This window comes from Pezoporus flaviventris, unplaced genomic scaffold (genome assembly GCF_033815535.1).
Source record: "Pezoporus flaviventris isolate CSIRO_AGI_PZ_B2104156 unplaced genomic scaffold, CSIRO_AGI_Pfla_v1 ptg000018l, whole genome shotgun sequence".
NCBI lineage: Eukaryota > Metazoa > Chordata > Aves > Psittaciformes > Psittacidae > Pezoporus > Pezoporus flaviventris.
Genome location: NW_026892566.1, coordinates 2,799,387 through 2,871,475, shown reverse-complemented (window position 1 = coordinate 2,871,475; position 72,089 = coordinate 2,799,387). Strand labels below are relative to the sequence as shown.

General features: G+C 40.3%; 1 protein-coding gene across 8 annotated transcripts; it reads right to left on the bottom strand.

Annotated features, from left to right (window-relative positions):
- Nucleotides 1–14,746: 14,746 nt before the first annotated feature.
- On the bottom strand, nt 14,747–65,006 carry PCGF3 (polycomb group ring finger 3). Of its 8 annotated transcripts, XM_061455083.1 has the most exons (13): nt 64,796–65,006; nt 60,102–60,160; nt 59,585–59,640; nt 39,922–39,983; nt 32,746–32,788; nt 27,833–27,950; nt 26,479–26,575; nt 24,139–24,194; nt 23,110–23,220; nt 22,547–22,635; nt 21,151–21,288; nt 19,097–19,177; nt 14,747–17,685 (listed from the first exon to the last, which is right to left on the bottom strand). In XM_061455083.1, exons 6-13 carry the CDS (start codon nt 27,939–27,941, stop codon nt 17,638–17,640), a joined length of 729 nt encoding a protein of 242 aa, XP_061311067.1. In that variant the 5' UTR covers nt 27,942–27,950; nt 32,746–32,788; nt 39,922–39,983; nt 59,585–59,640; nt 60,102–60,160; nt 64,796–65,006; the 3' UTR covers nt 14,747–17,637. The 8 variants fall into 8 exon arrangements, with proteins under 8 accessions (XP_061311067.1, XP_061311063.1, XP_061311066.1 ...); XM_061455079.1 differs by lacking the exon at nt 39,922–39,983 and having other exon boundaries at nt 32,697–32,788; XM_061455082.1 differs by lacking the exon at nt 39,922–39,983.
- Between the last annotated feature and the right edge of the window lie 7,083 nt (nt 65,007–72,089).

The window sequence follows — 72,089 nt, the reverse complement described above, 5'->3', positions numbered from 1 at the left end:
ACTTAAAAATGTAGAAATCTTATTCATCAGCAACTAAGCAAAATTACAGTTTTAGAGATTTAACATGAGTACATAGAAGAAGAGTTCACCTTTTCCTGTCCCTACCTCAGTGTCCCCTTGACTTTTTAGTTGTTTGCCCATATTTGCTTTCTATTCTTTTACATCATGTCCTTTGTACATTGATTTCTAACAGCCTAAGTACACCCATACATGTGTGTGGAGACAAGTGCACTCAGTTGTGCATTCTCTGTGAAGGAAAAGCAGTCTCCAGCTGTGCTGCCCCAGAGCTTTTTGGGTTTGATTTTCATGCCAGAGACTGGTAGCAGTGATTGCTAGGAATACCTTTGAGCCTATCACATCAGCTTGGACTGTACAAAGGGCTGGAGAAAATGCTGCTTGGTACCCAGCTACTTAGTTAAAGAAGTAGGAGATAGGGGAGAACTGTTTATCCTCAGACTGCTCAGACTAAAAGGTAAAGCAGCCACATGCAAATAGGAGAAAGAAAATTAGAGTCTAATTGTTCTACCCCCAGGAAAAAGGTACACCACCTGAAGTGAAATCTGTTCTAAAGAAGCACAAACCCTAACTGCAACACATATTTTCCATGTTTATCTGAAAAATAGGTTATCAAGGCAGCAACAGGTTGTCAGTAATTACTGATGTGAAGTTAATAAGGGGGACAACACAACAGGATGAGCTTTAAAGAATGGCAGTTTCTCAGCCACTGAGCATGAAAATCAGTTATGTGAAGAATAATGGCACAAGAACAAAAATTAGTCTCTTACTGGAAAGCAGTAAGAGGCTAATCTAAAATAATTCCAACAAAAACAAAAAGGAGGATTTTGTGAGTAACAGGAGTGGCTTAGTGTAGAATATGGCAGCTGGTGGGTGCTGCTTTTTCAGCACTCGTCACTAGTGCCACTACTTTATTCTATGCATTACCAAAAAAGATTGAGTCATATCTCTCACCGCTGTTCTAGGATAGAAATTAGAGAAGACCTTAACAAAACTCCCACTAGAAGTGAAATACCAAAACAAATTTTCTCCCCTCATATTCATACTTTAAAACTTTTTCAAGGCAATGACAGGGGAAAGGTATCTATCTGTTGGTCTACCTAGGAAGGAACTATCAGAAGCAATTTTTTTAAAAAATATGTGGAAAAGCAGATATAAACCATAAAATCCTTATGATAAAACAGAACTGTGGTACAGAAGAAGAGTGAGACCTGTATGACCAGTCTAGGTTAGTCAACACAGCTCTAGGTGTCAGGTATTGAAAGATAACTCCCTGAATATGCAGTAGGAATAAAGCGTAGTAGCTACTCACTCACTGTTGCCATTCAGCACATATGATAAAGAAAACATATTTTTTTACAGATCATTCCCTGAGAGAGGCAAAGATTTTCATGTAGTTACTTATTATGTATACATTTTTTTTTTCAGGATTGCTAGAAGTTAGTGATTGGGTAGCAAAAGAAACACACAATTCCACAAGACTTGACACATATGAGTACATATAAGTAACCCACACATTTCTGGAGAACTACATAGAGTCCAAGCAAGAGAGAATCATAGAATCATAGAATAGTTAGAGTTGGAAAGGACCTTAAGATCATCTAGTTCCAACTCCCCTGCCATGGGCAGGATCACCTCACACTAAACCATCTCACCCAAGGCTCTGTCCAACCTGGCCTTGAACACTGCCAGCGATGGAGCATTCACAGCTTCCCAGGGCAACCCATTCCAGTGCCTCATCACCCTTACAGTAAAGAACTTCTTCTTTATATCCAATCTAAACTTCCCCTGTTTAAGTTTGAGCCCATTACCCCTTGTCCTATCACTACAGTCCCTAATGAAGAGTCCCTCCCCAGCATCACTGTAGACCCCTTTCAGATACTGGAAGGCTGCCATGAGGTCTCCACATAGCCTTCTCTTCTCCAGGCTAAATAGCCCCAACATCCTTAGCCTGTATGAATACGGGAGGTGCTCCAGTCCCCTGATCATCCTCATGGCCCTCCTCTGGACTTCTTCCAGCAGTTCCATGTCCTTTTCATGGTGAGGACACCAGAACTGTACACAATACCGCAAGTGAGGTCCCACGAGAGCAGAGTAGAGGGGCAGGATCACCTCCTTCGACCTGCTGGTCACGCTCCTTTTGATGCAGCCCAGGGTACCATTGGCTTTCTGGGCTGTGAGTGCACACTGCTGGCTCATGTTAAGTTTCTCTCCGATCAACACCCCCAAGTCCTTCTCCACAGGGCTGCTCTGAATCTCTTCTCTGCCCAACCTGTAGCTGTGCCTGGGATTGCTCCAACTCAGGTGTAGGAATCTGCACTTCTCATGGTTAAACTGAGATTGGCATCAGCCCACCTCACAAGCATGTCGAGGTCCCTGTGGATGGCATTCCTTCCCTCCAGCATATCAACCAAACCACAAAGCTTGGTGTCATTGGCAAACTTGCTGAAGGCACACTCAATCCCACTGACAAAGATGTTGAACAAGACCGGTCCCAACACTGACCCCTGAGGGACACCACTCGTTACTGGTCTCCAGCTGGACATTGAGCCATTGATCACAACTCTTCGCATGTGGCCATCCAGCCAGTTCTTTATCTACCGAGTGGTCCATCCATCAAATTGATGTCTCTCCCATTTAGAGGCAAGGACGTCGTGTGGGACAGTGTCGAATGCTTTGCACAAGTCCAGGTAGATGACATCAACTGCTCTACCCCTGTCCATAAGTTCGATAGCCCCATTACAGAAGGCCACCAAATCGGTCAGGCAGGAGCTCCCCTTAGATGAAGCCATGCTGGCTGTCACCAAGCACCTTGTTGATTTTCATGTGCCTTAGCATGCCTTCCAAGAGAATCTGCTCCAAGATTTTGCCAGCCACAGAGGTGAGACTGACTGGTCTGTAATTCCCTGGGTCATCCATTTTCCCCTTCTTGAAAATGGGGGTTATATTTCCCTTTTTCCAGTCATCGGGAACTTCATCTGACTGCCATGATTTTCCAAATATGATGGACAGTTGCTTAGCAACTTCATTTGCCAGCTCCTTCAGGACCCGCGGATGGATTTCATCAGGTTCCATGGACTTGCATACATTAAGGCTCTTCAGATGTTCTCGAACCAGATCCTATCCAAGGTCAGTCTTCATTCTCACAGTCCCTGCGTCTGCCTTCCAAGACTTGGGTGGTGTGGTCAGATTATTTGCCAGTGAAAACTGGGGCAAAGAAGCCATTAAGAACCTCAGCCCTTCCCTTTTGGTGAGCACGAGGTCAAGCACGGCACCTCTCCTTGTTGGCTCCTTTATTCCTTGCAGAAAGAAGTTGCCTTCCACACAATCATGGAACCTCCTGGATTGCTTTTGCCAGGCCGTACCATCCCTCCAACAGATATCAGGGTGGTTGAAGTCACCCATGAGAACAAGGGCCTGCGAGCATGAGGCTGTTCCTATCTGTCTGTAGAGTGCTTCATCTGCAGAGTCCTGTTGATCAGGCAGTCTGTAAGAAATCCCCACAGTAATGTCTCCCATAGCTGTTCTCCCTTTAACCCTGACCCACAAGCTCTCTGTAGACTGCTCACCTGTCCCCAGACAGAGTTCCACACTTTCCAGCCTATCCCTAAGAGAAAGAGCGACTCCCCCTCCCCGCCTGCTTTGCTGGTCTTTTCTAAAGAGCCTGTAACCTTACATTCCAACACTCCAGTCATAGGAGCCATCCCACCATGTTTGATACCTATTATATCATACCCCTTAGACATGCACACATCTCTAATTCCTCTTATTTGTTCCCAATGCTATGGGTGTTTTTATAGAGGCACCTGAGCCGACCTCCAGATGAAGCCAGCTCATTGGCTGAAGCAGCTAGAATATATCTACATTGCTCTGAGCATTTATTATAGCTACCAGCAACTGATTGGGTGTGTTGGGATGAAATGATCCCACCCTCCCCCAACACATCTAGTTTAAAGCTTTCTTGACCAGCCTGGCAAGCCACGTACCAGCTCCACCAGCCTCCAGTAGACCTGGCCTCCCAAATCTAGTCCCATGTTCTAAATACCCAAATCCCTGACCGTGGCGTTGCTGTTCGAACCATTTATTAACCTGGCCAATCCTCCTAGCGTTTTTGAGGTCCTCCCCTTTATCCTGGAGAATTGATGAAAAGCCTACCTGAGCTCCAGAGCCCCTAACCACCTCTCCCAGGGCTCTGTAGTCCTTCCTAATGTTTTCTGGGCTACTGCTATCTGTATCACTAGCAACGACATGGACCACTAGAAGTGGGTAGTAGTCAGTGGGCCTTACTAGAGCAGGCAGCCTCTCTTTTATTTTTCTGTTACTATTTCCCAGCTTCCCAGGTTAACGGCTTCCTTCTTTCCTGCATGGGCTACGATGGACGCTTGAGGCCCCTGCACAGTTTGGGCCAGGAGCAAGCATTCCTGCTTCCTCTCAGCTTCCCTGACATCTTGCAGTCTATTGGCAGCATCCCGCAGCTCAGCCCCGGCTGCAGGAGGACCTCCACCAGGGAGCACCGAGTGCAGCCCTGCCCATTGTGCACCCTCCCCTCACCAGACCAGTGCAGGCACTTTCTACACCCCGAGCTCTGCACTGCAGCCTCCCCTCTCACCGGCTCTGTCTGGGTGCCTACGCCGGGGCAGCCAGAGTTGAGCTCCCAAACCGGGCCCTGGTCATCTGGCAATTGCTCGCCTGCCAATGGCCCTGATTCCTCTCGCTCCCCGGGGCAGGTTTTTACCCAGTCAGGGCTGGTGCCGCTGCTCCTGGCTCCGCTCCCTGTGAGTCAGCTGCTCGCTCTCGTCAGCAGGTCCTGTCGAGGACTTGAGGCTCCCTCGGTGGCTCTCGCCGTTCCGAGTTGAGGCTCCTGGACGCTGAGCTTCTCCCCACTCCGGTGTTGAAGGCGTCCACTGTGGAGCTACTCATCTCAACAACTGGAGGTTTAGCAGATCAAAGTCACCATTGCATCTCTTTCTAAGCTTCAGCTGTGTCAGCAGAAAGTAGAATGTTTCCTGTTCATGTTGAGGACAAAAATTAATACAACTGGTGCAGGTTATTTTAGAAATACCTAAACCACTAACAAAAAAAAAACATCTGCAAGGATTTTTAGGCATAGTAGGATACTGCAGACCCTGGATAAAGGGACTGGGGGAGTTAAATAAGCCTTTAACAAAAGCTACCAAAGCAAAGGAAGTGGGAGCCTTTACGCTGAGGTCCAGCGAGAGAAAAGGCTTTCCAGTCTATAAAAGGAGATTTAATTTCTGCTCCGGCACTGGGATTGCCGGATTCCTCCAAGCCTTTTTGAACTAGTTGTGCCTCAGAGCAAGGAGTAACCAGCAGTCCCCACTCAAAATCTAAGTCAACACCGCCACCCTGTGGTTTAGGACGTAACTCAACTAGGTCCTGTAGCTGCGCAGAAAAATGTGTTGAAGCAAGAGCCTCAAGAGAGGATGTCATAAAAAGAAGCAGACCATTAGCTCCGGGCCACGTAACTACTGTGTATGTACCACATGAAGTATAATTCATTCTTCAACAACATGCTACACAAGAATTGTGCCTACAAAAGGCACACAGTTATGAATTAACAATTTTAAATGGAGACAATATCACTTGAAAGAGATGTAATGTTTTTAAGCCAGCAACTTTACTGCCTGTTTGCTCTGATGGTGGGCCACATCATGACTTTGCTAAGGTAGTGTTTCATTCCAGCTGCCTATGAGAAGTTCTGCAAGGTCAGGTTCTGGAGAACTCATGTGCTGTTTTGACTGGGATAGAGTCAATTTTCTTCATAGTAGCTAGTATTGGGCTAGGTTTTGGATTTGGCCTGGAAACAAAACACAGCACTACACCAGCTACGAAGAAGGAGAAAAAATGATTGCTACTGCTGAACCCAGGACAAAACTGTATTGATAATACAGGGACGTTTTAACTACAGCTGAGCAGTGCTTACAGACTCAAGGCCTTTTCTGCTCCTCACACCAGCTCACCAGGGAGTAGACTGGGAGTGCACAAGAGGTTGGAAGGTGACAGCTGACCCCAACTGACCAAAGGGATATTCTATACCATGATACTATGCTTAGCATATGAAGCCAGGGGAAGAAGGAGGAATAGAGAAATGTTTGGTGTGGTGGCGTTTCTTCCCAAGTAACCGTTACATGCGATGAAGCCCCACTTTCCTGGAGATGGCTGAATGCCTACCTGCCCATGGGTTGTAGTGAATGTATTCCTATTTTTTGCTTTGCTTATGTGTGTGGCTTTTGCTTTACCCATTAAATTTTTTCTCAACCCACAAGTTTTCTCACTTTTGCTCCTCTGATTCTCTGCCTCATCCTAGGATGGGGGGTGTGAGCAAGCAGCTCTGTGGGACTTAATTGACAGCTGGGGTTAAACCACAACAACTCTGATCCAACCCTTTTCACTGATGGATTTTCATACCACATGAAAAAAAAAATACACACAAGCTATCCAGTGGTGAGAAACTTAGAGGTACTTGAAGCAGAAGCTCTACAACCCTCCCTGAGTGTCCAAGGAGCTGAAGTAACTGCATTAACAAAAGCAGCCTGGTTGGAATGTATTGCATAAAAGTATTACAGACCATTAATAACTTTTAGGGAACTCATACAAAGTGTTTTAGAGGCAGATTTAACAGCACTGATTTTTAATACAAATATCTTACTTGGGTGATTCCATGATTGTGAACTCACTGGAAAACACGATGGGATCCATTCATGTACACAGCACCCAGGGGTGGTGATGCTGTAGCAATTTGCCACCGGCTGCAACTATTTTGCATCTGTGGCATTTGCTGAGATTTGTCTTAAGGGTGGAGAGTTTTGCTTTGTAATCTCATGCATACCTTAGTGAGTTATTATACACCTGTTGGTTCATATTCTGTTAGTAGGTAACAGCAGTGACACCTTTGTGAAATATTTGTCAAAAACTTGTCTCACAGGAACCAACACAGAATCTGCCTTTGTAGAGACACCTGATCATATATGACACCCCTTCTAGCAAGGCAATTTGCAATTTGTAACACACTTCTGTTAAAATAAGACAAATAAATCACTGTGTGAAATCACAGCAATCCACAGCTAAATTATTACTTTTGCACAACAAATTTATTTTACTAATGTTTTTCTGTGGACAGCCTTATAAATATCACCACCTGAAGAAATACAAAACACAGCTTAGGCAGTGTAAATAAACTGGCAGTAAAAGAAATAAAACCCAGGACATAAGAATTTAACTCCTGTTCATTCTTTCTATGATATTCTTCACAGTATGAGCAAAAGCCTGAGGGCTCTTATATAGCACATGCTATACAGTCTAGGTAAAGCAGCTTATATTGTCAGTGATTTTATTGATGCTGAAGCATTTCTGTTTCTTGTTTCTAAGAGCTGATTAGTTGATTTTTCAGAGACAAATGAGGTGCTAAGCATGACAGATGAGAGTATTTGTGGGCTTGTATGTCTTTCCTAACCCTTTTTGGTTTGCAAAGAAAAAGTGAGGAGGGACGTAAGTTATATACCACTCTTTGTTGATCAGCAAAACTATAAAGTTCTGCTTAACAAAAAATTTAGTGGCCAGCAACTCTGTGAGGGGAAACTTTATTCCCCTCAGTGAAGAACTGCAGCAGCCCTGCTAGTGCTGCTGGATGCCTGGGCCTCCTGGGCTAGCTGTCCCTGCCCCAGCTCCGAGGGGAGCAGCTGCAGCCCTGGGCAGAGGGACCTGCTGCCTCCGCAGCCCTGGTTCCTTCTGGAGCTGCCCCTGCTCGTGCTCCAGAGGCAGGCACCGGTGGGGTGCAGCCGGGAACCCCGTGGAGGGTGGTTTTGAATGTGCCCTGCTCCTGCTCCCATTCTGCATCCTCCGCTGAGGTGGTGTGGCTGGAGCTCCTGGAGGAGGCTGGGGTGGTGGCACGGCTGGAGCTGCTGGAAGAGGCCAGGGAGCTGGCACGGCTGAAGTGGGTGGAGCTGGCCACAAACCGGTCATCCTCCTCTGGGTCAGTGCAGGAGAGCAGCAGTCTCTGGGCCTCTGCAGTGCTCTGGCCCTCAGTGATCCTGATGACGCCATTGACCAGCAATTCTGCATATTCCTCTAGGAAGGGGTGCAGAACTGGGACCATGAGCTGCCTATTCAGGCCATAGAGGCAGAAGGCATGCAACATTGCGGCCTCAGCATTCTCTGCCACGCGCCAATGGGCCCCATATATTGCCCCCAGCTGCTGGAGCAGCCAGGGCACTGGGATCAAGCAGACACTGGTCTCATTAAAGAAGTTCTGCTCATTCTTCAGGCAAGAGGCCGGCCAAAGCCTGTGGCCCTGCAGCCTCCTGTGGAGAAGATGGAAGGGCTGTTACCTGGCTATGGTGGCTCTTTTCCTTTGGGCGGCCAGGAGCTCCTCCTGCCTCACTGCTGGCATCTGGCAGCTCTTCCTATGAAGCACTCTATAAAGGATCATGCCAAAAGGAGCAGAAAAAAAAATTTGGGCATTGTGAGTACAGTTACTGTGGTTCATTTGGTACCAGTCAACTGGCATCCAGTCAGCTAGTCCAGCATGCTTTGCCATTGGTTAAGGCATGTTGTCTGTCTCTAACCACCCCTCTGTGAGCCATATGCTTCAACAAAACTTCCTGAAGGATCTGTTCCATGGCCTTATCAGGCACTAAGGTGACACTGACCACTCAGTTAGTTCCCAGAGGCCTCCTTATTACTCCTTTGAAAAATGGGTGCAGTTTCCCTGTTTCCAATCACCGGAACTTTGCCTGACTGCCGTGACTTTTCAAATATGCTGGAGAGTGCTTTGGAAACGACATCTGCCAGCTCCTTCAGGACCCTGGGAGGCTTCTCACTAGGTCCCATGAACTTAATAGAAGAATCACAGAATGGTCTGGGTTGGAAGTGACCTTAAAGATCATGTAGTACCAAGCCCCTTGCCACAGGCAGGGACACCTTCCATTGGACCAGCTTTTTCAAAGCTCCATCCAACCTGGCCTTGAACACTGCCAGCTTCTCTGAACAACCTGTTCCTCACCACCCTCATAGTAAAGAATTTCTTCCTAATGTCTCATCTAAATCTATCATCTTTCAGCTTAAAGCCATTTCCCCTTGTCCTATCACTACATGCCCTTGTAGAAAGTCTGTTCTAAGGTCTCCCTGAAGCCTTTTCTTATCTGACTTGGCCATGATCTGGTCAGTCTATTTTGCCATTTCCTTCACCACATTTGGCATCGCTCTCCAGCAATTCTGTTCAGGTTGCATTTCTTGTTGGGTTACAAGTTGTATGGAGGACACCTTTTGGACTTCGCTCCCTTCTGTGTGGCTGGTTTGAACTCCAAATGAAACACATGGTGAATACTAAGAGCACTGCAGTAGCACCGAAGTATTTGTGCAGCTCAGCACTCAGTAAAAGGCTACTTGCCTCCATCCTGGCCTGTATCAGAAACAGCATAACCAGTAGGGCCATGGCAGTGATCATCCCCCTGTACTGGGCACTGGTGAGGCCACACCTTGAATACTGTGTTTAGTTCTAGGGTCCCTCACTACAAGAAGGACATTGAGGTCCTGGAGCAGGTCCAGAAGAGGGCAACGATGGTGAAAGTTCTGGAACACAAGACTTACGACGAACAGCTGAGGGAACTGGGGTTGTTTAGTCTGGAGCAGAGAAGGCTCAGGGGGGACCTTATTGCTCTCTACACAAGCTGAAAGGAGGTTGTAGTGAGGTAGGGGTCGGTCTCTTCTCCCAAGTTACAAGCAATATGACAAGAGGTAACGGCCTCAGACAGCGCCAGGGGAGGCTTGGATTGGATATTAGGAGAAATTTCTTCACAGAGAGGATGCTCAGGCATTGGACCAAGCTTCCCAGGGAAGTGGTGGAATCACCGTCTCTGGAAGTGTTCAGAAACCATGTAGATGAAACTCTCGGTGGTATGGTATAGTGGTGGTCTTGACAGTCCTGGGGTAATGGTTGGACTTCATGATCTTTAAGGTCTTCTCCAACCTAGTTGATTCTTGATTCTGATTCTTGATTCTTGTTGCTGAGCTGTAAGCAAACAGCGTACAAAAAATTCGGCGGCAGTAGTAAGCTGCTGTCTCAGACACGTGTGCTTCCCACTGCATATGTTGCTGCTAGCTAACCAAAACAACCAAACATTTGCCTGCAGCTCTCGCAGAGTAGATGGAAGCAACCAGCACTCAGGGAAGTGTTAGAACCAGGGAACTTCCGTTCAGGGAAGTACTAGAACCACTAATACTGAGCGCATGGAAGATTTACAAAACATAACCTTGCTTAATTAGTGGTAACACTGAGTCACTTTTAAGTGACTCTACAAAGCCAAAGGGACCTTTCTGCTCCAAGTCTCTCATGCTGGTGTCTAAGTGAAGTTATTAACTGGCAGAAGCCTGGTTTCAGGACAATTACATGTTGGTACTGTCAGTGCAACTAAGAAATACGTATGTATGAATAAAACCAGCTCATAGTCGTCAGTAGTTCCTAACAAGCCAATAGCAGGAATAAAAGCCCCTCCTACTATCTATAGGGCAGTTCACAACTATACTTTTGCAGTACTGAAATAGATCCTGTAAGAAATACAAGTAGTGTAGCATCTGCTTTGCAGCTTGTTTTCACAGAATCACAGAATCATTAGGGTTGGAAGGGACCTCTGGAGACCATTCAGTCCAACCCTTCTGCCAAGGCAGGGCCACCAAGAGCAGGTTATACAGGAACATGCCCAGACGGGTTTTGAATGTCTCCAGTGAGGGAGACTCCACAACTCCCCTGGGCAACCTGTCTGCTGCTCTGACATCCTCAACATAAAGTTCCTCCACATGTTTAGGTGAAACGTCTTGTGCTTTATTTCATGGCCATTGCTTCTCATCCTGTCACTAGGCACCACTGGAAGGAGTCTGGCATCATCCTCTTTGCAGCAGTATTATCTCAACTAGGCATTTCAATTAATTTTATCTAAAAATGCCCCCATACCTTTGCTCTGTTCAGATATTAAAATAAGTATAATGGTTTCAGCCAGCTGGTAACTCAGAAGCCACTCACTCACTCCTCCCTGTGTTTCCTTCCCCCATCCCCCCAGCAAAAATCAAGGGTGGAAAATCTCTAGGGTGGAAAATCAAAAGAATGTAAACCCCATGGGTTGAGAAAAGAACAGTCCAGTAACTAAGGTATAATATGAAACTATTACTAATGATAAGAGAAATAACAGGGAGAAAATATAAAACTAAAAATAGAGGAAAAAAAAAATAAACCCAAGTGATGCACAATACAATTGCTCAGCACCCACCAACCAATGCCCAGACAGACCACAGCAGTGATCTGGGCCTTCTGGATGATGTCCCTCAGTTTATATGCTGCGCATGACGTGGTATGGAATATCCCTTTGGCCAGTTTGGGTCAGGTGTCCCATGTCTCTGCTCCCTCCCAGCTTCCGGTGCCCCTCCTCACTAGCAGAACACGAGAGACTGAAAAGTCCTTGACTGGAGTAAATATTACTTAGCAACAACTAAAACATCAGTGTGTTATCAGCACTGTTCCCAGACTAAACCCAAAACACAGACCTGCATCACCTACTAGGAAGGAGAAAAATAGCTATTACAGCTGAACCTCGTACAGTAAGTCTCAAGGATTTTGAAGGAAAAAAGGTCTTGAAGTTATGAAGAGGGCAAGCACCAATGTTTGCAATACCACAACAGACCGATTTTTTTAAAAGGCAAAATATATGCAGTTCATTAGTCAAAGCCTTCTCTAAGTAAGAAACCTTTTTTCCCCCCTAGCAGCATATCAAACTAAAGTTAAGTAAAAGTGGAATGTGTGTGGATATGCTTTTCTATTTGTCACGTATCTAAGTGAATGTGTTCTGTTATGCTGCAGTCAGCCCCTGTGCATCAACACTGCCAAGTAAGCGTAATATTGAAGTGTTCAATACATACAGGTTGGGTAAGTACCTTTCCATCCACACATAAAGACATCAGGACAGCTGTGTTATCCTTTTTCTAGCTGAAGCCATTTCATTTCCTCACCAGCAGTTACTTGTCACACATTTGTCACAGACATATGGCCATTCCATGTAGTGGAGTAATGCTTTGGGCATGCTTGTGTCTTGAGTAAAAGGCCGATCATTATACAGTGGCTCACCACCATTGTTTCCGTCACGCTTTATTCAACACTATGGTATTATGATGGCTAGGTTCCTTATGTTCTTGGGGAAAAATGGGACAATAACTTCCAGCCTGACAGTATTTCAGTTAGTTTCTCTGCTTTTATTAACAAGCATATAATATTAATTGGCAAAACACTGGATACAAGCTTCACTATCATAAAATCAAAACATTAAGCAATAATCCCCAACGGCTATTCAGACAAAACTAGCCACCAATAGTACAAAAATTACACAGCAACACAAAGCATAAAAAATTGTAAACTTTCAAATGAAGCTAAGCCAAAAATATGGTTTTTTTTTTACACTGTGACAGTTCCAGAATCTTTATTATGCCACATATGAGGATAAAGGCTTAGTGGTTGCACTGGCTTATTGTCCCTTAACCATAAAATCTTGTTGCAGGAAAAAAAGAACAAACTCTCCTTTTGTCCAGGTAAATCACTTGAATGTAAGATTCCACTAAACCAATGCTTTAGTTCCAGACTAAAAAAAAATAAAAGTGGAACATCAGTACTCAAAAATCCTTCCTTCAGCCTAACCGTTCACACAAATGACCCCACTGCTTTCTGTGGACTGTTGAAGCTATTCATAAAGTTGCCAATGTAAGTTTCCATAGAACTGGATGTTTAGTTCCTATCCTACCACTACAGTCTTCTCAGGTCATTGTGGCTTCAAAAGATTTCCAAGAAGCCCTAAGAATGATCAAGCATGGCTCAAATAGCAGGACCAGAGCTTTAATCTGTGTACAGATGAAACTGGAAGTCCATAGCAAAACGTTACTGTTGGCTTGCAACAAGACGCAAGTTCCTAGAAAGCATCTGTGTCACTGGCAAGTTTTGATTAAAGCAGAGATTGAAGCTCTGTTCCATGTTTCTTCATGTTTTTCCCATTGCAACTTCTTACTTCAACAACAGATCTCAAAAAACTTAGTTACAGTTAATTATAGCTTATGTAGGGATTCTAGTGTATGGGACAGTCTTTTGCCCTGCTACCAACTCTAGGTAGACTTAACTGAAGCGTAGGTGGCATCAACATTTCCATTGAAACATCCAAACTGATTACCTGAGGAAATACAGAAACTTGATTTCTCTGTACAGTCAAGGCTTCTGTACAAAATATATTTTAAGTACTTAGTAAGATTTATCTTGCTGATGTACAGATTGGTTGGCTTTTTCCTATTATCTTTAGCTCAATGGTAAGATGCTGAATGCTGTAAAACAGGCTAGTTGTACAATTTTATTAATCATCCAGTAGAAAAAAAACTCTATCAATCTCCTACGACTATGTTATAAAGACAATAAGAGCCAGATAATCTTTTAAAGGCTCATAGCCTATTGGGAAAAAATAGCACCATTATAGCTGTGGTCTGATATTTCTTATGGTCCAATATCCCCAGAGGTGAGTGTTGTGTATACTATTGCACAACCAATAAAAACAAATATTCCTAGGTTTGATGGTACACAAATATACCAGACATAACAATGGCACAAAGCATCTTCAGATAGGCTGCAAGTCTTGCTGATTGCTTCCACAATTCACATTAAGGTTTCTTGCAAGATCATTTATTTTAAAATATTGCTGACAGACAGTTCTTGTACTTACACAAATTTAAACCCCACACTTCACTCTGAAAATTAAAAATAAAAAAATAAAACTAAAAAGCAAACAAGCCCAAAACTACAAATCATGAAACAACCCCCCCAAATCATAGCTCCAAATAAAAGACCCCATTTGAACAACTCAGAAAAGCCATCTACATTCCTTTTAACGGTAAGTAGATGCTACATTTACAATTTAAACATACGTCTAATAAATGCATGTTTCAAACCTATTGCACAAAAGCATAAGTAATGCTTTTTATCCATACAGAACAAAAACAAACAAAAGCTACTCAAACTCAATGTAAAAGGAAGAAGCTTGTAAAAACATCTTACAATTTCATTTTATATGCCCGTAAATAAAGCTGGATCACTGAAAGAAAAATACTTGGATGGTAAAATAAGACAGAAGGCTTAAAATAGAATAAATAATTTTATAAAGTTAAAATTTAAAACCCCCAATCTTATTTAAATTCAATACTATATATTCTGTCTGAATTATCTATTTTTAATGAAACTATATTTAATGAGACTCTTGAGCCTGGGTGATTTTATCAGTCTCAATTGCTGCTGAGGATAATGCAACAAGATACTTCTTTACTGCAATTATTTACCAGCAGAAGCAATTGTGATAACTAATTCACCATAATGGCATCTTCACGAAAGCCAAAATAAACTAACTTGATCTCACGAGGACAAAGAGGTACCTATGCTGAGTCTTAACTCTGAAAAGTATCAGACTTGTTTTACCCAATCTAATCTTGATATAAACTAATTGTCTCTTAGGCTTCACAGAAGTGAAAAAAGGCTGTGACCCTAGGACACCTCCCTCTGACCTCCATTTAATTGCACTGTAGTCTTTTAGTAAGGCTAAAGGAAATAAATATATAGTCCAGACACAGTCACGGTTTCTGCAGGAAATACATTGTGACGTGATTTAGAAAAATAACTGGGTGGCTTTTTATTTGTTTGTCATTTTTATTTTTCTTCTTTTTACTTGTGAGGTTTTATCAGATTAAGCACATTGCAAAAGCAGTAACACACAATTATGAGTAAAAAAAAAAAAACAACAGGTGCAGGCAGGGGGGTTGGAACTGGATGATCTTTAAGGTCTCTTCCAACCCAAACCATTCTATGATTCTATGAATACTGGCTTGAATGTATGTATCCATACAGGTATAAGCAGAGTTTTCAATATATTGATAGCACCATAAAAATTCAAGTGATTCTGAAGGTGGTTATAAACTTACAAATATATCTTCTACACTGTAGACTGTTACAGCAAGAGAGAGATTTGAAAGACTTGTGAATTTACATGTTTGTTATTGATTTCTCAGCTGCACAACTTAAGCATAGGAAAGTACTAAAATCCCAATGTGCTTCAAAAGCACCACGTCAATATCATTGTACAAAGTTTCTGCAGTATATAGACTCTGAGATAGGCAGATCTCACACAAATATATATATATTTGCTTTTATGTATATATGTATCCTGATTAAGTCAGTTAAACAGAATGCGCTAATTTTACGTCTACATCAGGTACAGCCAGTGTCTGTATACTCAGCGTGCACAGAGGGAGAACACTTACAGCCCTGTTCATATTCTCAGTGCCTCAGTGGCTAGAGAAAGTCCTTATTTACAGTAGGACAGTTAACAATCACGGAAACACCTCCAGAAGGCCTAGAATGTCAGTTTGTGTACACATCCATGCCACCTGCATTCACTGTTTCGTGAAAAGATTAGAAAAAATGGTAGACTCATTATCTCATTTGTTCTTTTCTGCCAGTTCCAGTAATGTTAAAGACAGGAAAAAAAAAAAAATCCAAACCACATATATTTGAGTTCACAAACAGTAAGACAAAACCAGAGCGAAGCTGGATCCCATTGCTCATATGGATGTACACCACTCCCCACCTGCCTTCCCAACCCAGCCAAGCCCAGCTGTAGAATTCTGCATAACCCAAGTTCAAATGCAGCTATCCCCATATCCTCATGTGCAAGGACAGCAGCACTTTTTGGCCTTTGTGTAGTTCTCTCTTCAATCTCCACAGTTCAGTAAAATCCCTTTCATTCTCTGCTCACACACTTTTTGATTTCCTTCCCGTTGACATCTGTGACTGTAATTAAAAATGAGGAACCCTGTTTTCAAACATAAACACAAGTTGGAACATCCCTTCTGCAGCAGCAGAGGACTGAAGACTCCAAAGACAGACAGAGTCTTTGGGACACATGCTGAGGAATGTGGTGCTTTGAAAACTCACGAAAAGAAAGAGGATTTAAAATGCTTGGATAAACATTTTGCAGTATCAAACTCCTGTTATCAAGTAGCAAGTAACACTTTCTAGCAGAAGAGGGGAAGGAGCACAGCTAGAGGAAGCAGGACAGTTACAGACAAACTTGTTTTCTTATCCAAAGACAATTTATATTAAAAAAAAAAAAAATACAGGCTTCAATAATAGGAATAGCAACAAGCATTTTCAGTTCACTGGAAAACTCTTCCAAAAATTAGAAAGTTAATGATTTCCAGCTGTCAATAACATGGCATAGCCTGTTTTCAGTGACTTGACACTTATGCCAGACAAACACTCTATCCTACTATATATGCTGTATCATAATGTATGCAGCTTGCAGAAATCACTTTCAGCCACTTTTTCTGAAAAGCCAACTACCTCAAAAAGCCTTGCAAAAAGTGCTGTGAACCCTGCTAAATGCTATTGAGGGTGCATTCTATAACATACGTAGTTAAATGTGTGTACAGATGTATGCATACATGCATGCATGTGTATTACCTTGCATCCACTAGTGCTGATGCAAACAAAATTACCAGTTAAGGCCAGAAGGTGCTAACATAATCTTGTCTGACCACCCCCTAACAGTTAGGAATTGTGCTAAAAAAATACTATGGTTTCATAAGAAAACAGGTAAAGGAAATATAAACCTGCTCATAATGATCTATGGAATTCTTAATAAATGAAATGAAAACTGTGATATCACCCAAAGTAGCCCAAAAGACAGTGCTTCAATAGCTAGTGAGAGCAAATTCTCTCTAAATTAAAAACTGATTTCTGCAAGCCACAACTCATAAGAAATGTTTTGGGTTGTTTTTTTAAAGTTCACAAATCTAGCACTTTTGAGTATTCGTCATTATGTGGTGCAATTTATGCCACAGCAAAATATCAGGGCACATTAAAATCAACTGCAATAATTTCTATTAATCTTACCAAATCAACATGCATCAGGGAGTATCAAAACTTTACTAAAACACAAAGCAAGGGAGAGCAGTAACTGGGAAAAATGACAAACTTATTGGTTTCCCAGATTTTTAGAAGTTTTCAATGCAGCATAATAAATTATCACCATATTAGGTATTTTCAATGGTCTACATGATAACTTGAATAAAGCCAATGCAATCAGGCATACTATATAAGACAATAACACTTTGCAAAAATATAGTTTTTAAAGATTCAGAATGTGAAAAGTAACTAAATGCAACTTGGTGTCAAAAGCAACATTTTTAAATCACTCCACAACATTCTAACTTACTTCTGTGTAACTGTAAGAGATAAATCAGGCTGAGCTACATAGAACTGTGAAGTGCTTTCAGTATCTGTAAACTTAGTGCTGGTAGTGTCTTGTTGAGTTGCGACTTACTTCTTTTGTACAAAAAAAGTATAAATATTTTCTGTTCAGAATTCTTGGTAGTACATCCCTAGAAGAAATATTCAGAAGGACAGTCCGCTATGAAAGCCCTACAGTCTTCTAAATTTATTCGGCTGGTTTGTGTCATTTGATTAGTGATGCACTAAGAAGGTGCCAGATGATAGTCTCTGCAAAAAACTCTGTCCAGAAGGACAGTAAAGTTCTCTTACAGCAAGTCCATTTTGGGTCTGTAGTGTAGCAGTAATGGTGCTTTCTGCAAGACAGAAATATCAGGTAAGTTCAGAAACAAAACCGGAAATAACCTGTTCAGTAGGCAAAACTTCTGTTTCATAAAGTAAAGCTTAAATGAATGATCAGAGTAGCTATCTGCCCTGTCAAAAATTCAAATACAAGATACAATCTCATCAGTGAAGCTCAAAGAAGAGATGAAGAATCCTTTTGCTTTTTTGTCTCAGGAACTGATCTGTTTAACTCATAAAACCCACTCCCATTAAGGGAGAAATGCAGATGTCTAGAAAACAGTGTATGAGCACGTGGTACTTCACATCACACAGCTCTCACGATTCCTCTTCTGTGAGTGTATTCACTGCTTTTTTACAAATAGGTAAAACTTTTACCATCCACAACATCCTGTATGAAGGAGCTCTGTGTCTCATGTCAGGAACTGCTTCCTCTTGTCTGTTCTAGACCTCCCACCCTCCAGTTACATTTTACATCCCCCACCTCTTTCACTTGAGAAGGCAACTGACACACAGTTGTGTAGATTTCCATGATCAAGGCAAACTTGCAGACTTGCAGAGATGCACAATTTGATTCTTCTATGCCAAGACAAAAAAACAATTCCCTGCTCCCACCTGCACCTCTTCTAGATACGCATCAAAAGCCATCAAGTGGTTCTACCTCAGTGTACACTGTAAACTTTGACTGTGTCGCTCGTCCTTTATGAATACTACATCTTAGTTCAAACATCTCCAAATACACATATACTGACTCTGTGTGACTTGCCTCCTAAGTGTTCAATTTTGCAATTCATTCTTACACTCATTTTACTTCAGCTGTAATTATTAATGTGATAGCTTATACTCAGAATGAATGCTCCACTGTTTACTATTCAGTCTGAAGGAAGCTGTTTAAAGAAACCACATTAAGCAAGTCAAAGATGTACATTTTTAATCGGCCTTGTTTATGCCTACTAAATGCTACTAGAAGTTTCCTTAACTAAGGCAGACAAGAACTGCAGTTACTGCCTCTGCATTAGAAGAGAAAGAGATTTCTTGAGGTACAGAAGACAGCTGTGCTGAAATTTGCTGCCTTTTCTGCATCACAGTTGATTTCCCCACCTATGTGGATTAAAACCAGTTTTACCTAAAATAGATAAAAATAATACTTTCTTGTGGCTTCCACTTCCTTTGCCAGACTTGGTAACAATTCTGACAGTTGAGGCAGTGTTCCCTTTTCCCTTGCAATTAATACTTAATTCCTCTTTCCTTCATTTTCTTGTAAATGAAAATCAATACTTGGTGTTAAGGTATGCTGTACAAGATACTTATTGAAGAATCTTTTGATCGAGTCTGCAGTTACTCCAAAATAGTTCCAAGTGATGCTTGTTTTAGAAACATTTTATTTGGCCACTTCATGATTTACTAGGAACCACTGTGTCATACCTTAAATCTCCATCTAGTAACAACTACAAACTTGAGTGTGTGGTCCTTGCCAAGAATCTCTTCATTGCATAATATGTCCAGCTGACAAAACAAAGGCAACAATTAATTCACTGGGACATGTACATGGAGCAACATATTTCAGATAATACTACAAATGTTTGTCAAGATTTATTTTTCTTCGAAGACACTGGAAGCGGTCATCTTGCAGCTGCTCTATAGACAAAAAAGAGTACCAGGAGAGAAAAAGCATGTCTTTTCTTATCACAGAGTGCCAAAACACTATGCTTGTGCCTACCTAGGAAATATTGCATGGACTGGACTTGACTGACTTAACTGGTTTAGCTTCCCAAGCAATATTAATGCCCTTTCTTGAAAGCTTCACTTTTAAAAAGGCCCCATAAATGATCAAAGAAACAGAATTCACAGATCTCAAAGACAGCTCTAACATATGATGAAAATTCTTTACCTGACATCAGCCAGGTGGTTTTCTGCTACAAGGATGCATTTAAAAAAAAAAAAACCAAACCTATCTGCCACCTCCCTCATACACTATATTTATGGGTCCTTTGCAGATACTCAATACCCATTTTTTCACTTTCCTATCTCAGTGCTGAAAGCTCTTGATATTAGAAGCAGTGAGGATATAAACACAAAAACATGAGAATCATATGAGTCCTAATCAGTTGAACATGCACTAAAACAGGGAACATGCATGAAAACACTAAGCTTCACCAAGGTGACTTGTATCAATACCGCTTTACCACACAACAGAAAAAGGCCTTACTGGGCATGCATTTCACATACATGGCTCATCTAACTGGCAATAGCTGAAACCTGTAATAGTCAATATGCCCACAAGCTTAGATCCTTCTACTATGCACCTGTTACTTGGTAATTGTACACAGATTACACCACAATTTATGTACTCTTTAAGAAGGCAGGGAGGGATAGCAAAGGAATAAACAGTAGTTCTGAAACTTCTTCCTTTAATAAAAGCCAGGCAAGTTGTTATACCACAGACTGACACAGTGGAATGGAGAGCTTAAACACACAAATACTCCCTTTTGAACAGTGATGGTGGCTATGTTGATGCTGTGCTACAGCCAGCAGTCAACCACTTCTAAGCCAGCTGAGGACAACACAGGAAATACGGTTTTGTTTAAGAAGGCTAGCAGAGCTTGGGGACATACTCTGACCATAAAAGAGTGTGTTGGTTTGAAGCACACAGAAGCTAGAAGGAAGAGTGATACAGATGCAAACTGACTGCTGGAGAAGCTTGAGCAGAAAGGTGTTAACAATGGACTTGAAAGCAGATGATCTGACTGAAAAGTCTTACTGAAATTCAGTGGATCAGTGACATAATGTGGGGTTGGGAGATGTCAAGCTCAGAGTCACCTGAGATGTCTAAAGACTGTGACCAAGACCCAGCAAAGCAGTAAACAGAGGCTGCATTCATATGTTTCACCACTGGTAATTTTGAATCTGAACTAAAAGTGCAAAGAATTGCCTTTCTTTCTGTACCTTTCACCATAAATTCTTCCCATAATTCGAAGTATTCCCTGCAGAGGAAGGGAAAAGTAGGTACCTGATAACACTCTAGTCACGGTAAGCAGAAACTTCAGGCTGAGCTTCACTGAAAGCATGAACAAATACCTGTGGCGCTTTCTCTTAATCTGAGCTCCAGCAGTACAAGTGTTTGCTACTGCCTGTCCCCTGCACTGTGTGTGGAATCTCTGAAGGGCTAGGGTACACCCCACCACACAGTGTCAAACAAAGCACCTTGCCAGAGTGCATTTCAACACACATGGAAACACAGAGCCAAGACTTTTCGCTCAACTATTTATATATATAGACATGAAAAGGTGCACAGCAAACTAAGGGGCAAGTCCTGTATATCTTCAAGAAAGGATATGAAAACAGATATACAACATATAATTAAAGAAATAGTGTATACTTCTGTTTTCTGAAAATAGAATCAGACTAAAAGAACAACCCCGCACTTTTCACAAAGCTTTCATATCTGCAAAATAACTTTAAAAAAAAGAAAATATTACCTCATTGAAAGAAGAAAGGTTTAGTTTTTTGGCAATGAACTTCTTTAGATGCAAGACAGTTGCTTGTGCTGAGCAACGAATCCATTTTCGTTTCAGTCCACGCAATTTGCTGCTATTGCATTCCAAGCAGATGCTTACCTTCAGGAAAAAGCAAACAGGGTTGGCTGGAACAATTTACTGCAGTCCCCTCTATGTATTCCATATGCAGTTTTCATTAAGACAACAAAGTGAAAAAGTACAGTACTAGTATTTCTTAAACTGAAATGCCCATTAAAAAAAAAAAAAAAAAAAAACACAACATCACCTAACATCTGGTCAGCTTAGTGATAAAACCAAACTGCAACCAAAACAGATCTAGACAAAAAAGTTCAAGAAAGAATTTTTGATGTTGGAACAAGACTGCTCCGATACAAATTCACTGGCTGCCAATAGCTCAAGAGGACCCTATATCAAAAGCTAGAGTAAGATATGCAGTAAGAATACCGCTGCCTATTTTTAATGATTGCTTCTAATGTGATTTCTTGCTTTTAATGCAATTGCTAAATTCAGTTTAAAACGATTTTAACAGATGTTTAAAAAAAAACTTAAAGTTTAAAAAGAATGGATACAAATTACGTGAGAAATTTTCAAAATTCTAAACGTTATCCCTCCAAAAGGTATCTCTGATTTCTGTGTTTCAGTTCTCACCTCTTCTCATTCAGCTATTCACTACTTAGTTTAAACTCTTTGTGATGATTTACTTACCCACTGAGAGGATTTAGTACTAGGGACAATCACTTTCAAAGTTCTCTTACATTGCAATTTAAAAGAAAACATCCAAGTTTAATTTGCCTTGGGCACACGTTAACAGGAAAAATTAAAAGGGAATGCTTGCTTATTCGAAAAGGAGATCTAACTTTCAAACACGCTTTGTATTGACAACCCAGTGGTGAACTTACTAGCTTTCATACTACTTTTATGGTACAGGTATAACACTGTCCTTATATCAGAGGTTTAAAACAAAATAAACTAAGTTAGTGAAAGTGCAAAAGGTTTTATTCATAATTATTAATACGCATTCAGCTGAATGCATCACAAGCACACTGGGATATACTCCTTCACAAGGCAGGCCAAATAACCTGAATTTGTTTTGAAAGTAAATAAATACTTTGGAAACTCGTGAAGAAGCAGTCAGAACTATCAAATGCTAATGCAAATGTCTAACATACTCTCCATTCCTGACAAAACACAGAGATGGAACTCATGCTTGCACAAAAGCATTGGGCAACACTGTATCTTGTTTGCATCAGGTGACAGAAAAAGTAGCCTGTAACAGTTACTTTTCTTCTCTGTTTGCCAACCAAAGCACTAAAGCGAAACTACAAGATAAAACTAAAACATGCCCTTATGAGCTCACCTGTTCGTCACTTCGGTGGTAGTCATTATCTTCTTCCTGTTTTTCCTCTGAAGTTTCTTTGTTTGAATTTTCATCTGGTTTTGTTTCACCTTATATAAGAAACCAGATATATGCGATAACAGCAGCAGCTTGTAATGCTGATATGAGTAAAACAGCACAGTTCAGAATTGCAATATAAACAAGCTTTGCTCTTCCGAAATTATGCTTGTCTGCTTACGTAACACTAGCTGCCAACAGTGTGAAAGAAAGAAATACATACATAAAATACACAACCTTCAGTCCAACCATTAGCTGCCCAGAAGCTGGATAGTTTCAGAGGGTCCCCATGTAGGCACTATTATGGAAGATCTCCTTACTCCACTCATATGCTACGACCAGGTGAAAAGAAAGATTCTGTACACAAGTAAGGGACAAAGCAACAATCCGACACTCACTGTACTCTTTCGTGTTATACACCAACTGTAATTGTAATAAACCAACTAGGCACATTACCTCCAACAGCTCTGTTCATCAATTTACTAGCTGTCACCCATGCAAGACAGAATAAATTAAGGACCATTTACCATTTCGATGGGCATCTAGGTGCTGTTTTGTAGAACATGTCTCTCCTTTGATGTCCCCTGGAACTTCCATGCCCAGTTTGTGATAAAACTCCCTTTGTTTTTTCATTTCCGCTGTTTAAAATTGTAAATATTAATCCCTGTAACAAAGTTCTAATGCAATATTTATGAAGTTATTCCAAATCCCTTCCTCTTAAGTGAAACAGGCTTCCCAAAAAGTAGTGGTGGTGTCAGGATTTACTGTTCTTCTACCTCTATTTCTCACGTCATCACACCTCATCTTGTTTTTTGGAGTTAGAATACTACAAAATCATCTGTATCATTACAATGTTCCTATTAGAATGAGAGTATTTAAAATACTACACCTTATTTTGAAGCCCTCCCACTGTCAAACCTTTCTTTCTCAATTTTTATTTATAGTTAAAATTTTCAGTGTGTGAGAAAATTTTTTCGATGTTCTATTCAGTCTTACTGATCTTTGAGAATGTTTTGGGTTTGCAGCTCAAGTGACTTAAAATACTGCATTTAAATTAAAGTGGTAACATACATTAAGACAAAAAATACTGAGCAGATACTAAAAGGACTTATTTAGTTGAACAGATCCAGTCTCAAAAACAATTTTGAAAACAAAGTGAAAATTATCTGCTAAAAAAGGAATCACACAGTAGCAGAAACTGAAACTAAAAGCTGTTCTGCATTACATTCTACCTCTGAGAATCCTAGAAAATTGGCACAACAGGTTTAAGTACACAGTTTAACAAGAACAAATGACAGCTACATTGTGCCAACATTCGAAAGCTAAACTATTATTATTATGCTTTATCTAATGCTACTTTTAGAAGATACACCGTCCTTCATCCCACCAACCCCAACTGCTGCTAGCACAGGTATGAAAATAATCACCAGAAATTACACAAATAAGGAACAGATTTTGCATCAGTGTTCCCCCCATCATTTTCATCACCTTAAACTTTTCTTAAGCATTGAAGAAGTATGTACAAAATGACTTCTAAAGGTCAGACTACAACTCACCTTCTTGGAGGCCTGGCACAAGTTTGTAAACAATATCTTGCATTGTTCTGTCATGACTAGCAAGAAAAAAAACAAAATTGAAAGTTTAAGCCAATCATCTTGATTCAAAACATTTCTCTTAAAAAAAAATTCCAGTACTAAATTGATGTAAAAATCTCTAAATTCACCTAGAAGAATTAATATTCTCAAGTCAGTATTTATGTCAAAAAAGAGAGAACAGTAACATGAAACAAATTATGAAAAACTACAGGCTAAGACAGAAACCCAGTTGAAGTTTGAGGAAGAATAGTCCTGGACATGTGGAGGAGGATGAAAATGACATACTTGCTGATATAAGGTAAATATGACACTAACACCCTCAAAATCCTTTGACAAATTTGCAGTAAACTCATTTTATCACAAACGAATCCAGAACAGTCTGTTTCTTCCCTACAGACTCATCTCTCACATTTCTAGATTACTTAGTTATATTTACAAAGCTTCTCCAAAACCACAACAGTTCACAGAAAAAGACCACAACAATAAAAATCTTACTTTGCCCTAAAAACCAACATTTTAATTGTGACCAACATTACGTAGCTCAGAAGCCTGTCATGTGGCTCAAATAAAAGAAAGGTAATAATTCTACTGAAACTAGAGCAGCAGGCCTGGTTTTAATTCCCAGCTCACCTAGACAAAATTCTGTTTTAGTCTAAAATAGGTCACTTCTCAGATTGAAGCCAAAACACAGCACTGCCCCAACTACTAGGAAGAAAATTACCTCTATACCAGTCAAAACCGGGACAATCAGCTATCACTATTAGGTCAGAGGTGAGAATTTAACAGCATTCAAAACCGTGAGATAGAAGACGCATTTTGTTTACCTATTTTCCAGAGAGAGGGAGATGAACAGGAGTGTAAATCTACATTTTAAGACACAAACCACCTGTCAATTCTTTATTAATGTGTGTGTGTCTATACACAGAATAGGCTTGTCAGCATGTTATAACTAGTTCAGACAAAACACTTCCTTTGAAGTGTATTCAAGGACAAAAACCAAGTAACAAATTCCTTTCTAGTTCTCTATTTGGTGCTATTTCCTGGCCCCTTTTGGCACAGAAAATGGCTTCTGAATCAAGGCACTGGTGTATTCCTGTAGCTTTACATAGAACCATAGCATAGTTAGGAAAAACATGCTATCGTAAGTGTAATTTATTAGTTCTATCCTATCAGCATCTGCTTGTCCCTTCAAAGCATACACTCATATAGGGTATTATCAGTGTATCGTACAACATATTATCGGTGTACACTGTTATTCTTCAAATGCAAAAACGGCATAGCTAGTTTCAGGCTCCCGATTCAGGATCAGCTTTAGCAGTGTAAGCATGTATCGAACATCAACAGTTTTCTGTGAAAGTGAACAGAAATGAAACTCATTTCCTATAAGCATTGCTTCAGAAGTTGTTATGGAACTAAGAAGGGCACACTGAAACAGTCACAAATGAAAAAAAACTCTGTACAGAAAGTTAAGACAGAACACTACCTAATAGCAGCAACAACTATTGCAATCACACTGTCACAATGGATTTTCATCAGAAATTACTATAGTTTAGTAAATTCAAAGGAAAGCACTAAAGGAAAAGGAACGTCTTTCTGAAAGCAAAAGGGAAAAAACAAACAAACAACACCAACCACCAAAAAAAAAAATAACAAAACACCACCAAACAAAAAAAAAAAAAACCCTTAGTTAAAAAGAAATTAAAAAGGGAACAGATTAACAATACCACATTCATGTTAGGTCAGAAAGTGAGAGCAGTCTGTCTAGGAATCAAAATAGAACAAAGGACAAGATTCTTCCATTCTATCTAAGCCACTGATCTAATATTTTTGCTGCTGCCATGTTCTTACCTTTTCCTATGTACTAAATAGACCTTTGAAAATCAGCTGAACAATAAAACCAACAATTTTTTCTCTCCTTACTGTCAGGACACTGAAAAGCAGTGCTCAACAGAGACTATTTTGAAGACTTTGTAAAAGTATGATTTCTACAAATGTTTTGTTTATGTAACTTTTATGACAGAAATACAAAATGAGAGATTACTAAATCCAATTATAACCCACACAGATATTAAACAGTAAAGTGCATACTTTCCTTGCTTTTAAGTCTGACAAGAGCTAACAGATCTCAAGGACTTGCAAATTCATAGCAAAGCTTGATTCTGTATTTCCTCAATCACCTTCAAAATTCCTTTTAAACGTTTAACATGCTGATAAGTAAGAAAATTTAGGAAAAAGCTGTGCTGCATTAAAGAGGTTGAAAGTCTACAGTGAAGATAGTTGCTCTTCTGCTTTCATACTTACCCAATATACTGTAACGGGTGGCTCTGATGTATAACAATTCTACAGGTCGGACAGGTGTTGTTTTCCTCCAAATATTTCACTAGGCAGCTTCTACAGACTAATAACAAGGTCATTCATAATTAAAAAAAAATATTGATAATAGAAAAAAAGTTTTTATACAGTCAGAGAAACACACCTTACTGCATGTACACAAAGGTCATTTTTTACATCATGCAAGCATGATGTCAAATCATGCAGAATAGTTTCCAGTGTCCTTCATTAATGTTCTTGATGCAGGGAAATGATGCACTAGAAATAAGACATCTGTACTTAGCCAGAGTCTTCCTAATAATGCATACAACACACAGTCCCACTCTGGAATTGACTAAAACAAAAGGTTCTAGTAGCTTACCAAACTCTTAGCAGGTTACCATGATATTAATTACGCTATTCAGCTTCCACAGATGCTATCATAAGGGCCTGTATGCCATTAAGATACTAAGCCTATTTGCTTTAGGCATGGCCACATAGAGAAGTGTACAGTTGCAATGAACCCAACACAAAGAGATATTCCAAAATCGGATACTTTTTAAAAGAAAAGAAAACTTTTAAGAAGTGGGTATCCAGGTGCCATTTTAATTCTCACTTTCACAGGGCACACAACAGTTAAATTTCCACCAGAAAAAAAATTGCATTGGTACAGACTTATAGTATTTTTAAAATTTCTTTGCAGAAGTTGCTAAAGCAGTCATTCATTATAGGAAGATTATAGAACAGAGCCTCCCAGAAACCATGCTAAAGTACATGGAGGACAGGGAGGTGATTCAAGACAGCCAATGGTTTCACCAAGGGCAAGTCTTGCCTGATCAGCTTAGTAGCCTTCTAACGTGGAGTGATTACATCAGTGGACAAGGGAAGAGTCAAAGATGTCATCTCTCTGGACTTCTGTAAGGCCTTTGACATGGTCTCCAGTAACGTCCATCCTCTCTAAATTGGACAGAAATGGATTGATAGACTATTCAGCTGATAAGCCATAGGCTGGATAGTCACATCCAGACAGCAGTACTTAATGGCTCAATGTCCAGATGGAGATCAGTGACCCTCTCAGGGTCCGTACTGTTACCAGTACTGTTTTAGTATCTTCATCAACAACACAGGCAGTGGGACTGTCGTCAGCAAGTTTGTATATGGCTTCAAGTTTGTGCAACAACTTTAATGTTCTCTTCATTTGCTTTGTTAAAAAAGCAGTGTCTAGTAAAGCACACCTTATTTTGGCTGATGCACAGCAGACTTTTTTTATTTGAAATAAAAACCATTAAAACAAGTTACACATCAAGTAAAAAAAAAAGAATAACTCAATTATAATTCTACTTACAGGTATGTAAGCATTCTGTTACTGTAGTAGCATCAATCAGGTACCCATTGCACAGACGACAGGTTATATGGGCATTAATGTCCCAAAGCTTAATCTTTCTTGTTAACATCTTTGGTGTCTGCAGAAAAGACATACGATGAAGTAACAAATCTGTAGTGACCAGGTCAAAGTCATTTGGGAATAAATTATCAACCAGAATTAACCCTGCTGATGTTTATACAGCTTTATGCTCCCATATACTGTATATGTGTGTGCATGCACAATGATAGCACTAACTTTAAAAGACCTTCCCAGAAGTGAATCAATGTAAAAACCACACTATTTTGCATGTTAAACATTTAAACAGCATTGAAAATAGTCTTTATAGAATGTTGTTAATGAGTTCCTTTTACCAACCACGGGACTTGGATTTAAGGTGAAACCCTACTATTTTAGCAATCTAAGTGCCATCACATTCAGCCTAGCGTTGAGGAAACATTCACAAAAATTTGGAGACAGAAAAACCCCAAAGCTGTCTGAGAACTGAAAGCATTTTCATAATTGAAAGGTAAAAATTACTGGGTCTGATTTGGCATAGTAGGTTTAACCATGCTTTTTCGTGTTTGCTCTGTGCCAGTATATTTAAAGCATAATTTTGAAGCTGTGTCTTAGTAAGAGAGCTGAGAAGTAAACCTGCCGAAATACCATTTTGTTTAAACTCAAGTTAATTAAAGAACACATTGTAAGCTACAATAGTCTCATTGGCAGAGCTGCAGTTTGTTGTACTAAGAAATCCAAATTAGATCAGAGAAAAGGATGACATAACCACCGTTAAAAGGCAGTTAAATCCAAAATTAAACATTAAGCACCTCATTTAACTTTTTTTAGTAACCAACTGCTTTTAGAGAAACCACCACACAATACCCATGCCTTAACAAACAGTTGCCTTCTAAAGATAGCTGTATTTTATTTTTCAAAATATATTGAAAATTGTGCCCTTACCACAACTGGACAGCATCTGAGTTAATGAACAGAGCAGGCCAAACGAGCTTACAACATACTACATTTGGTTCCCATGCTGCAGAAGTCAACAAATTACACTGTTTTCCATTAAATTGACTTCACTATCCCTCGTTCACAAATACTAGCTTTCACGTAGCTTAAACTGGACTTCAATACAAAATACAAATGGCAACCAACACGTTCCTCAAATTTCACGTAGTAATAGCATAACAGGGTTGTCTGCTCTTTAAATGTCTCCTCCCCCCTATACTCCCATGTTTAATAAAGTAGTATTAAGCAAAAGGAATTAGTAAAACGCAAAATTCCACACTAATCTGAACTACACCAACACTGGCAAAGTACTTTATATGCCATGCAAACCGCATCCAACACCCACCAAAATCTGTATTGTCCTATACAAAAGTGACTAGACAGACTTACAGTTCTCACTCCTAAGAAGTAAATGACACTAGCCCAAATTTATTTTATGGTATTTGAGGTTTCTTAATTAAGCTACTAACTAGCCATTACAGAAGAATAAAAGCACTACTTGGTTTTGCAGCACACAAGACAGGTCAGAATCTATGTTAAGAAACTGAATTACTTTTCTAAACTGTATTTTATAGGTCTATTTTGAAAGAAGGAGGCACAAAAGTACAAAATGTAATTAGTTCTAAGTAATGTTAAGTTTGATGGCTTTGTAATGGAAAATAACTGCGGTACTTGAAGGTAATTGACATAGTTTCAGGCCCTCAGGACCTCAGTACAAAAGGTGTGAGAAAAGCAGAATAGAAGGACAGGACCTGGGGATGGGGAGTATCTGGGACTAGCAGATGTCTAGGGTGGGCACAGATAAACTAACTGATAAGTAAAAGGACCGGATGATTGCTATACTTGAGGTGTTAATAAACCCATTAAACTGGTGTAAGCATCTACTAGGGAGTACCCCGGACTAGCAGATGTCCAGGATGAGAGCAGTTAAACTAACTGATAAGGCCAGGATGATTGCTATGTCTGTAATGTTAATTAAGCTTGTTGGGAAAAGTAAACGACCCTTAAAGACCACCACATTTTGTATGCATGCCGGAAACTTTTTGGAAAATGATGTAATATGCTCAGTGACCATATAAGGATGACCTGTAGAGCAATTCGGGGACACACGTTAGGAGGAGCTATCCCCCGTGTCTCCCGGCGCCGCAATATAGAATACCTGCTTGTCAACTTGAAACTCTGCTGGCAAGTTTGTTCCTGGAGTTTTCTCCGAATCAATTTCTAACCAACTGACAGCCAGCCACACATTAAACCCTTGCATGCATGAGGTCTCCACTTAAAGAAGTTACTGCATAAAGCAAGTACATGTCAATAGAACAGGGGAAGAGCTACTGAGTATCACTCTAAGAAGAGTTCAGGAGATTTCTTAAAACCAACAGTTAAATAGAAAGCACAACGAAAAATGCAATTCATGAGAGGAAAAAGAGAAATTAAGGTACAAGAATGCTTTAAAAGGCAGTATCAATACAACTGTAGTTACTTGCCTAGGCAAGAATTCAGAGAAAGGTGTTCAGGATCACCACAGACTGAATCCAAGCACTAATAAGGCAGAAGAGCCAAAGATATTACAGTGAAAACTGAAACACAAATTATTTTTTTTTCCAGAAAATGCATGACACTTCAGCAAATAGACACTACAGAAACAATCACTGCAATTAGAGAGAGAGAGAAAAAAAAAAACACCAAACAAAAAAAATAAAAACACAGAACAACAACAAACAAAACAAAATAAAACACCCCATACACATAAAAAAAAACCTGCAACAAATAAAAAAACAGTTCAGATGGGGCATACATAATATTGTAAGAACAATGAATGAACCATGCAATGAAGTTATCCTATGCAAAAGAAGGCAACTTCAGAGGAAGGACCGTAACCTGAATATTTTCATCATTTTATGACTCTTAACAGCCCCTTTTTCACAGTTGAACACTGCAAACCTTAGGCTCCCACTAAGCCTCTACAGCAGGTAACAGATCACAAAAATACCATACCTTAATTTAGTTTCTAGAACACCAAAGCCAATCAAGGCAAATATGTAAGACACAGAAGATCATTATTTCTTCTGCACACTTACCTGCTTGAATAGTCCATACTACAGCAAACAATTTAAAATAAACTGTAAGAACTGCAGGCAACTTCCTGAGACTCTCAATCCACTGACTGAACCATGACGTTTGAGAAACAATTGAAGTTTCTCACTCTTAACCTAGCCAGTAAGTGAATACTAGTGTCAAAGCACAATCCTTTCCCCAAAACCATATTGGTGGAATAGGATGAAGTTACTCTAATTCCTTAGTTCTGTAATCACAAAACACTTCTCAACTACAGATGCTTCTTTAAAAGCAAAACTCAACCCAAACCAACAAGAAAAAAACACCAAACACCTCCCCCCACCACCACCACCAGCCTGAGCCTTACCTGTTTTTACAGGAAATGTAAAATGCAAAAAACTGCCCCCTCAGCAGGTCTAGCAGGTTACATAGATTCTCAGCATAATGTAAATTGGAAGTAATCTCCAAACAGCTCTAATCCAACCTTGCACTCAAAGTAGGCCCACATAATTTGAGTTGCTGTAAGCCTATTCCTGCTGCATTCTGAAAACCTTGAAGAATGCATAGTCCACAACCCAAATAAGCTGTTCCAGGGTCTGACAACCCTTATTGGCAAAAAGTGTTCCTACTGTCTCGAAGGAATGCCCTGTGCTGCAACCCCTCTCACCCTACAACTGTGCACCTCCAAGAACAGTGTAGCACTATCTTCTTGATTTCTGTCCACAGGTGTCTTGCAAACAGCAATAATATCTTCCCTTCTTCTTAGCCTCATTTTCTTTAGGACTTTGGTGAGCACAGCTTAAGAACCAGCAGCACCAGAATCTCAGCCAATAACTGCAGAGCCACTTTTAACCCAAGTTGTTAGTACTTCACACCAGGTATTATTTTGGGGTCAGAACCCAACAAATCAACACTGAACTGTGTTAGATAAATAGGAAAGCTTCTTAAAGTGCCTAAAAGAGAATAAAGAGGTCCTGTTTAAAAAAAAAGCCAAACAAAACAAAAACCAAGAGCCCTGAAAGACTGGGTTACATCAATCTTTCTCTCTGAAGGACAAAAAAAGCCTACTTTCCTAAAATCTGCCACTTATGATTTCTGAATTGGATGGGAGACAGAAGAACTAAATTCAATTTTGAAGAGACAGCTTTCCTAACAGCTGCGAAACAATGAAATATTCAGAAACAACATACCAACAATAGAAAAAGAAGAGGCAGTAACCTCAAGTGCTGGAACGTGAAATCCAAACACACAAAATGTTCCAACCATCCGGCTAATATGCAAAAATTATAACTTGCACAAAGATTAGTACTTCTTCACTTTGGTTCGAACTATTTTATTCCACACTGTTGGCATGGTGTCAGCCTCTCACTGTATGCTAAGTCTTGTATCACACTAGGAAGAAGTGAGTGAAGACAATTACAAAGGCATCTAGACTAAATTCCCAAGTGAAAAACAGGCAAACGAACAAAAATAACACACACAGTCAGGAGGGGTCCACAGGAGATATGGACACATCAGATAGCCAACTGGTTTTGTTCATGCTGTGATGAAGTGGATGCCACTACACCCACTAAGGAAGTGTTCTGGTCAGGTGAACAAGCAAAAAGGTTAAGCAGTATATTACAGCTCTCGCTACTAAAACTGTTACCAGTAAGACAAGCCCAAGTACCTCTGTACAAGCTTTCACCTTTCAGAGAGAATTTAGCACTGAAAACTATTATTCACAGAAGTTAACAGAAAGCATCAGCGGAGGGACTCCTCAGAAGTATGGCCATACCATTTATATATAAATTAGTCCAGAATATTTTGGCTTACATGTGGCATACCTCTTAAAACAGCATTTCTTTTCAGAGTCTGCCATCCAGAGACCTGAAATAAACAGGAAAAGTCTGAAAGTTAACATCCAAAATTCCTCAAAATCCAGCTGCCGCAAAGAAAACCTCAGCACAGTAAATTTACCTAAAAGTATCTAATTATCTATAGTAATTAAACAGTGGGAGTAAGAAAGGGGGGAAAGACTGCCAGAATTAGATCTGTGGCAATTAGAAAAAAAAAAATAAACCCCACCAAAAAAACAAACAGAATAATACAGTCTACTATGAAAGGACACACAGAAACAATAAAAACTATTCAAAAATCCAAGAGGTCCTATCACCATGATGCCAAATGAAAAGAAAATCATTATCTTCACAATGATAGGGGAAATGACCAAATAAATAAGCAGAAACCTTGAAACACAATTTACAGACTAGTGATCAGTCTGTAAAAAGAGATTTTGAAGATACATAGCCAGATGAGTAGTATTCGCAGTTTTCAACCTATGCTTGCAAATGATCTGCTCATTGTGATTTAAGTTTCTAAATACACTTTCAAGGAAATAATACAAATTTCCAGAGTCTCTAGATATATTCCGAAATAAAATTATATTTAAAAAAAACCCGTCAACAACAAAACACAACAAGAACAGAACAAACTTAGAAAAAACAAAACAAAACAAAACAACAAGCACCACAATATACTACTTCTGTCTTCCTGCTCCAGAAAAATCAAAGGCATAACCTGTAGTTAATTTTACTGTGATATTGCTAAGGGAATTACAAATACAATGAATCAAGATTTTAATGATAGCACTTGGCAAGAATTTCAGCCCAATGCAAATAAAAGTCTCTTAGCAATTAAATTACACTGTGAACTTCTTTGCATTCAGAGAAGAAATTACTATTAACTGAAAGCAATGCAAAGTTGCATGAGATACTCTTTTATTGGAATCCACAAAAAAAAGTCCATATTGAGGATGAAAAGCCCCTCATATGGACAGGAGACCAAACTCCATGACGCATCTGCCACAGAAAAAAAGACCTTTTTCTGAAGCACAATGTGGAGAATGGAACAATGAATGACACTGCTTCTGAAGAAACAGTCAGAGGCTTATCACCATTCCAAGAGCAGATTACAAGATAAACTTCTGAATAACAGTCTTTCAAAAGGAATTGTCTTGCATCTTTCCTCACTGCTATTGTAAGAGGACAAGATAACAGTTTGGTTCAGCTGTAAAAAGAAAGTGCACTCAACTTGAGAGAAAAAAGCCAACAACCAGGCCAGTCCTTAAATCCCCACCATAGTGTTATTATTCTGGTTACAAGAAGATAGTGATGTGCTATAAAAGCTTTAAAAAAAAACGAAATTCAGTTCATTTTTATATCTAGACATTTGTTGGAGACCTGACAAGGGAATGACTCTACTGCTCCTGCACACTAACAAGTCAGAACTGAGAACTAATATTCCCAAATGGATTTTCTTTAAAGGACTCTATAACTGCTACGACAGCTATTGATTATTTGACTGATTATCAAACTGTATTTCTTGTTTGTACCACCTAGCTTTGTAAAGCAAAACAGGATTCTTACCAGGAACAAATCCAGAACTGAAGTGAATGCCTGAAGGAAGTTACAAACCATTACAACCTTGCTCTATTTTAAAAGGATATGCATATATATTTTTCTTTTGCTGAAATATAGCATAATAATGTCCCCTGGTTTTGACTGAGTTAAGTTTGCTCTTAATAGCTGGTACAATGCTCTGTTTTGGATTTAGTATAAGGATTATGTTGATAACATACTGATGTTGTTAGTTGCTGCTAAGCAGTGCTTACACAAGAGTCAAGACTTTCTCTGCTCTCAAACCGCTTCACCAGCAAGAAGGCTGGGGATGTAGGAGTTAGGAGGTGACACAGTAAGGAAAACTGACATCAGCTCACCAAAGGGATACTCCATATCACAAGGCCTCACGCTTAGCATATAAAGCTGGGAAAAAAAGTGTAAGAGGGGACCCTTCAGAGTGATGGTGTTTGTCTTCCCACATAACCCTTATGTGTAATGGAGCCCCGATTTCTTGGACACAGCTGAACAGCTGCCTGTTGATGGGAACTAGCGAATTCCCTGTTTGCTTTGCTTCTGCACGTGGCTTTTGCTTTACTTATTAAGCTACCTTTATCTCAACCCATAAGTTTTCTCACTCTTACCCTTCCAATTCTCAAGGGTGGGAAGTAAGCGAGCAGCTGTGTGGTACTTCAGTGATTGCTGAGGGTGAACCATGACAGTCCTGTTTAGTGCCCAAAATGGGGCACAAAAAGTTGAGATAATAACAGATCTGACCTGATGTTAAGCCAAATGTGTTATAAGCATTCATTGTATTGGTTTAAGATTAACATCACAATGCAATTTATTTACTTTCAGAGTTCCTGCACATCTCTCACAGGTACTTTATGTGATACCTTACTTGCTGTATGTATTCTCTGTGGAGATGATCATTACCTTTGGGGCCTGGGCTAAGATTATAATTTTGTTGTTCTCTGTAGACCTGGTTTATATGCTATCACCATTGGTCGTGAATAATCTAGTATGTGAACTCAGCATTGCTGTGACCTCTTCACTTCAGGAGTCATCTAGTGGGAACTATTAATAACTACACTTTTACCTTTTCTCCTTGAAAAGCCAGCCTATGGGGGAGACATCTTTCTACATCTTCCTTTCTCTCTTCCCTCCTTCCTTCCAACATCCTCCCTCCTTCTCCTCCAAGCTAATTACCATAGCATTTGTGAATTTAAAAGTTTTTTAATATATTTTGAATAACCTTAAAACCACATTGGTCCTATTGCTAGGAACCAGTATATTGCCTAACATCATCCAGATCTTGCTTGGGGTTAAGCAACTAACTGCAGCTACTCCAGCCTGTGACAAGCACTGTGATTACTGAAACTTGTGTGAAAAGCACAATGGCTACTCAAACTGTCATCACTTCACTGTCTGTGACAAGCTACTCCCCAAGCAACAGGCACTGCAGCTACTCTGACCCTGGTCATGGGCAATACAGCTGAACTAGAAAGAGGGAGGGGAAAGTGCGTGAGAATCTCCTAGTTGCCAGCTAGGGTTAAACCATAACGTGCCATCAAGCCATCAATGGGCAGAACCCATTTGTATTTCTGGAGTGACAGGGGGATCCCAACAGCTGACTGTACTAGAGGCTGAAATCAGCCTGACTGGGAAGCAGTGGCAAAAGGACCCCATTGTGACTGGCAAACTCAACATAAAGGTGAATTATTTTTAGCCTGGTGGGCCCATGGCACTTCAGGCCATAAAGGCAGAAATGCAACATACGGGCTTGTTGTCAAGGGGTGGACCTGACCATGGACATTATTGCCCAGGTTATTCATGAATGTGAAACATGTGCTGCACTTAAGCAAGCCAAGCTGTTAAAGCCTCTCTGGTATGGAGGATGATGGCTGAAGTACAAATATGGGGAGGCCTGGCAGATTGACTATATCACACTGCCACCAACCCGCCAAGGCAAGTGCCATGTGCTTACCATGGTGGAAGCAACCACCAGATGTCTGGAAACATACGCTGTGCCACATGCCACTGGCCAAACACTATCCTGGGCCTTGAGAAACAAGTCTTGTGGCGATACGGCACGCCAGAAAGAACTAAATCAGCCAATGGGACTCATTTCCAGAACCTTACAGACACTTGGGCTAAAGAGCATGGCATTGAGCGGGTATATCACATACCCTATCATTCACCTGCCTCTGTGAAAATCGAATGGGCTGTTAAAAACTACACTTAAAGCAATGGGTGGTGCGACTTTCAAACATTCAGATACACATTTAGTAAAAGGCTCTAAAAACATCCAACACCTGAGGATATGCCAACAGGGCTGGCCGGCCCAATCAGAACTATTACATACTGTGGAAGGGGTTAAAGGTCCCATAGAATACATAAAAATATATCCTAGGAAGAAAAGTTTGGGTTATTCCTGTCTCAGGCAAGGAAAACCCAACTGGGGTTAGTTTTGCTTAATGACCTGAGTACAGGTGGTGAGCAATGCAGAAGAATGAAGTCCAGTGTGTAATTCTAAGGTGACTGGATTTGGGGTGAGAATAACCAATAAATTAATTTGCATTATGTTAATTGCTATATAAACTGTGTATTATCACTTCTAGAGGAGCTATATGCCCATCACTGCACTGGGCATCTCACAGCACAGTCAGGATTTGTGGATCTAAACCCAACTTCCTTTTGACTGCCATATTAATGAACTTTGATAAAACTGGAGTGGACAAGTGCAGCAGTGCTGAAATCAGAAATGCCTTCAGCATGCAACTTCATTAAAGAGCAAATATATGGTGCTCACACTGGAGAGTGCGTGAAGAAAAAAGCTCTATTTGGCCAATGCTAGTAATCTTGCTGAATAATTACTGAAAGGTACAAAGGTCATACAGCATTGAAAGCTGAATTACAACAGTAATAGAAACAGCACTTATAGCTCACTTTGCAAAGACTTGTGTCATTAAAGTGAAAGTCACAGCTGTAAGAACAAAACACTACAACAATGGAACTTGGCTCAGACCCAATACTTAGTGTAGGAAGCAAAATTTTCAAATCTGATGCTTATGATGGCAGGCACAAGCCCTACACACTTTTGTTAGTAGCTGCAAGTAGATAAAATCCAGTAGACATGCCAACAGGTCTACAGAGCTGAATTAAACTGTAGGAAAAAAGAGCCCTTGCTATGGCAGTCAGTTTAATTATACTCAGAGATATCCAATAACCATCGATAAATTAACTATTTAAATATTAATTTAAATATTAACCTTAAATTCTTAAATATTGTGAAGTATTTTCAATTTTAACAGCTGTTTCACAGAATCACAGAATCCCAAGGGTTGGAAGGGACCTCAAAAGATCATCTAGTCCAACCTCCCTGCAAGAGCAGGGTAACCTAGAGTACATCACACAGGAACTTGTCCAGGCGGGCCTTGAATATCTCCAGTGTAGGAAACTCCACAACCCCCCTGGGCAACCTGTTCCAGTGATCTGTCACTCTCACAGTAAAGAAATTTTTCCTGATGTTCACATGGAACCTCCTATGCTCCAGTTTACACCCATTGCCCCTTGTCCTATCACTGGACATCACTGAAAAAAACCTAGCTCCATCATCCTGACACTCACCCTTTACATATTTGTAAACACCGATGAGGTCACCCCTCAGTCTCCTCCAAGCTAAAGAAACCCAGCTCCCTCAGCCTCTCCTCATAAGGGAGATGTTCCATCTAATTCCACAATCTACAGTATCTGAACAGGCCTGCAAACACCTCATTCCATCAAGATAGGATCCAAAAAAGGCTCCTGACATTGTGAATATAACTACACAACTAGAAAGCCAGTGCCTGGTTAAAAGGAAAGTCTAATTCAGGCTTTCAGCACAATGCAACTGAAGGCAGTATTGCATGGAGATTATAGAGGAATACAGGCACAGAATGTAATCACAGAACAACCAGGCTGGAATGTCTGCCTTTTCAACTCGCTGGATTAAAACATAAAAATAGCCTGTTATTGTAATAAAGCGCAATAGAGTGATATAAGTTGTTAATGGCTGAAGAGACAGACCTCTATTCCATACGGAAATTTATTTAGCAGTAACTTATTAGAATAATGTCACATTGACTGCAACAGATCAAAAGAATTATGAATAAATGAAACAACTTGAAAACCCTCACCAGCTTTATATAAAGTACCTTGCACTTCTCAAATCTTTCCATCACAGGGCAAGATATTTACAAGTCAGGAATTTGTTTCAAAAGAACTGGAGAACTAGTCATAGTCCTACTTTCATTGCTAACAAGGCAAACCTCCCGTATGAAGACAGGCTGAGAAAGTTGGGGCTGTTCAGCCTGGAGAAGAGAAGGCTGCATGGAGACCTCATAGCAGCCTTCCAGTATCTGAAGGGGGCCTACAAGGATGCTGGAGAGGCACTCTTCACTAGGGACTGTAGTGATAGAGAAGGGGTAATGGGTTAAAACTTAAACAGGGGAAGTTTATATTGGATATAAGGGAGAAGCTCTTTACTGTAAGGGTGATGATGCACTGGAATGGGTTGCCCAGGGAAGTTGTGAATGCTTCACTGCTGGCAGTGTTCAAGGCCAGGTTGGACAGAGCCTTGGGTGTCATGGTTTAGTGTGAGGTGTCCCTGCCCATGGCAGGGGGGTTGGAACTAGATGATCTTAAGGTCCTCTCCAACCCTAACTATTCTATGATTCTATGAAATACAGCCTATACAGTAGTCTACAGAATGATGAGGATATTACCTCAGGTAAACAACTTAAGATGCAGGACACCTTTTTAAGAGATGTAAGCATAAAGACAAGGCTATTTGGTTGCTTTAGCTTCAGGCATTAAAGTTGTTTATTTCAATAGCTGTCAGGTTTATACTGTGAATTTTTACTTTCAAACTTAATATAGGAGTCACTTAAAAAAGGAGAACAGTAACTTTGAGCATACTAGAAGTGAGAAGGTTGTGCTGCGTTTAGAAAAATGCAGTAACAGAAGAAAACTTTTCTTCTGAATTGAGTTTTAAAATATTAACTTCTAGTAATATTAAAATATAAACTTCAACAAAACTCTTTGTGTTGTGTTTGCAAAGCACTATTTAATTAAAGAAACTACAAGAAACAAATCTCTTTAGTGAGCAGAAATACAGTTGAAGATTTAAATTTACTGTAGCAAGCAAAGTTATGATTAATAGCCAATGTACAGCCTTATATGACCTGCTTCAACTACATAATGGTATGTTAAGGCAGCAAATATATCTGTGTACTCTAATATCATACCAGCAACTTCTTACATTTCAATGAACTCAAGTCCCCCTATGTTTACCAATTTCTGGAAGTGTATTAATACCACCAGATGGCACCAGTGCCCCAACTTCAATAAAACAGTTAATAAAAAGGACACACCCCCAAACAGAAAAAGAAATTAAAAACAACCTTTACATATTTGTTGTCTCCATTTTTATAAAGCAAAGATCTACTGAGTACAAACATAAAGTTAATTTGAATCAGTATACACTGATTTTGACACTACTATGAAACCAGCACTACCCTCAGAAGAGATACCAGCATGTTTCCTGCTACATTTATTCAGCAGGGTTTGTTATTTTAAGTTTACCTTCTATGGACTAGAATACTGCATTTCAGTTCTCTGCCCATTTCATTGGTGCACTCAGCAATCTGCAGAGATCACATCACACACGAAGTAACTGACAGGTCAGGTTTCTCCAGTTCCAGTTGAAATTAAGGAATTATTTTTTTATCATCTCAGGAAAAATAGAGGTGACCTGCAATACTAATTTTCCTGGGAATTTGCCTCACTGTTACATGGCTAAAAGACTAAATTGATATGCAACTGATCCCAAAGACAGATTTTATATCATTTAGTATTACTTACAGAATTGAGAGCCGTATTCTATTACAGTACACTTGCAGGCAAAGCCATTTGTCTTCCAGCCTACTTGTGGTACTTTTTCTTTTCCTCTGCAAAGTTTCAGCAGTGATGATTAATCTCTCCACCAGTGAAAACTGTAGCAAATGGCAGAGCACTGAAGGAAAAATCAGGCTGCACATGGCAGCTGAGAAGAAGCAATGCTGCAGCAGCTCCAAGCCCACAGATACAACTAGAAGTGAGGCTGAGCACATATGCCCAGCAGGTGAAGACAACATGCATACACACCACAGCTAGTGACAACAGATCAACCAAGACAGAGACACAGTACACTTATGAATACAAACAGCACCAACAGCCTCACCCTGCTCCCCCTCTCTGCCCTACAAAAGGGAAATACTTAAACAGAGGGCACAGAACACAGGATGGATCCACACCAAGAACAATTCTTCCAAGAAGGTATTCCTCAGCTGGCCAACAAGCAAGCATTATTTTCTCTGTACCAGTCCTATCAAAAGTAGGGCATTCCACTGCATGCTCAGAAATAGTCCTCTCTCTTTAGTTTCTCACAGCAATGACTGCATGGCATATTAATGCCAAACCAGAGTAAACTGCTTACAGATACATACTTCAGTTGCAGTTCAGAAAATAACAGAAACACCTATGCATGACAAAGTAGTGCAACTTCACTTTCATGAGCTCAGGTCTAAGATAGTGCAGATAATCCCTTAAGGAAATCCACCAGAAAATTTGCTAAATGAACGTTCTTGTGAAAATCCCTTAATATTTACAGTTTATCCCAACTGGGGAAAAAAAAAAAAGAATTAACACCAAAAAAAAAATACAAAAACAAACAAACAAACAAACAAAACCCACAAAACATGATAGTTATCAGGCCTATATATCATCTATGTTTTGGGTTTTTTTTTAATCCAGTTGAAGCTAGACCAAAGACTATTTCCTTCATCATCCAAATCCAGAATAGTCTACCAAATTTACCTGAGCATAGTGAGTATCCAAGGACTTTAGCTCAGCCATGGTATCTTTTACTCTGGGTACTGGAAGCTGAAAACATGTAGAAAGAATACAGCCTCTCAAAGTTTGTGTTATCTTAAAAATTGTACCTAAAGAGCCTTAATTTACAATCAAATCTAAAATAATAGCTGCCTTTACTGCTAGAAAGATTGGTTTAGCCCCCTAACCATTCCAATTACAAAGCACAGAGTGCACATAACTGTTCAGATTGGCTACCACTACCGGTGTTTCTTTTAGGGAAATGCTTGCCTTTCACAACTAAGTGTGGGTTAACAGCACAATTCATATAATCAACATTCTCCACTATTTTATTTTCTAGCTAACTACAACCCAACCTAAGGTCCTTCATGATCACTATTTCAAAATATAAGTTAATTTCACTTAAGATCATAGAATCACAGAATCATTTAGGTTGGACAGGACATACCAGATCACAGAGTCCAACTGCAAACCTAACTGCCAAGTCCAGCACTAAACAATGTCACAGCACCTCCATGGATGATGACTCAACCAGCCTGTCCCAGTGTTTGACGACGACCCTTCTGGTCAAGAACTGTTTTTCTAATAGCCAGTTTAAACCTCCCCTGGCATATCTTGAGGCCATTTCCTCTTGTCTTATTGCTTGACATGAGGAGGGACCAAGACTCACCTCTCTACAACTCCTTTCAAGTAGTTGTAGAGCGTGATAAGGTCTTCCTCAGCCTTCTGTTCTCCAAACTAAACCCCAAAGGCATTCCTGTAGCCATTACTCATAAGGCTTAATCTTCAGACCCTTCATTAGCTTTATTGCTCTTCTCTGGAATTACTCCAGCAGCTCAATGTCTTTGTTGTAGTGAGGGGCCCAGAACTGAACACAGGATTTGAGGTGCAGCCTCACCAGTGCAGAGTACAGAGATATTATCAATACCTTGGTCCCGCCGGTCACACTATTGCTGATACAGGCCAGGTTGCTGTTGGCCTTCTTGGCTGCAGGCGCAAGCTGGCTCATCTTCAGCAGCCATCAATCAGCACCCTCAGGTTCTATTTGCCAGAGCAGCTTTTCAGCTACTCTTCCCCAAGCCTGTAGCGCTGCATGGGGTGGCTGTGACCAAACTGCAGGACCCAGAGCTGAGCCTTGTTTAAACTCATCCAATTGGTCTCAGCCTACTGATCCAGGCTGTCCAGATCCCTCTGTAGAATCTTTTCACTCTCAAGCAGATCAACATTCCTGCCCAACTTGGTGTCATCTGCAAGCTGACTGAGGGTGCATTCGATCCCCTCATCCAGATCACTGATAAAGATACTAAGTAGAACTGGACCCAGTACTGAGCCCTGGGGAACACCACGTATGACTGGTGCCACCAGCTGGATTTAACTCCATTCATCACCACTCTCAGGGCTCAGCCATCCAGCCTCTTTTTTTTACCCAGTGCAGAGTCCACCTGGCCAAGCCATGAGCAGCCAGTTTCTCCACAAGAATGCTGTGGCAACAGGCATCAAAAGCTTTATTAAAGTCCAGGTCCCTCATCCACTAAGTGGGTCATCTTGTCATAGGATTGACATCAAGGTAGTCAATCAAGATAAAAACTAGGATATTAGAAGGCCCTCCTAGAGCAAGTAAGCATCAACAACTAGTTTGTTTTTATATGTTCTCATGCTTTGGCAGTTTTAGGATGAGGGGTTGAAGTACTGAGACCTGAAAAATAGGCCCTGAACTAAACTGACCTCTAGATGAACCCCACAACCCAACAAGGTATATATCTAATAGGCATAGCATTAATCCCATATGCAATGTATTACCTATTTCAGTACAAATTTGCCAATCTATGAACGCTGTGCTGTAATGCTCACTGTGTAATAGTAACCAGCAGAATGATCCTTCTTTATTTAGAGACACATTGCAAGGCCAAGAAATCAGGCATCTGGTCTTGTTCAGAAAATAGATGCTCCCTTGTTGGGAAATACATGATCAAATCTAAAATAAGAGATACTCCCTTGATGAGAAATATGTGATCAAAGCTAAAATAGATGGAGATACTCCCTTGGGCTCCTCCTTAAACCCTGGCCAGGGAGAGTGACACCAGATGTTTCCACACCTGAAGTTTTGCCAGTGTTTATTTAACTATATAAAATCTGGACCCTCTTGCAGTGACTTTGGAGGTCTCACCTACTGGTGGACGCACTGCATAGGACCTCCCAGTTGTTGGGACATGTTCTCCAAATCCTTGCAGCAACCAGGGCTCCCCAGGAACTGCTGATCAGGATGACAGTTAAGTATAAGGGCAATTGGTGATGCATCTTTCTTAATCACTGTAGTTAAACTTGTGTAGTAATGATTAGCTGCCATCACATTTTTCTCTCTGAAATATTCCCCAAGTCTTAGTCTATTTGTTTTAAGCATGGTTTTGAAGAACTAGCAAAAAAGAACAACAAAAAAAAAAACCCACCTTATTTCATGGACAGCAAATAAAACCCCTTCAAGAAAGGCATCTAAAATTTTTTAATTAATACAAGAGTATTGCTATCCCTACAAAAATATTAGAGAACATAATAATAATAATGAAAGCCCAAACAAAACCATTGATCCCAGTTTTAAACTATGTGATGGTAACTAGAAGGTAGAAGGGTTGTTTGAGGGTTTTTTTGTGGAGGTTTTTCTTTGGTTTTAAATCTCTCATCGGGGTTCCCTAACTAGACAAATGAGTGAGGTATCTTTCCTCTCTCTCTCCCTGCAACCACCTGGCAACTAAAACAAGCACTTCTTGAATACTTCTGTAGAGAAAATGCCTGTACATAGTAAGTAAAACTCTATCTTCATTACTCCCCAGGTGACTGCTCCAGGGATGGGTTTTACACTAGTCAGATTTTCAAGTCATCAATTCCTACTATTCACTAGTCAGTACACATTACTCAAGTTTTTATTATTCATGTTCAAAAGTCAAAAAGTAATACCTGACTAGACAAGTCAAACAACATGTGAATAATGTGATATTTAGCAAACTTACTTGAAATAAAAGTCTGTCATGTTATTTTAGAGAATGCAGATCATGATTAATGGTAACATCAGCCATCAGGTAATAAAAACCAAGAAGAAATTCTAGTATCACATAACTTCCACGAAAACATCGTCTAAAAATGGCCATGTACTACCCACTTCTTTTATCTGTCATGCTCAGGAGTACTTTGGTCTTTTTTGAGGAGACTTGACCAACAGGTTAAATAGAAACTACTTTGGGTGTAGTCACACCATTACTAACAGTTGCACTAGCGTGGCTTAAGAAATGTCCACCCCAAAGCAAAACATACTCACTTTTACATGGGTCTAATTCATTTCAATGAAAACTAAAAGACACCATTGTTAATAAATTACAAGTAAAAATGACACAAACGTTTGAGGTAAAGTAGAAGTAATAATCAGGACACAGCAGTATTAAATCTACCCATCTGCTCCTTATTCACCCCCACATACTTACCTTTTATGGCACAATGACAGACTGATCAGTATCATAGTTTTACATAAACACCTGTTTATGTCTATACAAAATCACCCTGCTGTAGGCTGTCAAAACAGCAAAGATGACAGTTCAAAATTTTACCTGCATATTATTAATGTAAGACATATGAGGAAGGAGAAATAGCAATGCAGTTGAAGACAACTGAGTGACTCAAAACTGGGACCTATGCCCCTTTACACAGATTTGGGTATCATTTTTCACCATTTCACTGTGAAAAGAAGAATGAGGAACATCAAACACCACCTCTTCCCAGCTTTTACAGGAATTAACTTTCTTAGAAATGTCACAAAATGTAAGTACTGTCAAAACATTAAATATATTTAAAAAACAAACAAACCAGAGGCACTGAATCTCACTTTGGCATCTAATCTTAAATAGCTCAGTTACTAGACACATGTTTAATACCAGGTGCCAGGCCTGGATATTAAGACATTTTAATGTAAGGTTTTATTTAATTTTTTTCTCTTATATATTGCTTAGATTTGGAGTCTGTATTAAAGTCAATTCTATTAGACTCCTGAACAGTCAAACATCTATTACCTACTTGCTAAATTTTAGCTAAAAATGGTCACACAACTCATCTCCCAAAGTGTCTGCAGCCAAAGAGGTATACAAACACCCAAATTATGGTAGTTCTTTTCACCTGAAACAGGTGCTGATGACACTTTGGAAATCTAGTAAATAATTAATTGTTATTCCTGCAATAAAATCAACTAAATACAATAAATACCAGCTTGTCACTAAAAAAAAAAAAAAAAAAAAAAAGAGAAAGATTAAAGAGTTGTAATATCCAGTATTTTACTTTGGTTTAAAAACTCACCTACATCTTTGTCTACCCCTTAGCATAACGGAACACTGCAAAGGAGGTGGACATTATCCCTGCATTGAATCTGTTTCATTTTCAGTAAATGTTGAGTTTTATTAGATTGATAATAAAACTGAATTCAGAGTCACCATGACTTAGTAATATAAAATCCCCCATTTGCAGTGCCTTCCATCCAAACATGTGAAAGCACAAGTTTCGAACATTAGCAGCATTTACTGCAGCCATAAGCAGATATATATTAACCCAAAATCTGTCATGGGTCAATTTCAATAGCCACAGTCTGCTGTCAGTACAATTTTGTAAGCTGCTGGTGAAACACCTTCTGAAATAATGTCCAATTCTAGTTGAATACATTAAGGAAAAATGTATTCACTAAGGCATGAAACTGGACCAAGTACCAGGAAAGGTTATCACAATTACGAGAACATGAAGCATGAATAAAAAAACCTTCTGAGTTTCCTATATTCACCTATCACATACTGGTCCAAGAAGGCAGCATGAGTGCTACTTGTAAAACAAGGAGAAAGCTGGAAGTTAAAAATGTACAATGGAAAGAAAACATATGCTTAAACCATCTAAGAGTTAAGTTTAGGGAGACTTCAGAAAAACGTTCCCAAATATCTGCAATAGCCTTACACTTCAGTTAACATAGGTAATCAGGAACCTTGTTTACTTACCTAGAAATGGCAGGATATAGTGGAGATATAAGCAAACTAAATGATCCAAACTACTTTTCAGGCTTTTACTGCTTCTCCAAGATGGAGACCCTGATACAGCAAGGTGTTCTGCTAACAGGCAGGCTACGCCACAAAATGACCACATGCTAGCTGTATAATATGCACAGTTTATTAAACAAGGACACTAAAGTGAAGAAGCACACTAAAGCAAACATGCACACTAACATGAATAAGGAATATATATCTCTATAGTAAATAAGTACAATAAAGCAAATCATATATATATATATATATATATGCATGTAAAATATGGAGGAAAACTAGAAATGCATCAAATCATTACTGCATAGAGAGAACTGAGATTAAGAAGAAATACATCACCAGTCACCAGTGGATCATTATCCAGGCCCGCACTTCAAGCTGGGAAGCCCCGCTGCAGCCAATGCCCAGAGTCTCAGGCAACTGGGAGAGCCCCTGTGCTGTGTGTCCACCCAGAGGTGAGGCTTCAGATTCAACCACAAGAGGGTCCTGCTTTCATGCCCTTTAAAAACAACAAAAAACAAACAAACAAACAAAAAACCAATCAGCTTTATGCCAGATCTTTAATTGTTTACTCATAGGGCCATGCAGTTTCTCATGATCTCTCTGTTCTTCATGTGGAGAGCGTTGGCCAGGTGCCCTTGTGCGGGCAAGTATGAAGGTCACAGAACAGCTGCATACCTATGTTTTCCTGCCTCTTTCTGATAAAGAGTAATGATGAACATAAACATATATACTCTACTGAATCACTCTGACAAAAAACATACTTTGTTATGTCTCTCAGTCATGAGAGAGAATCAAGCCTCAGCTGGGTTCCCATCCACTGCATTAGGTCACAGCAAACTCAGGTAGAGGAGAATAAATACATGGTTTTCCTTCTTAGTATGTCAACTGCAGATCAATAAACACATACCATGTCATACCTTCAACTCTATAATTTGCAGTGTATCCGTTATTAATCCCCTCTTGCAAAGACTACCTTTAACCTATTCAAATCTTTCTTGTAGAAGCCCATTATGGAGCTCTGTTGCAGGAATATATATAAGGAATGAAAATGAAAGGACATTTAAAATGCACAACTGGGAATTCAAAGGAGCACAGAAATTAAGCTCCTTGCTTTTTATCAAACTGAAGACAGACTTTGGCACTAGCTGCCTTCAGCTCTGAAGGTGAAAGCAAACACAGCACAAAGAAATGCAAGACCAAGATTCTCCAGACTTCAAGCAATGATCATTGAAAATTGCCTATATGAACATGCCTAAAGCATCAATACTGAATCAGAGCTGACATTTCAGAAGGATCTGTTATGGAAAAGGATGAATAAGAGTAAAAAGAGAATGGCAGATCTTTAAAGTAAGGAAAATGTATAGACACACTAAATGCAACCTGGCCTACTTACTTCATTGCTTTCCACCTACCATCCTAACTGTCAGCCCCAGTGTGTTATTCCCCATATCTTTCCTCCTCCACTTTTTGCACTGCCTCAACTCTTCTTGTAGAGTCAGTAAAGGAATAAATATGTATTACATCCACCCAAGACACACTAGCAAGTGTAATTATGGAAGAGATCACATTCTCATAATTCAGCAAAGGAAGCTTTTCAAGTGGCAACAGATGGCAGGCATCTCTTATAAGAAATAAAACATGATCAGGAACATAAAAGAATACATGATATGAGAATTTTTTAATAGAGACTTTGTTTTCTTTCAATTAATGTGTTAACTTAAGCTACCCTAAATGTGGTTATAGTGATCTACTTAAGCTTATAGATTTCAATACAAATTTCATTGTATTATGATGTGTTACCTTAAAATCAATACTCAGAAGTCATCTGAACTAATCCAAAAGACTGCTACTATGTTACAAAAGAGTGGGGGAATGTAAAATATAAAAAGAGCTAAGGAGTTGACCATTGGCTAAAGCCATCAGCCTACACAAAGAAACATTAATTAAAAAAATCATGCATTCATGTAATTAGCAAAAAGTATAAAAACCACAATATTAATCTTCCATTTTCTGTCTTCTTTCTGATAAAGAATCACTAATTTAACTACATTCAAATTTCTCTTTACATCCTATTTCCTGTTTTCAGTGCTGAGCGTGCAAGATAATTTCTGATCAACACATATAAAATGTGCATAAAACTGGGAAGAGGTATTAAAGTGTCAGCCTTCTGAAAGTCTTTAAAAAGACTATGAAAACATAGCATTATCTCAAGAGTAACCTTCATTTCATTAACAAATACCAACCTTCTCTAACCAAATACAACCTTCTCTAAATAAAATCTGGCTCATTATCAGAAATCAAAATCACTGCCAGCAGCAGAAGGCTTTTGAAAACAAGGCTATTCTTAACCTGAGTACTATCCCAGATTAAGACTTTATAAAATGTTATAGACACATTTCTCATACACTGGAAAAACATGTTCCAACATCCTTATGTTAAGAACTTAGGGACAAAACTACAAGCTATTAAAAAGGCACTTTGTTCCAATTCAGTACACAGAGATAAAACAGAAATTAAGAGATCCTTGACTTCGTGTAATTAAAAGACAGTCCAAATCAGCCTTGAATCCCATGAAGAACAGTGTCCTTTAAAAACAAAACTTTAGTGAGATTCTGCTATCTGCACCCACATCAGTCTTTTAATGTTTACTATGATACACTTCAGAAAAAGTGATTTAGGACTTAAACACAGCTGGAAGAGATTGTAATCCTCATAACTACGCCCTCTGCAGAGCATCATTTTTTTGAATGTTTAATATCCATACACTTCAGAAAAAGTGATTTAGAACCTAAACACAGCTGAAACAGATTGTAATCTCATTACTACGCCCTCTGCAGAACAGATGAGCAACTCAAAATACCAAGTGACTTCCAGTTGTCATTTGAACTGATGGTGTACATCTGCACCGACTGCTCTGATTCCAACCAAGATAACAAAGGCTTTAAATGTTTAACATGGAGAAATAAGAAGCCTTATGGACCCATCCCATTAACTCCTAAAAAACTTCCATTGTTGAATAACCCTAATCTTACAATGAAAATATCTGGTTACATAAAATGCTCCATGCGATTACACAACCCCGGAAACCAACCACTTACAAAAAGACAGTGAAAAGGAGTTTCCCTAGTAAGTAACTGTATGATAACCTGAGTACTAGGATTTTTATATCTTTCATCCATTTATATCTTTTATCTGAAGCAGTTATGTGTCTCTATATATAGAATTTCCCCATACTCATGCAAATATTGCCTATTTTTGAAAAAGAGAGGATAAAGAATCCTCGTGTGGGAACCAGAGACAATTCCTTTTGATATTTAGTAAACAGCCTCTAAAAATACAGATTTTCAGTCACCTCACTCCACTTCTTGGTCCAGATACACTGGCAGCCCAGTAAAGCAGCAGCTGTCAAAACAGAAATCTGTATTGAGAAGCCAGAAGTTACCAGGAGGTAAGAACTAAGAAGGTGCTACAATTCAGATCAATGAAGATTTTATCAGCAATCACTCTTCTTTTTAACAACCCCATGTAGCTTAAACCCAAATAACAGCACTTGATGGTTAATTAATCCAAACAAAACTTTAAAACTACCTGGAAAAATTACCTTGTCTTTGGTTAAAAAAATCTCAGTGATAAAAGCTTTTAACTTCACTGAACTGCCCAATAAGTGCCTCTACTGCTAAGACAGAAGATGAGCAAATGCTCCCAGTATTGCCCCATACCTTGCAAATGGTTAGTAGGTACTCTGTACTCTTCCTGGATTCAAGTATACACATAGTAACTTTGATCAATTTATCTACCCATTAACCATACAATTCATAAGCCACGGAAAAATCTTTCTTCTCTTGTTCTGGAAATCCCACGAGGGCTTTAACGTGCACTCTGCTCACGCTTTATTGTTCTAACATTCAGCTATTTCAGACATAAATTGAAGCAAGAGAAAACACAGTTGCTTAGTCTCCTTGGAACTCTTGCTGATACAGCTTTCTTCAGACACAGTCCTAGCCTTTCAATTGACTGCAAATGTGAAAACAAACCTGACAGTTAGCATTATTTAGTTAGTATTGAAGTATATAGTAAGACTTTAATCGATAGTGGTATCTACCAAAAACTATTCACTCCTCTGTATCTTCCAGTATCAGACTGCCTCAGTTCCTATCCTGAGGTTTTGATACTTCAGTTTTGAAAATATTTTCCCTCTTTTTTTCCCCTCTCTCAAAACTAGTATGATCGCTAAGGTGAAACACTGAAGAAGGAACCCAAGAATGCAATAAAAGAAGCAGGACCATCTGAGCTGGGACTTGCAGGTATTAAAACAGCAAAGAGCCAGAGGCTTGTATGTGTAACTTCCAGTGACTGCAAAATTTCTCCTTGTTAATAACATGGTAGAATGTGCTATTAAAAGCTTCCTTTTTATTAAAAAGGAGACGTATGAAACACTTCAATAATATATCAACCCATTAACAGTTGGAATAAAGCTGCACTTGTCAATCCCTGCCAGCAGGAAAAATACTCATAATCTCTGAACTTTACTCCAATAGCTTGTAATTCTTTGTCAATATACCTGCAAAAGGCTGGATTCATCACCCCAAAATTTTCTGCTTTATTTCACTAGTGGGGCATATTTTTTCACGTAGCCAAGCAGTCTCCTCTCATTACAAACGTTGCACTTTGTTCAATATAAAGGACTTTCCACTGCTAGCCATTGTGAACTTAAGAGAAATAGTTAGCTTTTTCACTATTATAAATCCAACTGATTTTAAAAATGAAAATTGTATGGTTTTTAAGCATTGCATCAATTTTAGACACGACTGCTATTTTTATAGGAGACAGTATTCTGCAAGTACTTGTTTAGAGGATACTAAGTACAATGAGCATAAACAGTAGAGAACTTTGTCTTTCCTATGCAAGGCATAAAGCAACATTTTTTAACTAGATGTTACTGCCAATGAAATAGAATCTGTTTTCACAGTGACCATTTTCAAAGTTTTTGTCGTGGTTTAAACCCAGCTGGTAACTCAGAACCATGCAGCCGTTCACCCAGCCTCTCCCTTTCATCCCTCTCTGGGCAGTGTAGGGAGGAAAATCAAAAAAATGTAAATCCCACAGGTTGAGATAAGAACTAAAGTACAATACAAAACTACTACTAAAAATGATAATAATAATAATGATAAGAAAATATCAATGGGAGAGAATATAAAACTAAAAAGAGGAAAGAAAAAGAAAAAAATAACAAAAAACAATAAACACAACTGATGTACAATACAGCTGCTCACCATGCACTGACCTAGCCAGACCCTAGCAGCGATCAGTCCCTTCTGGGTAACTACCCCCAGTTTATATACCGGGCACGATGTGCTATGGTATGGAATACCCTTTTCACTACTTTGGGTCAGGTGTTCTGTCTCTGCTTCCTCCTGGCTTCTTGCGCCCCTCCTCACTGCCAGAGCATGAGAGACTGGAAAGTCCTTGATCAGAGGAAGCATTACTTCTGAACAATTAAAACATCAGTGTGTTATCAGCACTGTTTTCACACTGAAGCCAAAACACAACACTGCACCAGATACTAGGAAGGAGGAAAAAAATAACTGTTACAGCTGAAACCAGGGCAGTTTTATGGGAAACACCTGTTGCAACAACTCATCATTGCTTTAAGACCTCAATTACAACAGAAGAACAGAGAGTGAGATCCTCAGATTACCTGCACTGGCACCATTTATGATGAAGGGTGAGCAGTACCAAATAGCACTGCAAAGCAGGGCTAGTTTTCTTGACATGTCCCCATTAATTTTTTTTATTTCCACCACTGCTCAGCATAATGTGAAGGAGCTGCGGGTGCCTAAACAAGTTGCTAAGTCTAGTATACCTGCATCTTGAGGTCCACTATTTTAATCAAGGACTCAGTAAGCCAGTCTAGTTCTGGCCTGCTGATTGCTAATTTGCAATTCTCATTCTGCTATGCACATCCGCTCCTTTCCTTGAACAAACACACCAGCCTAAGCACACGCGCAACCCATTCAAAGAGACAATTCAGTCCAAAACTAAGCTGAGATACAACTATACATCTGCCCAAAAGCTCCAAAGTACAGAAAACCGCATCAGGTGATAAACACCACATCAGTATACTTTTACTTCTTTCTGATAAAACTGACTGTACAAGTCAAGAGAACCTAGACAAATTCAACACCATTTTATGTGCAAAAGGCTTGATTATTTTTCATAACAGGCACACAATAATCCTAATATTTGGAGACAACAGAGTAACATCTGACTTTTCTGTTATGAGGACTTGTAATTTTGTTCATTAAAGGTATCTTGGACTCTGTCAAGTAAACCAGTAAAACATGTTAGTCCTAGGCTGACCAGACCAAAACCAAGTTTCAACTTTTCAGTGAGACATGAATTGTCATTTCCACTTCTTTGCCGAGTAGAATCTTTAGCATAAATATTAGGAATTTAAGCATTTTTAAAACAAAATTAATCTTTAGTTCAGTATGCTTATGACAGTAGAAACTAGTATCTGAAATACCGAATTCTATCTTTTCAGATATCTTTTAGGGAGAAATCTACAGTACTTCACATATCAATTTCAAGTTTAGTGCCTCGGTTTTAGTTTTAATGCCTCACACAGTAAAGATGCTATGAAAAACTACTTTGATCACAACAGTAACATAGAACTTTTCAAATCCTACCATGGAGCTCCTAGCCCAAATTATATGTCACCTAACTTTAAGCCAAACCATACTTATTTGTTTGCTGTCTTCCTCTCTCCCTCCCCTTCCACCAGTAACAGCCACACTAACATACCAGGAGAAAATCACCACTTATTAGAGAGGCTACAGTTGTCATGAAGCAGCATCAGCTCCTATGTTAGCAGACCCTTCTTTAGTGTTAGCACTACAGGCCTCATGCAGCATACATATTTCTCACGTTCAGTCTTCAATTCAAGTATCATCCATTATACGTGAAACCTCCCTTCAGAGACAGCAGCCAGCCAGAGAGGATGCTGAAGGCCCAAAAGGCATTCCATCAACCTTAACAGAGCAGCTGAACTGCAAAGACGCTGTGAATCCCTCTCTATTCCACAACTGTGCAAAAAAACCCTCAGGACCTTTTCCCTCTGCAGAATCACAAGCAATGAATAAGCACTGGTCAATCCTTTACAGGCACACCGGAAAACCAGCAACCTGGACAAACAAGTGCACACAACTCTGCTTTTCTCTTGTTTTCCCCCACACTCAAAATGACTGACTGAGAAACTGGCTTCATTATAAACAGCACTTACAATGAAGACTGCCATTAGAGTGACCAAAGCATGTATGCCTCTTGTAGAACAATGAATAGCTGAGAAGTATTCGGAAAGAAATGGCAATGTTCAACAGGTAATAACAGATAATGAAAAACAGTAGTCTGAACAAAGCAAGAAGAAAAAAAAGTTAATCTCCTAGAAAAGAGACAAACACCAAAATGTAATCTAATTTACTGTGTGAGGTTTTTTTAATTCTTTCCTATTTATAATGAAATAGATCATAAAGACAGGGGGAGGGGGAAGAAGGGAGAGAGGAAAGTCTGCATTCATGCAGTAAGATTGAAAAACATTTCTCCAACTCAGTAAGTCTAGGTTTTTGAGCTCTTGGCTTATTTTGATATGCTGACCATACCAACCTTACCATACTAAAAAAGAAAAGGAGCAGCCCAAAGCTACTGATAGTCTAACCCAGTCATTTTAACAGTTTTATATCTTGGAGGGGAGGGAAAGGGGGGGAAAAGACAGTGCTGAAGAACTGAAACAACTGTCCGTTTCCAACCCAGCCCCATTGCAAAAAATTAAAAAATGCTCAAACTTTCCAGTGCAAAAAGGTTCACAGCATTCTCAACAAAGTTAACAGTGACTAAAAGCTTACACTTGTGGAATTATGCCTTTTAAACTCTCACATGTCATTTATTTTCATTTCCTCCTCATCATTAGACCTAGTAGTCTGCATGCATGTAGGAAGGAAGGGAAGAAGTTAAATTCTAACGATATGAAAACTTGACACTTCACAGAAAAGGCATCTGCAATTATGAAACCCTTTCTTTGCTTAGTTGTTTGGCTTTGTTTAGTTGTTGGTTTGGGTTTTTTTTTGTCCAGATTCTTTGGGGATTTTCTGAGGTTTCACTGGCCATGTCACAGCAAGAAAACATTTCCAAAATGTAACTGTTAAAGACATTTTTTCACTGCATAATCTAATAATATGTCACAGTTCAAGAAAAACTCACTTAACATATGGAATATTATTCAATGTAAACTGCCGATCAAAGTCATTACTAACAGGTAGTTTTACAAACTCTAGCCAAAAATACCATTACAGTATCACCATCTTGTCCATCAATCCTAACACTGCAACATGACACTGGTTTAAAGAACAAGGAGGACTCCAGACAGAAAAATCCATTGGAAACCAATAGCATGAGAGGATTCAGCCCTTATAAAACTGAATTCTTCACTGTGACCCAATCACGGCTGTGACATTTAACTTGACTATTGCCATTCTATTTAAACTGGAGAAAATCTCCTCAGCTGTAAGGAGGAGCCGAAAGGTCTCTATTATTAAGGCAACAAAATAATCTCACTTGTTTCTTACAAGTTTCACTTGTGTAAGGTCTTTGACAGCCTTATTTCTGCTGGTTTAGGAATTACAGGCTGCAACTGACCACCCCCCCCCACCCCCCCCCCCCCCCCGTTGGAGAAGGCACATTGAAGCAAAATATCCTTTACATATCAGGTGCTTATTTTAACAGCATCGAATATTTGAACAAACCACTGATGACCGCAGCTTTATGACAGTACAGTCTCAGTGTAGAAGACCAGGAGGAAACTCTTCAGGAAAAAGGCAGGTGGAATGAAAGCTAGGTCAACAAACTTGCCTGTCAGCCATAACCCTCAAGTGCTGTTATTAGAGCATATATTAGTAAGATCCTCCCAAATGATAGTCTATATTTCCCTTCGTTTGCTCAGAAGATTTTTAATTTAATAAGGAGTAAACATGAAAATATCTTCTAAATTCCCAAACACCAAAATCTTAACCAAATCTCCAAATAAGTGATTGCCAGTTTTTCTTCGTACAACTTAGTTAGTACTTGCTACAGCACTAACAAGCCACATATACCAGCTGGTTTTCCTTTCCAGCCCCGCATATAGTCATTTTGTCACATGCACAAGCCTGTCTCTAGAGTCAGAAGTATAGAACACACACCTCTGCACAGTACAGAAGCTAAAGTCGCTTCTATTTATTCGGTCACAATAAAGGTACTCTACAGCCTCTGGGATAGTTTAGCTCTAGTCCATAAACGAGCTCAAGACACGCTCTATGATTAGATCTTTGCACAAAACTCTTCAGAACCCCTTAAAACCAGGCACAGATGTCAGCTTTTATAAGTAAGGGAAGATTGTCTTTAAAGAGAAGTTGACACAGAAAACCAGTAGTTGAACAGCTAGCTCTTTCCAACTTCAAGTAAACAAAGACAGCACTAATAGCTAGATGAAACAAAGTAACAGACAATAAAAATGTTTGGGTTTTTTTAAGAAACATCTTTGTGGAAAACTAGTATGAAAGCAGACAAGTAACTACCTCATGGTTTTTATGCTGTGAGGAGTCTGGCATTCACAACAGCATTTCACATGCACATAGTGATTCTGTGATCTACTGCAGAACCTTTCTAATCCACACCAGATCAGAAATTAGCAAATTACAAAGAAAGCTTTGGCGAGACAACTACAAGCTAAAGCTTTTCATATCAATCTTTAATTCCTTCTATATGAGAAGGTATCCATCATTAAAAACATCACTGAACTTACAGAATTATCACAGAATTGATAATCAGCATTCAAAGAGGTGGCAGCTACCAATAGAACTCTTCAGCTACACATTGATTCAAAGCATTCAGTAACTGTAGGAAGAAATCACTCTCTGAAAAGAATCAGTCTATACAGGGTCAGACAGCCTGCGCAAGAAATAAATAAGTAAATAAACAAACACTACCTTTACTATGTCTCATAATAATTGTATTCCAGGTATACCTTAAGTCTCCTCCCAAGAATTTTTAAAAGCAAAATTACTTTCATAGACCCTTATTTCTTCCTATAACAAATTTCAAAGACTAGATGGATGTGTGACATGTACAGTAAAAAGGGAAGAAACAGTCTGTCAGTGCAAGATGTTAACTACTGCAGCCTACAAGAAGTATCTATATAGGCTTTAATTTGGTTCCTCTTTGCAGTTCACCAAGAATTGCTTTTGGAGACTGAACTGTCCCATAAGGGACAATCAAAATAATTTAAAAACATTAATAAAAATATACCAGTTGTTTAAATAGATGACATCTTCATGGACACTCTCTCCCTCCATTCTTTAGAACACAAATTAGTAAAATACAAGAAACACACATCATTAGAAGTTTGTGTGACAAGAACAAAGAAATCCTTTTGTCTCAGTATGTACCACGTGTAGATCTTTTCATACTTTTTCAAATGCTTATAATGTATTTTCCCGGGGAAAAGGTTTATTCCTTTGGTTTTGGATTAAAGCTGGGAAGAGAGCTGAAATTCTCCCCCCCACCCCCATTTGCATGCTAAAATTGTCAATGTCTGCAGAATGTGAAAATGTATGACTAACTCATAGAAAAGGTTATACTTATCATGGGAAGCAGTAAGTAGCTACAGAATCTCAAGGAGAAGAAAAAACAGCTCATTTTTCTCGTCTTCACTCTTCTAGTGAATATCTCTTACAGTCACATCAGATCTAAAAGGCTACGGAAGAGAAATCTGGAGTCTTTTTACTTATGCTTATACTCTGTATTTTCATATCTAAAGATAAAACAAATCTCCATGAAACCTTCCAATCACCTCCAGAAACTCAGTACAATGTCAACTCATGTTTGTGACTGGAAAATAAATGACATGACAGAGAGGTGGCCTTAGAAGTCTACTGAAAGTTCCACTAGCCAAGTCATCTGACCCATTTAGATTGGATATAAGGAAGAAGTTCTTTACTGTAAGGGTGGTGAGGCACTGGAATGGGTTGCCCAGGGAAGTTGTAAATGCTCCATCCCTGGCAGTGTTCAAGGCTAGGTTGGAAAGAGCCTTGGGTGACATGGTTTAATGGGAGGTGTCCCTGCCCATGGCAGGGGCGTTGGAACTAGATGATCTTAAGGTTCTTTCCAACCCTAACTATTCTACGATTCTATTTGGTGAAGCAATGGAAGAGAAATTGAAATATGAGGACAGAATGTATTTTCCATTCCCAAAGACAAATAGCAAAAATTAGAGAATCATAGAATGGTTTGGACCGGAAAGGACCTTAAGATCACCTAGTTCCAACCCCCAGGCCATGGGCAGGGACACCTCACACTAGACCGTATCACCCAAGGCCCTGTCCAGCCTGGCCTTGAACACTGCCAGGGATGGGCAGTGTTCTTCTTCTTTGGGCAACCTGTTCCAGTGCCTCACTACTCTCACAGTAAAGAGCTTCTTCCTTTTACCTAACCTGAATTTCCCTCGATTCAGTTTAAACCCATTTCCCTGATGAAGAGTCCCTCTCCATCATCCTTGTAGGCCCCCTTCAGATACTGGAAGACTGCTATGAGGTCTCCATGCATCCTCTTCTCCAGGCTGAACAGCCCCAACTTTCTCAGCCTGTCTTCATAACTTACCGCAGCATGGCTTATATATCAGAGTTAGTTCTACACTTATTTGTGTCCCATTGCACTGTTAATTTCAATAGAAAAATAAAATAGGACATGGCAAAATACCTTTAGTGGAAAAAAAAAAAAAAAAAAAATAAACAAGCCAAGGCATTCTCCTGTCTGCATCTAACTCTTCATTCAAATTCAAGCCTCTTTTAGTCATAACATCATAACCAGACAACCCATGAGCTACATCATACTCAGATGATAATAATCTGAGTAATTATTTGTCGTGGTTTAAGCCCAGTGGACACTATTACAGTGCACAGCAAACATATTCTTGATAAACAATTTCTGGTGTTAGCACCTAAGATTATACCTAGAAAGCTGCATTAAAAACGACTGCAACTAATACAGAGATTTTTACACCTACATATTAATAAAATTAAACCTTCAAATGCCAACTTTCACTTAACACCATATGGATCAATATGCACAGACTGCTCCTGGTAACTTCTGTCAAATCTTGAAAGAATCTGACATGCAAGAAGGTGAACTGAAGAAAATTAGCTCCACTAGCTACCCAGAAGTCTTTTTGTCTGGTCCAGAATAAAGCATTTTATGAACATAAATATCTTTTCTGAAAATGTTACAGAATGGCCTAATCTTGTGAGAAGTATTTCTATCTCATTCTAGCCAGTCAAGAAACAGAAGTACAAGATTATTAGTATGCAAATAAAGTATTTGCTCTGGTGTCACCAAGCATAATGTTATTATTAACAAGGACAAATAAGTTACTGACACAGTATTTTCATACAGACTAAATTTTATATGTCACTGCAGAAATAGACACCCTTTGTAGCAACACACTTCAGAGTTTACAAGTACAGATTCAAGGCAAGATAATGACAATTTAGCAAGTCCAAACACATTATGAGAAGAGGGTTGGGAAGAAAGATGCATACATGGTTTTTCCTGGGAAAAAAATACAAAAATTAGGCATCTCTTTGCAATTTGCATGAGAGCAGTATAAGCATAAATCAAACAACTTTCTTTTACCAGGATTTTAACTAAACACCTGTGAATTCATCATAGTCTTATGGCAACCCAGTATAAAACGCGTGATCCTAAAGCTTGAATTGATTAAAGCTGCGAGGCAATTTTGCAATCAGTCTTAGGAAACTGCTACAGGAAAAAGCAGTTTAGTTACTTATTTCATTCAACAAATAAATCCAAGCAACTGATCCTAAAAAAAATTCAGTAAAGCTTGAAAAACAGTAAACAACCAATTAGTATAATGCTAAAGCAAGAAAGACTGAGGGAATCACTGCAGCAGTGCAACTGGGAGGCTTTTATAAGTGCAGACAGAACTGACTAGGCAAACACTATACACTGGTTCAGGGTCCACGCCTTGACAGAAAGGAATAATTCAATGATGGAAAGAAAAGCATTTCAAGCATTAAGCAGACTGATTTGATTACAGTGTGTTAGCACACCCTTAAAAGTGAGGAAATAATATTCAAAGCATCTCTAACATACACCAGTTTAACAAAAGTTAAAGTTTTAAATAGAAATAATTTGTTTTAGAAACGGGCATTTTCAGCAGTGAGCTTAATTATGTACTTAAGCAAGCACATTAAAAATTCCCTTACCTCTTGCCTAATTTGAATCCTCAAATCAACATCGAAGTCCCTGTGTCTAGAACACACTTCATATTTTAGGAAAAAAAAAAAACAAAAAAATCCACAGTTACTATCACAACAAAACAGTACGTAACACAATTATCTGAAACACAGGAGTTAATGTAAGATCCCAGACATTAGTCCCAAGACAAAACTTTAAATTCCAAATGTCTCTTGGTGCAAATAATTTTTTTGAAAAGTCACTATGAATGAATGATGCATGCCACTATGCTAAAAAAAAAAAAAAAAAAAAAATCTATTCCTCAAGTAAATTCTACTGATTGCTGCTGCTCAGTACAGTGAGCTTTGTTATAATAAGCATCTTGTTTAGTAAGTTAAAACAAATTTGGCCACGTCCTTCAACTAAGTAATCAACTGACCAATGGCTTCATTATGCCAATCTGTGCACCCAAACTAATAGTTCAGACACAAGAAATGTCAATTATTCATAAATAAAGAATATATAAGTTAGCCAGCTGTACTGTACCTTTCAGCTTGTTCTCTCAGATGACAAACTAGAAAAAGCTGTACAGCACATCACATTACCTGGGGAAAAAAAAAACAAAACAAATCAGCAAACACTGCAATGGCAATGCTTATGGTTGCAAACGTTAATAAAATGTTCACATGCACACTGCAAGAGAAGACAGCAGAGATGACTTGTTCCAGCATAACATCACATATAATTCACACAGTTATATCCAGCAACATCACAATGATTATATAATAATCGACTAAAGATAGCATCATACACTGACTGACTGGTTATGTAGAGAGCGACAAGTTCTTAACTAAAAGTAAAAAACTTGACAGGATGGCCATTTGCAAGTCACCAAATAACATGATACTCATTCTGGCAACCTGAAAAAATAGCTTTCCTATCTTAATTAAGCAAATACAGCACAGCACATTTTTGCCCACACACAAGACACACAGAGTGTTTCCTTCCCTAAATCAAAACGTGTTTGTACTGTTCACAAAGCAAAGATACCACATTTTTCCGCAATAAGGAGAGCCTCAATTTCAACCAAGAGGGATCCTTATTGCAGTCAAAACATGAGTCTTTTTAATGCAGAGATCTAAGTTTTTGTCAGTCACAAGGACTGTTAATATCAACCTAAATATATGTATGTAAGGATAATAATAAGTCTCCTTCTTGCCACTTTGCAGAGGTGGAAAAAAATGGTAGAGCTAGTTTAAGAAAGTTCTTCCACTAGCAGCAAAACTACAAAAAAGCCTTGTTTTCTTCATACTTGCATATTTCTTTCTTGCAATCTCAACCAGCATTGTAGTAATGCCAACACACACACACACACCTTGATTACCTTCCAGTCTCCCCACCACCTTTTCAACAATTTCCCCCACTGACTCTGTCAACTTATAACTGTGACTTGAAAAAGGGGCAGTCACAACTGAGAGCAGCCACTTGAACTCACCATACTTCATGTCATTCTCTCTACTTCTGAATGATTTGTACTCACTATTTTTGAATAATACATGCTGTGTTTGACAAAGGAATAAAAAGACCCTGAAGTTTCTACATATAGTATGAAGTTTGTAGTGTAAAGTACTTTTTCTGATTAAGGTTAAAAAAAAAAAAAAGTAAGAAAAAAGGGAAAACAGTATCATTGATCAACTCACTGCTCTTTTATTCTTTTCTACAGTGCTGGCTCTGCAACACCATTGCAAGACTCTAGGTCTCTGCAGTAGCAGACTCCAGTCAAACTTTCCATAGCAAATAAGGCTTTCAAACTCCCTAGTTCTCACCACACTGAGTATTTAATTTTCATAGTTTATTGATTTAAATACAGATGCACATATTCAATAAAATTCACCTGAGAAAGTCTAATTCAGGTAAGAGCAGCAAGTTTTATCTTGGCTTTTTAGAGCAATTACAAAGCACGTACAGTGTGTCTTCAGCTAGCAATGAAAATGTTACGTATCACAATCGCAAAGATTACTTTTAATGCAGATTAACCCCTTTCTTTCTTCCTTCCTTTTACTGCATCTATGACTTCCACGTATCAGGTAAACTTATAGTCTAATACGGCAAGCTTGCATTTTAAGAAGGGGGGTGCAAGGAACACAGAACTATGTTTACGTCAAGCCAGAGCTCTGGATAAGCTAAAAAGATACGGACAGCTTCTGTCTGGCTTTTAACTTACTCTAATCAAACTGCCCTCAGCAGGTGTTCTCTACATTTCCTTTAAACATGACAGCACACCTAACATAGCAAACCAGTACTTTCAACTACCATTAAATATCTTTATTAGCAATGAAAAAAAAGATTAGACTTCAAACCACTAATCTCTCAGGACTGCCAACAGTCTTAAATCCATTGCACCTTCAAACACCTTTATCAATACAAACTTCCATTTAGTAACTTTACTTCCATATGTACACTAATAGAACAACAGTTCCAAAAAAAAAAAAAAAAAAAGGAGAAATGTTTATTTTATAGCATACAAGACACTTTTTTTTGAGATATATTATCTAAGACAGTAGCTGAGAAGTGAAACATTGTCAGAGTTTCAAAATACCATGTCCTCACACATTTCATAGGCGGTATCTAGCTTAGAGCTTCAATGGAAATTCTGCTTCTACTTCTTACAGAGTTTCCTAGAGAGATCAGGAATTCAAGATGGAATTATTTTAGTCCTGGAAGATCACTACCTGACAAAAGCTAAAAAGGCCATCTAGATTACTCAATCATATGGGAAAAGGAAAATTGAAGCTATTAAAGTAAATACGTAACTTTTGCTTTAGAAATGTTAAGAACTTTCTTGACAAGAAAGCTTACCTATATGGCAAATATAAAGTTTAGAGATCAACTTCTCTAAATCATGACAGTAATCAGGAGAATTAAGAGGAGGCTCGGCAGTTGCAGCAACTAGAAGCTGTATTTTACAGTCTTTTTCATAGCATCGTAATTAATTTCTGCCATTCTAGGCATTAGTATTAGGCTACCGTCGTTACAAACACTAAGTCAACTTTAATACAACAGTTACAAGTTTTGTCTTGATTTTCTATGGTGACAGCAGAGTTAAGATCAAGCTTAAAATCTAACAGATTTTCCTCAAAAAGTGGTTTATGAAATGCCTTTTTTTTTATTTCCTGTTGCAGTACCCCTGTGCATCTCTCCAGAAAACTGTCTGACCCTTTTCTAACGCGTTGTATATGATCTCACCAAGTAACTTCAGTTCTGCACAGGTTCATACTGTCTGAAAGAGACTGCAAAGTATCTAGAAGTAACAACTTATACAAAGCTACTGGAAGAGTACAAGGCTTCTATTGGCACTCACATGGTTATCAATCAAAGAATTTTATGAACTGCAGAGCACCTTTATGAGACACATGATTAAGTATCACAGTTCAGATTCTCACTGGCCCTGCCACTAAAGGAATGAACATAAAATTTGTAAGTATCCCACCCAACAACCAATAATAATTTTTAAAAAGCACACTACCTAGTTCTAAAACGATTCCTAACAACTTATTTAGCATATGCCTAATTGTTCACGCTGTACAAGAGAAACTAATTTACAACAGAAAATACATACAAGGGATGCTCCTTAAACATAATGTTCACCTCAGGTGTGTTTTGGGGTTTTTTGTTTTTGTTTGTTTGCTAGTTTGCTTGGGCAACTCAAACCTTTTCATCCACAAACTGAATTCTTCTTTGAAACTCTGGAAGACAATTATGTAGGTTATTTTGAAAGATACCAAACAAACTATTTCCAGAAGAAAATTCCGGCGCATACTAAGATAATAAAACAGATTTCCTTGAACTGGTTTCCCAGAGACAGGAAATTACTAAACTGATTTGACACAAAGCATACAGAGACTGACAGCTTTTTAACAACTAAAGCCAAATAAACAAAAAAAAAAACCAAACAAAACAACAATAACAAAACAAACCCAAGACATGTGAAATGTGAAGCAACAGAAGAACATCCAAGTACTTCATAAACCATAAGAATGAAATCTCCTGTGAGACTTACCAACTTCAGAACATGATAAGCTTTCCACACAGGGCACTGTGAAGCAATACCCAACAGACTAAAAGTGACCAACATCAGAGACCAGATCTGACAGCACCACAACTCGTCAAAACTCAGTGATTGAGGAAACATCAGAATTTTGTAATATCATACATTATATGTGTGTGTGTGCACACGTGTGTATATCCTTAAACATTAAACCAACTCAGACCACAGGCATTCCATATTTTACCTACGTATACCACTTAATTTCTTATTTCCCACAAGACCTTAAAATCCCATATGCCGCTCAGATACACAGCACTGAAGCCACATTCTGGCACAGCTGAGGTCATACACACCTTCTACATGTCCCCTCCACCAATTAGTTTGGTGGAAGTGGTATCTCAACTACTATCAACCACCACCCCACCTCCCCAAAGCGACCCTTTCTCCCAAAGCTGTGGGGGTCTGGAGCCTTGCAAACACAGCCCTAAATAGGAAGAAGTACTGAGGGACAATGCGGGACAGCTCCATACACGCCGGGTCCCCACGGGCAGCACCACTTTGCCCGCAACTGAGCTGCCCCAGTGTGTGCCACTCTACACAAGAGACACTTCATCTCGGGTTAGAAACGGGCGGACTGGGGGTGTCGGGGCTTCCTTTCCCCCGGAAGACAAGAGACACCTCCCGCTGGAGCAGGGGAGGGAGGTTAAAAGGGGAGCTGTCCATAAAGAGAGAAAGATAAGTGACAGACGCTAACCTGGCGCACGTATGACTCCCTCAGCTGGGAGGGGTGTTCGAGGCACAGAACCCCACACAAAACTCAACCTCTCTTACTAACACCTCCTCCCTCCCCGAGAATACAGCGTGCTTGCTACAGCACGGAAAGTTCAATCACCGTGTGCCCGCCCTCCCCCCGCCAAACCCCAGACACACGGAGGACAGAAGGCCCGCTCCTCCGCAGCCCCCCACCCCGCACCCTTCCGCACCCCCGTGCCGGGAGCCCCCTCGCAATCCCCCACCGCAAACACCTCAGAGGAACGCGGGGTAAGGCCGCCCCGCCTCCAAGCCCCTCGCCTGGCCTCGCACGGCCCGCAGCCCCACAGCGGGGCGGGGAAGGCCGGTACCCCGGCCCAGCCACCGGAGAACCCCCACGTCCCCCCTTCCCCACCACGCCACACCGCGGCCCAGCACTGACCTTACAGGGGAGGGGCGCGGTCGCCTACTCGGGGCTGGCGGGGGGGTTTCCTCCCCGCCGCTGACCACCGATCCTCCGCTCCCCGACCCGTCCTTCCTCAGGCGCCGCCACAGGCAGAAGGCAGAGGACCTGAGCGCGGTGGCGGGGGGCAAGGAGGAACACCAGCCCCTGCGGCCCTGCCACGCTGGGAAATTACAGCGGGGAAAAAGGGGGGGGGGGGGGGGGGGCGATGATGGGGGGATGAAATTAAAAGGCTCGGCCCGGAGTTTAAAACAAAGAGGCGGAAATAGCCGAGCGCGGCCCGAGCGTAGCCGAGCGGGGGCGCCGCGCTCAAGGGCGCATGCGCGCGGGGCGCTCACCCTGGCACGGTTTCGGCCGCCTCCTTCCTCTCCGGCGCTGCAGCATTGGGCCTGCCTCGCGCGTGTGGTGTCCCCCGCAGGTCGGGTGAGAAGTGACCGCCGCGGGCAGTCCCGGGGGCAGAGCGAGGAGCCCGGTCCTGCAAATCCATTGGACCTGTGCGCAGAGCCAGGCTGGTGGAGGGGACTGAGTGACTGAGTTTTTGGCAGGTTTGCTTCAAAAGCACGGAGGTGCTTTTTTTAACTGGTGACCATAGAAACTTCGACAACTTGCTGACAAACTGCGGGTGGGTCAGACACTCCAGCTGATGAAATGAAGATTTTGGCTTCCTGAAAGTGGAAAGGTCAAGGAACGTGCATCAAGCTTGGGAAGCCCGCACCAAGTTCTACTTCACACCAAGTGGCTGAATAGCAAGGACAAGTACTTAAAAATTCAGTTGAACCTGGGGCTGAACAACTCCAACTCTCTCATATGAACCTGTCCTCATGAGAGGTGCTCTATCCCTCTGATGATTTTTGTGGTTCTCTTCTGGGCCCTCTCCAACAGGCCCATGCCTTTCCTGTACTGAGGACTCCAGAGCTGCACACAGTACTCTCAAGTGGAGTCTCACAAGAGCAAAGGGGCAGGATCACCTCCCTTGACTTGCTGGCCACACTTCTTTGGATGCAGTCCAAGATAACGATTGTCTTTCTGTGCTGCAGGACTGTGGTGACCCTTAGCCACCCAAGGCAATGGTTTGGTCTTCTTAAAACCTTGTTACCCTAATACCAGTTCCAATGCTTTTGGCAAAGTCATTGAAGAATGTGGTAGCCTGTAAGTGATATTTCTGAAATACAAGCTTAGCCAGTGACTACACTATCTAAGATCATAACCCAGTAGATACAAGTGCCTTGTCTAAACTGCAGCACTTCTTATTAGGAAATAAGTGAAACTTTTTTGTTAGCATTGCAGTCAGTGAGCTGTGATCAAACTACAGAAGTCCAGTAAATGACTCAGGGAACTAGAAATAACATTTAAAGGATTTTTTTTTCCTTTTTCCTGCGAGCTTTACATGCCGTAGTCCTCATAGTTTTTATACAAGTAAAAGCATAATGTGAACACAGGTAAATTGAAGCTCTGTCTCCTGGAAGCATGTATTTGCTAGTTGGAAAAAAAAAATCACGGACAAGAATCTGAGACCTCTTGACAGAAAAAAAAAAAACATCTCGGGTGAAAGAAGTTCATTGTCTTCTTTAGGACTGATAACAGTGAAAAGGTATTGGTCAGGATGAACACATTGATAGTAATGGTACAAACAGGGAAATGGCTAGAAAAACAGCAAAATGGCTGTTTTCATGAAGTTTTAAAGCACAAAGTAGGCAAATGTATGACAAAATTATTCTAGTTTAAGGCTGACCGTAATACAGTGTTTACAAACAGCAAATATGAGGACTAATATTTCCAGTAGTTGCTCAGAATGGTAGAGCTGCATTGATCCCATAGGTCATGGACTAGATTGGTTGCATCTAAGGGTGCTGAGAGCCTGTTGGTACCACTGCAAGACAAATCCCTGTTACCTTTGCAAGATCATGGTAACTAGAGGAGTGCCCCGGCACTGGAGAATTGCATTTCACCCATCTTTAAAAACAGCAAAGATAATTTTGGAAACTATAGCCTTACTTTGGTCAATGAGAGAATCATGGAGCAAGTCCACCCATGCTATTTCTGAATGTGTGAAGAAGAACATATCTTACTGAAGACAGGCATAGAAGACAACCTAATTTTCTTGAATGATGGATAAAATTACTGGGTTTGTGGATGCCAGGAATGTTGTGGGTGTTGTATACTTAGGCTGTAGCAAGGCTTTTGATACAATGTCCCACAGTATTCTTGCCCCACATTAGGACATTACTGCCTGGATGACTACTGGATGACTACTGGATGGGTGAAATACTGGCTGGATTGTTGGTCTGAAAGAGTACTGGTTAATGGGTCATAGGCTGGTGAGAGAATGAAATTCTTCAACAGTTTTCCCTTGGATCTGTTTAGTAACTTGGTCAGTGACTTGGACATACAGAAATAAGTTTGTGGACAACACCAAAGTGCAGTCTATATGCCTAAGGACAGGTTTGTCATTAGAAGGGACCTAAACAGGTTGTGGGAATAATATTCGACAAACAAAGTCCTGCAGCTGGAACAAACTTAACTTCCTGCAGCAGTACAGGCTGGCATGTGACCAAGTAGCTGTAAAACAGGTCTGTTGAAAACACTTTGTGAGTTCTTGGGGATAATAGACTAAACATAAACCACCAGTTGCTCTGTCATTGATAAGAATTAACAGCATCTTGTGTATTAACAGGTCAATACATTGGGGAACCTGGCTGTTCCTCTTTACTTGGCACTTGTTAGAACAGATCTGGCATAGTGTGTCCAGTTTTGGGTGCACCAATATGAGAAAGATACTGATAAACTTGATCAAGTCCAGCAGAGGCCACCAGGATGGTAGTAGGTCTGGAGAACATCTTCTACAAGGAGAATCTGAGGGAACTGGAATAGTTCAGCCTGTAGAAGAGATGGCTTCAGGGGGACCTAATAGCAACCTTCAATACTTACAATGGTGTCCACCTACAAAATGCAAGAGCAAAACCCTTTAGTGAGGCAATTCGCAGGAGAATGAAAGCCAGTGGTCATAAAGTGAATCGGGAAAGATTCTGATGGGACAGAAAGAAGAAAAAAAAATCACTCTTGAGGGTAGTTAAACTTTGGAAGAGGTTTCCCAAAGAGGCTGTGCTTTGTGCATCTGTGGAGGTTTTCAAGATAAGGCTGGGCAAAACCCTGCTTTAACAAAGAGGTTGTACTACAGACCTCTGGATGTCATTGCCATATAAATGTTTTTGTAATTCTGAGATAAACTGTAAAGCAGGGAAATCAAAATTGTCCAGGAAAATTAAGATAAAGAGAAGAAAGAGTACCTAAAATGGCTGAATCATTCTGGTCAGACAGCAAATTTCTGAAACTGTTCTTTTAGATGGTGTTTATATAGGCTGTTCTAGGAGACTAAACTTTGTTAAACTGTTGGTTGCTTTTTCCATGCTTCATCTTTCAGCTTGGCTGTTATTACATCCTGACAGGTCCTCACCAATTACTGGCACTCTGACTACAGATACCTGTTAGTTGGATCTGAAAACTCAGATAATTTCTCATCACCCCTTTCCCAGTCATAAATCTTCAGTTAGCACTGGATTCACTTAGATGTCTTAACTTAGGTTCAAATAACAGGCAGCAAGCAAAACACTGCAGTAGTAACCAAAGATCTCAGAGGTGGGCTCCAAACATTCACCAGTTTTTGTCTTCTAGGTGAATGTACTGTGCACAGATTATTTGAGTAAGCTATTCTTACGGAAGTATCTACAAGATTTGGGCATTAACATCCCAAAAATATTACATCAGAACCACACACTAAACGTGCACATATACAGATAGATTTATAAATTAAATCCTATATTTTGAAATGTAACTTTTTACACTTTATACACTGTCATGTTTCTTTTGTAGATATTTGCACAAAGGTATGCGAGTTTTCCCCTCAAATGCAATATATATTATGTATATTATATATATGTTATGTATATTATTATATATTTATATTATATTATATATTTATATATATATATATATAAATTGCTCAGGTGAGTATCTCGAGAGAGGACGCCTTCAACACCGGAGTGGGGAGAAGCTCAGCGTCCGGGAGCCTCCACTCGGAGCTGCGAGAGCCACCGAGGGAGGCTCAAATCGTCGACGGGACCTGACCAGGAGCCGGCAGCTCAGCTGACGAGAGCAGCTGACTCGCAGGGGGCGGAGCCAGGAGGAGCGGCGCCAGCCCTGACTGGGTGAAAACCTGCCCCAGGGAGCGCGAGTGACCAGTGCGGGTTGAGGGAGTTTGCGCGGGCAGGCGAGTGGGATGGTGAGCGCTGGCTGTATGACCAGGGCCCGGTCTGGGAGTTCTGCTTTGGCTGCCCCGGCGGTAGCCAGCGTGGGCACCCAGACAGAGCCGATGAGAGGGGAGGCTGCAGTGCAGAGCTCGGAGTGTAGAGAGTGCCTGCACTGGTCTGGTGAGGGGAGGGTGCACAATGGGCAGGGCTGCACTCGGTGCTCCCTGGTGGAGGTCCTCCTGCAGCAGGTGGCTGAGCTGCAGGGTGTTGTTAATGGGCTGCAAGATGTCAGGGAAGCTGAGAGGAAGTAGGAATGCTTGCTCCAGGCCCAAACTGCAGGGGCCTCAAGCGTCCCCTGTAGTTCATGCAGGAAACAAGGAGGCCGTTAACCCAGAAAGCTGGGAAACAGCAATAAGAAAAAAAAAAATGAGGAAGAGGACAGTTAAAAGCATGGAGCTTCCTCCTAAATCTGTCGTCCCCACCCAGAACCACTTTGCTGTTTTCCAGGGGGCTGATGAGGAAAACACCCTCGCACCAGAAACAACCGGCTGGTGCACTGCTAACGATCTCTACTGGTGCTGCTGATGTGTCACTGCCAGGAAAAATCAGCGAGTCGTAGTAGTAGGGGACTCTACTTTGAAAGGGACAGAAACATCCATCTCTCGGCCTGACCCAGTCTCAAGGGAACTGTGTTGCCTACCAGGGGCTCAGCTCAGGGGTGTTGCAGGGAGGCTACCTGCTCTAGTAAGCCCTACGGACTATTACCCATTTCTAGTGGTCCATGTCATTGCTAGTGACATAGATAACAGTAGCCTGGAGAACATAAAGAAGGACTACAGAGCCCTGGGAGAGGTGGTTAGGGGCTCTGGAGCTCTAATTGTCTTTTCATTAATTCTCCAGGATACAGGTGAGGACCCCAAAAAGGCTAGGAGGATTGGCCAGATTAATAAATGGTTAGAACAGTGGTGCCATAGTCAGGGGTTTGGGCGGTGTGAACACGGGACCCAAGTTAGTAGGCCAGGTCTACTGGGGGCTGGTGGAGCTGGTCTGTGGTTTTGGCAGGAGGCTTGCCAGGCTTGTCAAGGATGCTTTAAAGCGGTTGTGTTGGGGGAGGGGGGCATCACTGTCTCAACACACCCAGTCAGCTGCCAGCACCTATAATAAATGCTCGGAGCAATGTAGAGATATTCTAGCCACTCCAGCCAATGAGCTGGCTTCATTTGCAGTTCGGCTCAGATGCCTCTATACAAACATCCGTAGCATGGGGAACAAACAAGAGGAATTAGAGTTGTGTGCACGTCTACTATATATACTATCATACTATATCTAGTATGATATAATAGGCATCACAGAAACATGGTGGGATGGCTCCTATGACTGGAGTGTTGGAATGGAAGGTTACAGTCTCTTTAGGAAAGACAGGCATGGGAGGCAGGGAGGGGAAGTTGCCCTTTACGTTAGGGATAGGCTGGAGAGTATGGAACTCTGTCTGGGGACAGGTGAGCAGTCCACAGAGTTTGTGGGTCAGGGTTAAAGGGAATATAGCTATGGGAGACATTACTGTGGGGATCTGTTACAGACCGCCTGACCAAGAGGAATATGTGGCTGAAGCACTCTACAGACAGATAGGAACCACCTCATGCTTGCAGGCCCTTGTTCCCATTGGAGATTTCAGCCACCCTGATGTCTATTGGAGCAACAGTACAACCTGGCACAAGCAATCCAGGAGGTTCCTCAATTATGTAGAAGACAACTTCTTTCTGCAAGTAATAGAGGAGCCGACAAGGAGAGGTGCCATGCTTGACCTCGTGCTCACCAACAGGGAAGGGCTGGTTGGAAATGCGACGCTCCAGGGCAGCTTTGGTTGCAGCGATCATGAGATGGTCGAGAATTTGAGATCCTCAGGACAGTGAGAAGAGCGTGCAGCAAGCTCACTGCCCTGGACTTCAAAAGAGCAGACTTTGGCCTCTTCAGGAACCTACTTAGTAAGGTTCCATCAGATGTAGCCCTAGAGAGCAGGGGGGCCCAAGACTGTTGGATGTTATTCAAGGATGACCTACTAGAAGCTCAGGAGTGTTGCATCTCAACTAGAAGGAAGTGTAGCAGGAGTGCCAGGAGACCTCCTTGGATGGATAAGGAGCTGCTGAGGAAAATTTGAAGGAAAAAAGAGGCTTATAAAAGGTGGAAGCAAGGACAGGCAGCCTGGGAAGAATACAGGGATGTTGTCTGGGAAGCTAGGGACCAAATTAGAAAAGCTAAGGCCCAGTTAGAATTAAACTTGGCTAGGGATGTTAAGGGTAACAGGAAGGGATTCTACAGGTGCATAGCAAATAAAAGACTAGGGAGAATGTAGGCCCCCTCCGGAAGCTCTCAGGAGAACTGGCTACCCTGGATTTGAAGAAGGCCGAGGTTCTGAATGACTTCTTTGCCTCGGTCTTCACTGGCAAAGGCTCTGACCATACCACCCAAGTCTTGGAAGGCAGACACAGGGACTGTGAGAATGCAGACCCTAGGTCCACTGTAGGAGAGGATCTGATTCGAGACTGTCTTAAGAACCTGAACATACACAAGTCCATGGGACCTGATGAAATCCATCTGCGGGTCCTGAAGGAGCTGGTGAATGAAGTTGCTAAGCTATCATATTTGTCGGCCATCATATTTGAGAAATCATGGCAGTCAGGTGAAGTTCCCAATGACTGGAAAAAGGGAAATATAACCCCCATTTTCAAGAAGGGGAAAATGGATGACCCGGGGAATTACAGACCAGTCAGTCTCACCTCTGTGCCTGACAAAATCTTGGAGCAGATTCTCCTGGAAGGCATGCTAAGGCACATGAAAATCAACAAGGTGCTTGGTGACAGCCAGCATGGCTTCACTAAGGGGGAATCCTGCCTGACCGATTTGGTGGCCTTCTATGATGGGGCTACAGAACTGATGGACAGGGGTAGAGCAGGTGATGTCATCTACCTGGACTTGTGCAAAGCATTCGAGACCGTCCCACACAACATCCTTGTCTCTAAATTGGA

Bases quoted from the DNA above. Each gene is read 5' to 3' on its own strand.
- PCGF3 (XM_061455086.1), bottom strand. From the start codon at position 27,965: ATGTCTTTTCTGCAGACACCAAAGATGTTAACAAGAAAGATTAAGCTT. The intron at 26,576-27,832 runs GTAAGTAGAATT...CCTTGTTATTAG, and splicing joins AACAGAATGCTTACATACCT to TCTGTAGAAGCTGCCTAGTG. The intron at 21,289-22,546 runs GTGAGCTCATAA...TTTTTCCTGAAG, and splicing joins ACCACCGAAGTGACGAACAG to GTAAGCATCTGCTTGGAATG.